General features: G+C 41.2%; 1 protein-coding gene across 2 annotated transcripts; it reads left to right on the top strand.

Moving 5' to 3' along the window:
• Nucleotides 1–24670: 24670 nt before the first annotated feature.
• On the top strand, nt 24671–62682 carry LOC308365158 (uncharacterized protein). Of its 2 annotated transcripts, XM_080838502.1 has the most exons (17): nt 24671–24778; nt 36178–36271; nt 36706–36990; nt 41837–42088; nt 42178–42273; nt 43561–43608; nt 46258–46308; nt 46638–46709; nt 47750–47803; nt 48712–48756; nt 50933–51013; nt 51225–51275; nt 51641–51727; nt 56278–56358; nt 56568–56618; nt 56984–57070; nt 60016–62682. In XM_080838502.1, exons 2-17 carry the CDS (start codon nt 36190–36192, stop codon nt 60042–60044), a joined length of 1452 nt encoding a protein of 483 aa, XP_080694628.1. In that variant the 5' UTR covers nt 24671–24778; nt 36178–36189; the 3' UTR covers nt 60045–62682. The 2 variants fall into 2 exon arrangements, with proteins under 2 accessions (XP_080694628.1, XP_080694629.1); XM_080838503.1 differs by lacking the exon at nt 56568–56618.
• The last annotated feature ends 9407 nt before the right edge of the window (nt 62683–72089 follow it).

Below are 72089 nucleotides of genomic sequence, written 5' to 3'. Positions count from 1 at the left end.
CAGGTCACGTGGACTGATAACAAAGGGCAAAAGGTTTCTTTCCAGTTTTGAGCGTGGAGAGGAGTGAACACAAGGATGTGATTTACACCTGCAACTACTGTGATTTAGAGAGCTGGAAGACCAAGAGCATCTCAGAGAAAGAGCTGTTTCTGAACGACTCATTTTCAGGTTAGTAAAGCGACTAAATCTTAGTTTCAACAGGCTATCTTTTAGAATGTGATTGTTAAGTCTAATTGTTTGTGGAAGGGGGGGACATTTTGTAAGGTTCACTTCATAGGGGATATATCAAACATTTCTCCATGCTCGCTAGCTAGCTGGCTAATAAGCCAAGCTAATCAGCAGCTGAAACATTTAGTTGTGCAGTGAAGTGAGTGATACGTGACAGATTGGCATAACGTGTCACAATAATATCAGAGTTTCTATTGGCCCAAAGCTTACCCGGGTGGGCGTAATGGATAGAGTATGCTTGCAAATTATTTTCTTTGTGTCAAACAACAGATGCTGTTTCTCAGTCTAACATACCACAAGTCACTGTGCTAAGTAGGATTGCTTATGGTAAGTGTACTGGGTGTTAACTACTCTGTGTTTTCCTTTGCAGGAAAAATCTTTGGAATTGGTTCTGCTGTTCTTGTTGTTTTTGTCTTGATTGGGATTTGGATCTACTGCTGTTGGAAAAGGAAAACTTGTAAGATATCGTATTATTTTCACTGGTCTTTCATCTCTCTCTATCAGGATCATCAAGGCTCTGGATTGATTGCAAAATGTCTTAAAGGGATAGTTCGGGATTTTTGACATGAATCTGTATGGCATCCCTAGTGTCCAGTGTCATGCAATTGACCCTTCCGCAAACTCCGCCCCCCTTAGCAACATTTGGTATATCAGTCAAGCATTCACGTTTCCCAGGTTCTCAGCATTGGTATGAATGGGGTGGCAACATGTTTTCAACCGTGTCAATTTCAGCTCTACCCAAAGAAATCATAAGCATTTTTTGGAAAAACAGCAAGATCTCAGATCGAAGCAGGCAAAAGGGTCTGCAATATGCTTATATAGGCTACAACCACGACATTACATGCCGTGTTTGTAGACAGACAAATGCTAAGGCTAACAGGTTCATTCCAGCTATGTTTATTTGTTCTATTATCTACACAGTCGCCGCTACGCAGACATGTAAGGTGGTAAAACTGAATCGTATTTTAAGCAAGGGTTTTCTCACGTTTTCGATGCAGTGGGCAGATTTTAGCGACATAGCTTCTTGGAACAAAGTAGGTGCTTCTGTTTACGTTGCTGTCATTCAGCTGATGGGGGGGGGGTCGTCTACATTGTTTGATCCACAGCAGGCATTTCTCTCTCTGGGTCTTGGGTTTCGGGAAGGGATAAAATGTTACCCCTCCCTCCAGCCTTTTTGGATATCGACTGTCAGAATTACACACTCCATACACTGCACGAAAAGCAAGATTATCGGGCCCGTAAACGCTGTGATACTGCCGCGAATGATATGCATTCCTTGTTGATATCGGACATTCCCCCGAAATTTCCGTCTGCCGCAAATTCACGGAATTTCCCGAAAACAGACCAAGAGGGGAGAGGGGGGCGATGTGTTAATTCTCACCTCCCGCTGACAGAGGTGTGAAAGGCTCTAGTATATTGACTGTAGCCTCACACACAATGCAGCCATTGGTTGAAAATGACCATGATTTAAAATGTAACCGTCTTGTGATTGGGGAAAGAGATTCTTCCCTATTGGTCAACTTTCAACTGACAAAATCGTAGCCCCTCCCATTAACAGCTATTGCCTCATAAAAAACGAAATTAATAATTTATGTATAATAATATAGGCTACTAATAATGGTTGTATATGAAATTAATTAATTTCTTATTAATCATTTAAATAATCATAATAGGCCTAATAGAAAGGCAGTTGCTTTAGACAAATCGAGCATTAGTCAGGAATTGAAAACCAAAGCTTTATTTACACAGAAAAACAGAGAAAAGAAAAAAAAAAAACAGCAGCAGCAATAACAGCAACACAGCACTGGGACCAAATATTTTTGCAACGGCTTTAATAGTGGCGGAAATGTCTCTTTGCAGCCTCAGAGTCATACACCGGTGGTGGTAGTCTTGGCGAAGGTGTGCCGACACGAAGCCTTCTATGGTGCGTCAGCGCATATCTCGGGTCAAGGTCGAGTCTTCCCTGCAGAGCCGCACACAGGTCGGAGCTTCTGAAAACTGGCTGCCGGACGATCCAGCCAGTTTCCCCAGAAAGGTCCAGAGTTACGTCCTCCCATAGGTCCATTTCGTCCCTCGTCAAGACAGTCATCCTCGCCTCCAACAGCTGTAAAGATAAACCAAATTAGTGCCGCTGTGCTGACACAACAATAACGCATATTTCTATACTTCGTCCATCAAATGTGTTTAACGGCTGGGATGTACATTTGCTTTTAAAGGACATCGTTTCTGATGCAAAAACGTCACATTTTATTAACACGATTACATAGGACCATGCGCTTCAATTACTGTAGCCTACAGCTGATCTAATCCTTATCAACCTGGCCGCTGCCTGGGCTGCAAGGCTTGGCTGGCTGTACCGGTAATTTCTCCGGACTGTCTCGTAATACGCCTTACAAGCCGCTGGAAAATAAATAATTAAGTTAAAAGTTAGAGTTAGGCTAAGTTAAAAGTTAAATAACAGATAACATCGTTGTGCTACCTCAGATGCCACAGATAACAACAAACTGAAAACAAAAGTAATATATAAGGTCACTTACTTAAAATAATTCCAGGGTCCACACCGCTCATGTCCGGACATTGGGACAGGCTGCCACCAAATCCGTTGTGACTGCCGTGTTATGCGGTGAGCTCAATCTGTGAAAAACAAAATGTCAATAGTTTAGTTGAATGATAGAGAATGATACACCGACTTTAGCTGAACAGATCCAGTATGTCTTTAAATCTCACCCTTGCATTTGGTCATATTGCATGGCGTTATCCTCTCTGTTGTGTAAACGCCTCAGTTTCCTGTAGTAGTAGCCTACAATACACATTTTCAGAGTTAGGCTAAGCAACAGGCATGGACCGTCTGGCACGTTTCACAATGATTTCCCTGAATAATTTACATTGCTTGCGGGCAAAGTCTGAGGCCTTGTATATCTGTAAGAAGAAATCACCTAAAAATAAATAGACTTACGGCGATTTTTGGATTATGCGCTCTTCGTTTCCTGGGCGGCTCTGGACAGCTGCAGCTGTGATGCGGCGATAGGAGATTCCCATTGAGAGGGAACTGGAGTGGAGAACTGGAGACGTCTTCGCATTGGCATTCTGGCAGCAGTTTAAATTCCGCGGTTCAGGTTGAAATTGTTGGCGGGAGTGATCTCATTTGTCTCGCGAGACCGTTCGTGCGCCCACGACGCGTGTGTTTGGACGATGGCTATTAGTCAACAAATAAATCTAAAGTACCTGACACATAAGCTTGGGAAAAATATGGACTTATAATCTTTTTATGGAGGTCTAAATTGCTGTGGACAAAGCTGCATGAAGAATATACAATGTATGATTTTGAGTATATTAGTGCAGCTATCTTTAAAACAGACATTGGTATTTATACAGTACATAATCACTTGTGTGTCATCCTTTTCTAAAGTGCCCAGTGGCGTGTTCAGGGAGTGGCCTAGGGTGGCACGGGCCACCCCTGAAATCTGATTGGCCACCCCAAGTGCCACCCCAATATCACTACGTAAATTATGCGCTAGGCGCGCACGATGACAACGTCAAAGTATGCACACCTGCCTGAATGCGTGTGGAGTAAAGCAGTTATATATAATTATCTTTTAACCATTACAGACAACACAAGTCTAGTTTACTCTAAGACATATACCAACGTCGCCAACTGACTGAAAGTTATACTCCTACTCGCGATCTGTCTTTACACTTATGGTGACTATTTTTCGATTTTTTTTTTTTTACTTAAATATGTTTTACGGACTTCGGAAGTTCAACGTAAGAAAATACCTCCACCTTATTAATGAACACCTGAAAATTGGTTCTTACACAGCCGAAGTTTTCTCAGCTGTGCCGATTGAGGTAGATGATTCTTAAATTGGGATTTGCATACATACACGCAACACGCCCCGCCAGGGCACGCAACCGTAGTGACGTGTGCAGTCAGCCCTTCTAACACGGATGCGGCAAAGCCCGTGGCTGCCTCTGTCAATCTCTTCCGTCAGTCTAATTTAGTTTTAGGTGTTATTAAATATCAATTACTCTAGCCTGCATTTAATTTGGAAAACCACCGACTAGTGACAGTGATAAGGTAAGATGTGGCGTTGACTTGCCAAATGTTAACTTGCTATTCTCAGATGAGGTAACGTTCCCTACAGCTAGCCTAGCTAACAGTATGCCTTAAATTGAGACCGTTACGATCTGGTAAAATAGGCAAGCTGCTGGTGCTGTTGTCAACATCGAGATTATCATTTTTTTATTGTTCGAATGGGATTTTCAACACCTGAAAATACACTGTAGAGCATATTGTAATGCAAAGTTGAATGGATGAAAAGCTTACATAAGGGTACCCAGCACTTTTCAAACCACACTCAATGTAACGGATCCCCGTATATGAAGTGGCGTGAAACTTACTGCTGATGAAATCGTTCTTTTATTTTCTCCTTTCTCCGTTAAACATTCAATAAACTGTCAAACTATCACCACCGTAAGAGCTATAGCCTCATACGGGTCCATTACATCATTAAACTTTTCACAATCTATGTATGTGCATCCGTCTGTAACTAAATCTCTAGCCGTACTGAGAAGTTCACATTAAAACGTAAACAAATCTGCGATACCCTTTTAACCTCGTCACAATAAAAGTCTTAATTATCTATAAGAGAGAATGTGGCATAAAACATCGATAAATTCTTTTAACATTAGATTATCATTAAGGCACACATTAAACATCAAAAAGGCAAGTCCAAAACAGGTAATCAACCCAAAATAATAATCCTTCTATGGGGCTATTTACACTCAAGCTTATGGTTATTGTCCCCACCACTTCTAAAAACAAACTGACGGCCTTGCATATCGCACATTGCTGTGTTAACCATGGTAAACACGGTTCCACTTATGCATGTGAGAAATCTTTCTCACATATGAAAAATATAAAGACGAACCTGCACTCACGGTTAAATTATGAAAGCCTCAATGCTTGCATGAAGCTTCACTTCACTGAATATGAGCCAGACGACAAGGCCATCAGCAAGTCTATGCAGCACCCGAGGTCGCATTAATCTCTGGGTAGGCCTAATCTTCAATTCAAAAATGGTAAATTAATGCTATGCCGACACCTGGGTGTGGTTGTGTATTTTCACGTGTGTGTGTGTGTGTGTGTGTGTGCATACGTGAGTGTATATGTCTGCGCAGGCGCTCCTGCTCACACTTCATGCCACCCCTGCATACGTCAGTGCCCCACTTGTGCCACCCCTATCAAAAATGTCTGGACACGCCACTGAAAGTGCCAACACTCAATTACACTGTAAAAAGTAGTGCTGGGTAAAAGTTAATTGCACTAGATTAAAATGTAAAGATTTACTCAATTCAATGTAGCTTTTGATTAAACAAACTAATATTGTGTTCAGAAAACTGTAACGTGTCTTAGAAAACTGTAACGTTCTGCCAATCTCTCCATTCCATAAGATTATTGGATGAGCATGACAGATGTGCTTTACGAACAATGTATCACCAGATGTACCCTAACAACTGTATAATTGAGGTTGACTGTTTTAGCATGACATGCAAAAGGGTATCATATCTCAATGTAAATTACTCCATAGAAGGATCTAGAGCAAAGAGATCAGCGTATAATAAGTGGTGTGCCAACACTAACAGTTTTGAGGTGCCCATCATTGACCCTCTATCTGAACCAAGACCAGCTGTTATAAAGCAGTTCTTAGTTGTTAATGTCATGACAAAAAGTACTACATGCAAACATGTTCTAGCTAAAGTTTCTAGGCTTAATCCCCATCCTGACAGACATTTTTATGGAAAGCCAGTAGAAGTTTGGAGTTTGCAGGGAGCAGACACCACCCACCTAGCATCGTTCCTCCCTATAGAACGCATTGCTGGGAGATGTGTTGTACACACATCCACTGTGCAGTTAAGCAAGACAAGGGAAAAGGTTACTGTTGTCATGCCACTCTGCACACTGGCTGAAATGTAGCATATTAAGTGCTAAATCCTGTAGGATGACACAGCGTTCTGTAAACTTTGCTAATGACAATTTGTAAATATTTTCAAAAGATATACAAATGAGAAATTATTTTCTTGTGTTCCCTTCCTTTTCTCTGACTGTAATCATACTAATTACCAAGCTGATAAAAGATGGTAAAAGCTGGCCTTATTTGCATTTGTATAGCTCACAGCATTGCCTTTACCAGGGGAGGGCAGGGGGGGTGGGGGGGGGGGGGGGGGGTGTTTCAATCCAGGTCAATTCAATTAACATAACAAAACCTAGGCCTGGCCAAGGGGAAGGGGGGGGGCCTTTCACACCAATGTGGGCTTCTACGGCAATACACAGGGTCAAAAACTGTCGTAAATCCCACATTTCATGCAGTGATAAGCACAACGTTTCATTTTCTCTTCTCGAGCAGACGTCTCTCTCATTGACTTCCATTCATCAAAATGGCTCGCTTGACTGAGGTCCCGAGCTTAGTCACCGTTGCTATGCTATGATTGATCAGTTACCGTTTTGGGGAGTGGTCACGGAAGGGTCAATTGTTGAAAATTATCATTGTCAAACAGTGCTGTGGTGGTCATAGAGCAGAATTACAGCTACAATTGTCATTAGGCCCGTGCGCAGGGATGGGTATCATGTAAGGTCAAGCAAAAAAACCAGAGTGCAGGTGCAGGGCAGTGGAAAGTAACAAAGCAGTCAGGAGGGGGTCACCCATTTACACCCACACTCACACACACTTATACATACACACACATACAGAGATACACTTACACATACACACACATGCAGATATACACTTATACATACACACATACATGTAACAATGCAAGAAATTAAGTTTAGTGCATGGATGAACTTCCCAAAATCACTGTTGAATATGTATATATATATTTTTGGTTCCACTACTGGGTTTTGTGTCGTTTATAATGGGGGCGATAATTGGTGTAACACACCTCAAGGCTTTCTCTTACCTGGAAGTCTGAGACAGGGGTAAGCTGGTGTTTTTAATCCTCCGTGAATAAAAATTAATTAGTATTGGATATTTTGTAAAGTTTGAATGACATGTGTATTTTTTTTGTGATGGAAGGTTGTCTTACATTACTCCCGCTATTTGCATTGTGTATTTAATACGCAAATTAGTGTAATAGAATACTAAATTGTCGAATGTTTGTCTAGACCTTAAGGTGCTAACTGGCTGATTATATTGTAGGATGTTATCAGCATATGACCCTTGCCGTGTGCGTGACTGCCCCATTATATCTGTTACAGGTATGTTTCTTATCTGTTATTAACTTTGTTCATAAGTCTATGTGTGTATTTGTATTTCTTCTGTTAATAACTATACGATCACAGTTTCTTGCTATAAATGTTGTAGTCCGTGAGATTAAGTAGGCTATATTGAACTATGTAGCAAGAAGTAGCTAATGTACATTTTATTTGTTAACTCTCTTACCTGGAAGTCTGAGACAGGGGATGTAATCAGCATATGACCCTTGCCGTGTGTGTGACTGCCCCATTATATCTGTTACAGGTTAATAAACTGACGACAGATTGTGCTCACAACTCCGTTGCATGTTCTTGTATCATACAAAGACATTTTATTTATAATTATCCTAGCGGGCTGGTTAGAGTCTGTTACATACACACATACACACTTACACGCACACACACATATACACATACACACATTCAAACAAACACTCAATTACACATACACATACACACACACACAGATTCACACACACCTACACACATGGATACACAATCACACAAATACACACATGCGCACACAACCATTCAAATGCACACACAAGATGATGCCAGTCAAGGCCAAACATAGCCTTTCATCATGTGATAACCAAGAAAATTGGCAGGAGGATCTTTCCTCCCCAAAGCAAAAGTCCCCTCGCAACAGGTGAGCGAGAATATTCTGAGTGGCTAATAATGAGGATAAAATGTGTGAAAGTATGAGGGAATATTCTGATTGGGTCATTTTTAGATAAGGGGATGTCCATGACTTGCATAAACTGACGAATTATGCATATAAAAGACAATGCATTAGGTATTAGATTCAGAGTTTGCCCGGGGACCCCCACCAATGTTCCCTCTAATTTTTTTCAGCACTGAGCAAATATTTTTTATTCTGAGCGCACATTTCACCAATGTGAGCAATTCGTAAACCACGCTACCTTACAAAAATGACCACCAGCCTGCGTTAGCCATAGGTTTCCAAAGAGATGACAGCAAATGCATCAATAAGTCTACAAGGTTGATATTTATTCAATATCCTTTATAATGGCTGGACTTTGGAACATTTTAATGATGGTGTTTTACCAGTCAGTTTAGTTGAACTTAAAGGATCTTTGGTTGAAAATAAATAAGGTTTAGGGAGGTTATGACTGGTTCACTGGTTATGAATGATAATGATATACACAAAATAAAAGTATCCAAGGTGTTTAGTCATTTCTCAGCAGACAACATTTAAGTAGAACTTAATTGAAAGAAAAATGCTAATGCAGTGCTTTACAATAAATATAGTAATTATGATATATTTTTTCCTAAAGGTAGCCTTTATTAAAAAATGTAATAACTGGAGTGGTTTGCAACAAACTAAGCTACAAAACATGTCATTCGAATTACATTGAGGGAGCTAGGCCTATCTGGCTGTTTGGCTCATCTTGTCTGCAGGCCTATGGAAGAAACACCTTTCTGACTATACATATGTCAAAATGTTGTTGTAGTTATCAAGATCCCTTTGAAAATATTGGAAATTTCTACCTCAAATCTTCTCGCTTCACGAGTTTGACATAGTGGCATTCATTAGACTGAAACCGCGTTCACAGTCCGCGCTAGATGCTTGGAATGTGCCACAAATGTCGAAGTTGTACCAGATCTGGAAAATCCTCACTTTTCAGCCACCACCTTTTTTCAATAACCATGAACTTGAATTCGACAAATGCGTCCCGGGACCGCATATTATGCTTCCTCCAGAAGCGCTCCGAACCTTTTCGCCAGATTGGTCACGTCATTCAGCCCATGATCAAATTTACTAACTGCACGATCCAACGTGTCCGGCTCAAAGGCAGCCCACTCAGCTCAGGGAAGCGGGCATGCAAGTGCTCACAAACTTTAAGGACAAACAGAATAATGTAACTTTTGTTCACTGCATGTTTTGCCACGAGCGAACTATTTTCGCGTTTGCCTCCGAGCATATGTAAGTATGTCTGAAAGTTTTATCCTACCTGAGTCAGTTTGGACTATTTCATCTAGCCGCTCATGTTTAAACGTTAGGCAGACCTTTTTCTGGGGCACCTGCTCTGCCTTTCTTTTCGCCATGGTAGCCTATAACTGCTGGAGCAGAGACCGGCAAGAGAGCTAAAGGAAATTTTGTATGTAAACATTCTAACGCACATCCGGCTTGGTTTTCAAACATGTCAGTATTTTAAATGATTATTAACTAGCCTACATCCCCTTTGATGCTCAGATTTTTAAACCCTAAAAAAAAAAATCGTTTATGCGGTCTGAAAAATATTGTAATGAAATTATGTCGTGGAGTGTTTTTACGATGTTTGGACATGATTCTATGGGGGAGGGATCTGAGGAGAATGCGGGCGGGGTTAACTTAGGGGCTACACCTGGCCGTCAATGAGTGTGAATGTGGACAATGAATAAAATAGGACCTCAGCAAAAGGTGAGGTAGTCTGGGAAGCGGCGCGAGTTTGTGGACGTTGAGATACACTCAAGGTGTCGGGTGGGAGCCGTTCGCACGCTGCTTAGGGCTGCCGGCGGTGAAGAGTGGGCCTTTAGCTAGGACTGGGAAGGGATTAGGAGTGTGGCTGCTTCTCAGGGAGAGGATTTCCACAGGTGCTACTCTGGAGACCTCACAGGTGCTGAGTTGGTGGTCACTGTCACTCCCCTTACCAACCAGTGCTAAAGCTCAGACCCCGGGGGAGGGTCTCGTACTCCGGGAGAGTTAAGTTTTAATCTGTACCTTTTTGTGTGTGTGTGTGCGTGCGTGCGTGCGTATATGCGTGTGTTTTAACGTGACGGTGTAGCCAGTTTATGATCTGGGGTGGGAGGGTGCAAAGCGACAGTGGCTTTGAGTGCAGCCAAGCTGGTGTCTTTTGTGTGCCTATTGCATTGCCGTGAGTGGGTGCGGTGCCCTATAGTAGTGGTGTGTGTTGCCTTATTTATTGCGGTGTTTTGTATTTGCTGTGTTCTGCCTTTGCCTGTTGACGGGGCCTTAGAGGGTAGTCGCCCAGCCAAGTAGCACTGAGGCTTACTGGTTGTTTTAGTAACCCGAACAATCCGGCATAACTGGGAGCCGTATGAATTTCTTGTATGTATCACAATAAAGACTGTTTACTATTTCTAACATCTGTGGTGCCGCCTCATTCTGTGTGCATTCTCATAACCCAACGAGCCTGACTACAACCGAGGTTTATTACACTGGTGGCAGCGGTGGGATCTTCCTTATTTCCATAATTTATTTGACTTAGCCACGGTTGTAAAAATGTCAGAGGGCGAAGAGAATGCACCAAGGCTGGACGCAGAGAGAGCAAGGGCGCCTAGAGCTACTGCTAGGCCAGTGTTTATGCCGGAGACATATACTGGGGTAGGCCGTGAGTGGTCTGACTGGTCAGAGCAGTTCGATCTTGCGGCAGAGGTAAATAACTGGAATGAGCCCTTGAAGCTCAAATTTATGTCTTTGCTACTTTCTGGGCGTGCCAGAGACATGTATAGTGGGTTACCGAGTGAGGCTAAAGAAAACTATGCACTGTTGAAAGCAGCTATGGCTAGGTGTTTTGAGCCCTGTGACAGTGATGACTGGAGTAGGGCTAGCTTTACAGCCCGGCGCCGCATTCATAACGAGACCGCTAGGGAATTTGGCAATGCTTTACGGCGTCTTGCCACTAAAGCTTACCCCACTGCTGATGACAACACACGGGATATGTTAGCAAGAGATCAGTTTCTTACTCATTTTTCTAGTGGCGAATTCCGGATTAGCCTACGCAGTGCAAAACCGAAAACGTTAGAAGAGGCTATTGATTTTGCGTCTGAGATGGCGCTTCTCAGGAATCTAGAGCAAACGCATCTGATGCCCGACGCTAAAGTTAGGGGAGTGGTGGAGCACAAACCGAAAAGTGATCAACAAATGGAAGTGCTGCTAGGTATGGTGGAAGAATTGAGGCAGGAAGTAAAACACCTTCGTATGACAGTGACTAATATCCAACAGTCTAGTAAAAATTCCACTTCAACTATGTTGTCTAGGGAATCAGAACGAGCTTCCCGGAACAATTTTGAACCACAAGGTCCCTTAACTCAAGCCAGGGGGGCGGGGGATGGCTGTTGGGAGTGTGGGTGTTCTAGACACATTAAAAGAAACTGCCCATATTTGCAGGGAAACTACAGGGGGCAGGTACCATAGGCCCACTGCCTGCCCCCAGGCGCATCAGCACATATGCGGCCTCTGTAAGCGACAATGGTGGCTCAGGATACATCACAGCGAGAATAGGTGAGTCAGACTCCCTACTATTGGTAGATAGTGGGGCTTCATTATCCGTCATCCCAAAACAGCTTTGGCTCACAATCACCAAGGGGGGGTCGGAATTGTCTGGACATCATGGTGATGTGGCTGCAGCTAATGGGGGGAGGATGAAGATTTTGGGGAAATGGCAAACAGTCTGCCAGTTTGATTCATTGGCGTTAATTGCTGAGTTTTTGGTAGCTGATGTGCCTTCCCAGGATATTCTCTTGGGTTTTGATTTTTTGAGTAAATATGGCGTAGTAGTGGATTTTGCTAAAAATGAGTGCAGAATAATGGGTAAATTGTTTCCCCTGATTGTTCCGGCAGATAAGGATAAGCCCTGGACAGTGATCATCCCAGAGGACACTGTTATTCCCCCGCGTAGTGAGACAATCATTGCTGGCAAGGTGGAAAATTCATTCGAACCCAGCTTTGAGGGTATGTTAGAACCATCAGACACATTCTCAAACCAATGTGATGCAATGATAGCTCGGTTGGTCTGTAGAGTGGAAAGGGGGAGGCTACCTATAAGAGTGATCAATGTAACTAAGGATTCCATTACATTGAAGGAGGGGATGAGGGTGGCAACTTTACATACGGACATTGAAGTGGGCTGTAAGGGTGAGCATTTAGGTAATGGAGAGGATGAGGGGTGCTCAAATGAGCCATGGACTGTGGACAAGCTTATAGCACATTTCGGGTTGCATCAGAAAAGTTTCGCTCCATCTGACTTAACAGATATCCGTGACTTGTTACAGAGAAATATGCCTGTGTTTAGTGAGGGGGAGGGTGACTTGGGGAGAACGCACCTTACGCTACACCAGATTGATACTGGGGATGCAAGGCCTGTGAAGTTGCCACCCCGTCGTGTTCCTATCCATCTACAGCAAGAGGTGACTGAACATTTAAAACAAATGTTGGCAAACGACATCATTCAGCCCTCTCATAGTCCTTGGGCAGCACCAGTGGTTCTGGTACGCAAGCGCGATGGTGGCCTCCGGTTTTGTGTGGACTATCGCAAATTAAATGATTTGACCCGGAAAGATGCGTATCCGTTGCCACGTATTGACGATGCCCTTGACAGCTTGAATAAAGCTTGCTGGTTTTCAACACTGGATTTAGCCAGTGGTTACTGGCAGGTGGAGATGGATCCAAAAGATAAACAGAAGATCGCGTTTACTACAAGGCAAGGCTTGTTTGAATTTAATGTACTCAGTTTTGGCCTGTGTAATAGTCCAAGTACATTTTAGCGACTGATGGATCTGGTGCTGGCAGATCTTCAGTGGACCACCTGTCTGGTGTACCTGGACGATATTATTATTTTTGGCCGTACTTTTCAAGAGCATTTAGGCCGCCTGGACGAGGTTTTAACAAAACTACGCCAGGCTAACCTTAAAGTAAAGCCCTCAAAATGTAAGTTGTTTGCCAGTCAGGTTCAGTATTTGGGGCATATCATTTCGTGCAAGGGTGTGAAGGCAGATCCGGAAAAAGTAGAGGCGGTGCGTCAGTGGCCGGTTCCCAAAAACCAGACTGAGGTGAGGAGCTTTGTGGGGTTAGCCTCTTATTATAGGAGGTTTGTAAAGGGGTTTGCAGAGATGGCTCGCCCTTTGCACCAGCTCACAGAGAAAGGAAGGCACTTTAAATGGACAGAGGGGTGTCAAACAGCCTTTGAACAACTGAAGCTGAGTTTGATGTCAGCCCCAGTTCTCGCATACCCAGATCCATCCAAAACATTTGTTCTTGATACGGATGCTAGCGATGCAGGTATTGGTGCTGTGTTGTCACAAGAAGAGGGAGGGTGTGAACAGGTGATCGCATACGCCAGTAGGGCTCTCACCAAACAGGAGAGAAAATATGCAACCACAAAGAAGGAGCTGTTAAGTATGGTTACTTTCATAAAGCAGTTTAAACACTATCTGCTGGGTAAGGAGTTTGTCCTACGGACGGATCATAACTCCTTGAGGTGGCTGCATAATTTCCAAGGGTTGGAGGGACAATTAGCCAGGTGGGTAGAGCAGCTGGCTAGCTTCCAGTATAAAATTGTACACCGTCCGGGGCGAGGCCATACGAATGCAGATGCCCTCTCTAGGCTGCCTGCTTATCTGTCCACACCAATGGTCTCGCAGCTAACTGTACAGAAACAAGGGGGGCCAGTGATAGCGGCGGTACAAAACATAACTCCTAATGCAAACACAGGAGGGGAGGAGGATGAATTGGCTCAGGCTCAGAGAGAGGATGCCGAGTTACAGAAGATCATTGCTTTAAAATCAGGGGGGACGAATTGTTCGCAACCACCGGCTGATCTGCAGAAGTATATACCCGTGTGGGCTCAGTTACAAATGCAGGGCTCTCGATTGGCGAGGTTTCCCCCATCAAATTCAGATGCTGCAAACCAGGTCCAGATTGTAATTCCCAGTTCTATGGTGCCACAAGTATTAAGACAGTTGCATAACGATGCTACAGGTGGCCACCTGGGAATACAGAAATTGCAAGCCAAAGTAAAAGACCGTTTCTTTTGGCTGGGCTGGTTTGGGGATGTGAAGCGATGGTGTCGGGAGTGTAAAGATTGTGGGTCACGAAAAGCTGTGGGCAAGCAGTGGCGTGCACCACTTCAATCTGTGATAACTTCTAGGCCGTATGAGCGGGTAGCATTGGACATCTTAGGACCTCTCCCTGGAACCCCCAGAGAGAACAAATACATTGTAGTTATTGGGGACTACTTCTCGAAATGGACTGAGGCGTTTCCTCTTCCTAATCAGGAAGCTGAAACGGTGGCGAAGTTGTTGGTCGAACAGTGGGTGTGCCGCTTTGGAGCCCCCCGCACAATTCATACTGATCAGGGCCGTAATTTTGAATCTAGGTTGTTTAAAGAAGTTTGCCAGTTGTTGAACATTCATAAGACCAGGACTACACCTTATCACCCTCAATCAGATGGAATGATTGAAAGGTTTAACCGAACACTGGGGTCAATGTTGTCTCTGTTTGTAGATGAGAACCAATCTAACTGGGATATCCTGTTGCCTTATGTGATGATGGCTTATAGGAGCAGCGTTCACTCGAGTACAGGGTTCACACCATACAAGGTTGTTTTTGGGAAAGAGATAGTCCTGCCGGTGGACATTATGCTTGACCTTGATAATGGTGAAAAATGCTCTTCGGCTTCAGAATATGTGGCTAGATTGTTGGAGACACTATCTACAGTGGTAGATGCGGTTAAAGGCCATCAGTTAAGAGCCTCCAGGAAGCAGAAGGAAGATTATGATTTTAGAGCACATTTCCAGTATTATTCACAAGGGGAATTGGTGTGGGTCCGTGAAACAGCTAGGAAAAGGGGGCTGTGTCCAAAATTACAACGAAGGTTTAAGGGTCCTTATAAGATCATTGAAAGGATAACAGAAGTTCTGTATACACTAAGGCCAGTGGATGGTGGGGCAGAAACAGTGGTGCACTTCAATAGACTCAAACCATGTCTTTCTTCTGTGATAGAGGCTACCAACCAAGGGGGTGCAGCGGGACCACTGACAGCTGCCATACCACATAATGAGCCCCATCTGCGAGCTCCATCCTCTATGACTGGTCGAGAGGGCGAGGTGGTAGTGCCAGGAGCCAGAGCTGGGGTGCCCCCAGCCCGACCTACAGAAGGATCAAGCAGTGGCGCAGAAAGCTGCGCTGTCTCGGTTGGATTACAACAGCAAGAGGGCCGGCGCGCTCAAACTATACAGCCCCAAGGGGGTCGAGAACCTTCACACACAGGACACAGGCAGACACTAACGGCTACCCAGATTGCGATGGAGGAGGAGACACGCCAGGACACACCTGTACTCGAAGCGACACGCCAAGGGCGACCAAGGAGGCCTCCAATATGGTCTCGGGACTATGACATGTTGTGATTGAGACTCGAGGGCGAGTCTGCTTTATGGAAGGGGGGAGTGTAATGAAATTATGTCGTGGAGTGTTTTTACGATGTTTGGACATGATTCTATGGGGGAGGGATCTGAGGAGAATGCGGGCGGGGTTAACTTAGGGGCTACACCTGGCCGTCAATGAGTGTGAATGTGGACAATGAATAAAATAGGACCTCAGCAAAAGGTGAGGTAGTCTGGGAAGCGGCGCGAGTTTGTGGACGTTGAGATACACTCAAGGTGTCGGGTGGGAGCCGTTCGCACGCTGCTTAGGGCTGCCGGCGGTGAAGAGTGGGCCTTTAGCTAGGACTGGGAAGGGATTAGGAGTGTGGCTGCTTCTCAGGGAGAGGATTTCCACAGGTGCTACTCTGGAGACCTCACAGGTGCTGAGTTGGTGGTCACTGTCACTCCCCTTACCAACCAGTGCTAAAGCTCAGACCCCGGGGGAGGGTCTCGTACTCCGGGAGAGTTAAGTTTTAATCTGTACCTTTTTGTGTGTGTGTGTGCGTGCGTGCGTGCGTATATGCGTGTGTTTTAACGTGACGGTGTAGCCAGTTTATGATCTGGGGTGGGAGGGTGCAAAGCGACAGTGGCTTTGAGTGCAGCCAAGCTGGTGTCTTTTGTGTGCCTATTGCATTGCCGTGAGTGTGTGCGGTGCCCTATAGTAGTGGTGTGTGTTGCCTTATTTATTGCGGTGTTTTGTATTTGCTGTGTTCTGCCTTTGCCTGTTGACGGGGCCTTAGAGGGTAGTCGCCCAGCCAAGTAGCACTGAGGCTTACTGGTTGTTTTAGTAACCCGAACAATCCGGCATAACTGGGAGCCGTATGAATTTCTTGTATGTATCACAATAAAGACTGTTTACTATTTCTAACATCTGTGGTGCCGCCTCATTCTGTGTGCATTCTCATAACCCAACGAGCCTGACTACAACCGAGGTTTATTACAATATATTGCGCGGCCTCTTCGACTGGCCTGCGCGGATGCGCACGCGCGCAGCTTAGAGGGAACATTGACCCCCACTCTCATATTTGGATGATCTGTCTGCAGGATTGAATAAAACTTCAGTTTATCGGACTCCGAACTTCTGACTCTGATTGAATATTATCTCTAAGTTTTTAAAAACAGTTGTAAATTCGCTACAACATAAATGGTGTCTAGAAGCGGGATTGGATCAAGGTCGAAGGCTCCCTCTTTTCTGGGTCCCGGTCCACCGGCGGGGTGACTAGAAGTGCACAATATAAAAGGTAAGAACAGCGTTGTTCTGTTTAACTAGTCAATTCCTGGTTAAGACTAAAACCCAGAAGGGAAGAAGGGTGCCTTGGCCTACCAAAAAAGAACCTAAAAAGGATTTATAGTCAGAAAGGCCGGGGTGATGAACTGAAGTGAGCAGACCTATATTATTATATAAGTCAACTATTTTTATTTTGTGCCAGTAAAGTCTGGCCGTCAGTAAAGCCTGACTGTTGAAGAGATAGTAAAGTCTATCTGCGGTCCGATTGACACAAGTTTGCTTACGTGGACACAGAGTAACCAAAGGAGAGTACAGCAACAGTTAGACACTTAACATGAATATAAGGCTTATGTTATTACATGGAAACCCTAGCCTACAAGGTGGATACATCATAGTTATAGCTGGCTCCATACCAACAAAAACACAACGATTCGTGATATTACATGCATGAAAACATTATTAATTAATACTATTACGTATGCGCATTTTCGTGATAATACATGCATGATAATACATGCATAAAACATTATTAACTAGAAAATGCATTTCCTGAAGGAAATACCAGTGCAAGAAATGCAAAGGTTAAGAAAGGAAGAAGAAAAGAAAGAAGAGTGAAAGAAGGAAAGAAGAAAGGAAAGAAGAGTGGAATAAGGAAAGACAAAAGGAAAGAAGAGTGAAGAAAGGAGAGAAGAGTGGAAGAAGGAAAGAAGAAAGGAAAGAAGAGTGAAAGAAGGAAAGAAGAAAAGAAAGAAGAGTGGAAGAAGGAAAGAAAGAAGAGTGAAATAATGAAAGAAGAAAGGAAAGAAGAGTGAAGGAAGGAAAGAAGAGTGGAAGAAGGAAATAAGAAAAGAAAGAAGAGTGAAAGAAGGAAAGAAGAAAGGAAAGAAGAGTGGAAGAAGGAAAGAAGAGTGAAGAAAGGAAAGAAAAGTGGAAGAAGGAAAGAAGAGTGGATGAAGGAAAAAAGAAAGGCAAGAAGAGTGGAAGAAGGAAAGAAAAATGGAAGAAGAAAATAAGACAGGAAAGAAGAGTGGAAGAAGGAAAGAAGAGTGAACAAGAGTGGCTCTGGATGAAAAGATAAAGAGAGAGTGAAAATATTGAAAAAAGGAGATAAAAATGGAGAGAAGAAGAGAGATTGAGAGTGAGAGAAAGTTGACTGAGAGAGAAAGATGGAGAGATGGAGAGAAAAAAATAAAGAATGGATGGTGTCTTAATGTTCCTAGTTACAGTTAAATTGAGAGGGACAGAGAGAGAAGACGTTCCTTGGATTTGGCACAGGTGTCAGTAAAGCACAGGTGCAAGCCAGTTTAAAGACCCTATTATGATGTCATAATGGCCCAATGTAAGTCAATGGGAGAAATTCGTTTTCGTTTTTCTTTAATATCTTAAAAAGTATAAAGTTTAGAAAAGTGAAAAATACATAGCATAAGTGTCGTTTACAAGACCTACGCGACAAAGTTTGAATGAAGTTTCTACGTTAAGCAGTTTGGGCTGAATTAATCGCAGAAAAAGGTAACAAGAATAAGAACTAGAAAATGCATTTCCTGAAGGAAATACCAGTGCATGAAATGCAAAGGTTAAGAAAGGAAGAAGAAAAGAAAGAAGAGTGAAAGAAGGAAAGAAGAAAGGAAAGAAGAGTGTAAGAAGGAAAGAAGAGTGAAGAAAGGAAAGAAAAGTGGAAGAAGGAAAGAAGAGTGGATGAAGGAAAAAAGAAAGGCAAGAAGAGTGGAAGAAGGAAAGACAAAAGGAAAGAAGAGTGAAGAAAGGAGAGAAGAGTGGAAGAGGGAAAGAAGAAAGGAAAGAAGAGTGAAAGAAGGAAAGAAGAAAAGAAAGAAGAGTGAAGAAAGGAAAGAAGAGTGGAAGAAGGAAAGAAGAAAAGAAAGAAGAGTGAAATAATGAAAGAAGAAAGGAAAGAAGAGTGAAGGAAGGAAAGAAGAGTGGAAGAAGGAAATAAGGAAAGAAAGAAGAGTGAAAGAAGGAAAGAAGAAAGGAAAGAAGAGTGTAAGAAGGAAAGAAGAGTGAAGAAAGGAAAGAAAAGTGGAAGAAGGAAAGAAGAGTGGATGAAGGAAAAAAGAAAGGCAAGAAGAGTGGAAGAAGGAAAGAAAAATGGAAGAAGAAAATAAGAAAGGAAAGAAGAGTGGAAGAAGGAAAGAAGAGTGAACAAGAGTGGCTCTGGATGAAGAGATAAAGAGAGAGTGAAAATATTGAAAAAAGGAGATAAAAATGGAGTGAAGAAGAGAGATTGAGTGTGAGAGAAAGTTGACAGAGAGAAAGATGGAGAGATGGAGAGAAAAAAAAATAGAGAATGGATGGTGTCTTAATGTTCCTAGTTACAGTTAAATTGAGAGGGACAGAGAGAGAAGAGGTTCTTTGGATTTGGCACAGGTGTCAGTGAAGCATACTAAGGCAGAAGGCAGTAACTTCTATTTAGTGGCGGAAGAATGACGGTTTATCATTAAACTATTGTTTCTTAAATTGAATTGTCTTTATTTATGAAACCATATCAAATATGTGTAGTAACAGGTTTAGAAAAGCAATAAGCCCCGTGAGTCCGTGCTTTGCGCTGATTTTAGAACAGGTAAGGAGGTTTAACGGCACTCCGCTTCGTGTCGTGCCTAACAACTCCCTTACCTGTTCTAAAATCAGCGCAAAGCACGGCCTCTTGGGGCTTATTGCTTAAGTTAAAGCTCAGTGGTATGATAACAATGGAATAATGACCCTATTAATTAATCAGTAGTAATACTAGTTCATTTATCACAATTACCAATACAATGATTATCACACACACACACACACACACACACACACACCATTGAATTATCACATTAAGCACATAAAACAATGAACTTGAATTGTCACATGAAACACATAAAACATCTATGTCAGTCCATTGGGGTGTGTGTGTGTGTGTGTGTGTGTGTGTGTGTGTGTGTGTGTGTGTGTGAGAGAGAGAGAGAGAGAGAGAGAGAGAACGATAGAGAATGAGGCCCATTTCCCCCCTCCACATGCCCCCGCTCGCCAAGCGAAGTTACCCGATTTAGATGCACCTTTTTCGGACTAGCCACAGGCACTGGGTCGGGGAATAGCCCGATAGCTTAGCATATCTGCCATGCAATTCTAATGGTAATGCTACCTAGCTTGGTATGCTAACTGTCGGTAGCCTATACATCGTGAAATCAACCAAAATACTGATGTCACTGGCTTTAATTTGATAATGGCATGTTAGTAGTACATTTAATATCAGTACATGTGTTTAATTACTGCTGATATTTTACAAATACGTCAAAAACTCATTTTTGACCAAACTTGAAGTTACGGTCTTTTGCCTTAGCACGGCAGAGTAAAGCACAGGTGCAAGCCAGTTTAAAGACCCTATTATGATGTCATAATGGCCCAATGTAAGTCAATGGGAGAAATTTATATTCGTTTTTCTTTAATATCTTAAAAAGTATAAAGTTTAGAAAAGTGAAAAATACATAGCATAAGTGTCGTTTACAAGACCTACGCGACAAAGTTTGAATGAAGTTTCTACGTTAAGTGGTTCGGGCTGAATTAATCGCAGAAAAAGGTAACAAGAATAAGAAGAAGAAGAAGAAGAAGAAGAAGAAGAAGAAGAAGAAGAAGAAGAAGAAGCCTAGGAATAACAATACAGGGCATTTCATGCACTGTAACTAGAAAATGCATTTCCTGAAGGAAATACCAGTGCATGAAATGCAAAGGTTAAGAAAGGAAGAAGAAAAGAAAGAAGAGTGAAAGAAGGAAAGAAGAAAGGAAAGAAGAGTGGAAGAAGGAAAGACAAAAGGAAAGAAGAGTGAAGAAAGGAGAGAAGAGTGGAAGGAAAGAAGAAAGGAAAGAAGAGTGAAAGAAGGAAAGAAGAAAAGAAAAAAGAGTGAAGAAAGGAAAGAAAAGTGGAAGAAGGAAAGAAGAAAAGAAAGAAGAGTGAAATAATGAAAGAAGAGTGGAAGAAGGAAATAAGAAAAGAAAGAAGAGTGAAAGAAGGAAAGAATAAAGGAAAGAAGAGTGTAAGAAGGAAAGAAGAGTGAAGAAAGGAAAGAAGAGTGGATGAAGGAAAAAAGAAAGGCAAGAAGAGTGGAAGAAGGAAAGAAAAATGGAAGAAGAAAATAAGAAAGGAAAAAAGAGTGGAAGAAGGAAAGAAGAGTGAACAAGAGTGGCTCTGGATGAAGAGATAAAGAGAGAGTGAAAATATTGAAAAAAGGAGATAAAAATGGAGTGAAGAAGAGAGATTGAGGGTGAGAGAAAGTTGACTGAGAGAGAAAGATGGACAGATGGAGAGAAAAAAAATAAAGAATGGATGGTGTCTTAATGTTCCTAGTTACAGTTAAATTGAGAGGGACAGAGAGAGAGGAGGTTCCTTTGATTTGGCACAGGTGTCAGTAAAGCACAGGTGCAAGCCAGTTTAAAGACCCTATTATGATGTCATAATGGCCCAATGTAAGTCAATGGGAGAAATTTATATTCGTTTTTCTTTAATATCTTAAAAAGTATAAAGTTTAGAAAAGTGAAAAATACATAGCATAAGTGTCGTTTACAAGACCTACGCGACAAAGTTTGAATGAAGTTTCTACGTTAAGTGGTTCGGGCTGAATTAATCGCAGAAAAAGGTAACAAGAATAAGAAGAAGAAGAAGAAGAAGAAGAAGAAGAAGAAGAAGCCTAGGAATAACAATACAGGGCATTTCATGCACTGTAATAAGCTACAATAAGGAGATGGTCCATGGATTAGCTCGATCTCATTGTATGAATAGTCTGCAGGCCATTTTAAGGCCTGTAAATTGTGGGGTGTGTTCTATCTGGCTGTTTGCCAAAACCAACCAGAATTAACTATTCCCTCTTCTCCAACTCCTCTGAGACCTCCTAGGTGTGTGTGTCGTGACAGACTCCCCCAGGGGTCCTGTCAGACCCCCTCCTTTCTTGGAATGTGCCTGTGTAGTAACTTTATTGCTCCCTCTAACATCAGTGAATCATTTCTATGGCTAAGTCACTGTTTTCCCAACTAGTCTGCCTTCCCTAAGTGAGACTTTCATACAGATGAGTTAATCCATGTTCATCTAAACATAAAATAGATTCCACAATACTATTATTCAAGTACACATTTTCACTATCTGGTTAACATAATGTATCCTTTAATATATCTTTATACAAGAGGAAGTGCCAACGCCTGAGACCTCTGAGGTGGTCGTGGACAATGGGGAAACCCCAGATGATGTCAACTCACCCTTTTTGTATAAGAAGGTTATCTAGGTGCTTTCCAAAGATCATGCTGCTGTTTTCAGCTAACACAGTACTGAGTAGCGTTTAGAAACTGTATCTGTTGGTACTATCAGCTGCTCTTCAAGCTGACTTGAACAGTGGCGTAACTATGCTGACAAGCTGAAAATGAATCCCCACAGGACACTACTGTAAAATACTTTCTTTCACTTTGTGTGTAAAGACAAAACATGGTCATTTGTTGTTCTGGTGTTGTTCTGTATCTAGTGTCGCAGTGAATGTTATTATACAAAGTTTAAATACATTAGTATGTTTCAAAATAAATGTCATACTGTAGGTTCACTTCATAGGGGAGAACATTTTGCAAATACCTCCTCATAATCGTAAACCCTTATTGTCTGGGTGCTTTATAATGAGATGTCACTTTAGCTAAGCTGGCTTCATGGCTTTGTTCACTAGCACCTGAAGACACATGAAACATTTTGGTCTCCCAAAGCTGTTCTTAATAAAAATCAAAACAAGTCTAATTTAGGATTAGAGGATAAGGATGTGGACTGATCATTCTCCTGATCACCAGCTAGCTAGCTGCTAATAAGTCAAACTAATCAGCAGCAGAAACAGCTTGTTGTCACTCTTTCAACCTCTTTCAATCTCTGTCAATACAACACTATCACTGTCATTCCTATCACTCTTTTACTTTATCATTATCACTCTCACACTGTCTTTGTGTATTACTCCCTGTTTACTCCAAGGTCTCCTACTGTCCTGAAGCCTGAGCGTAAAAGCATCTGCCAAATGAGTAAACGTAATGATCATGGTAAAATCTGTTTCAGTGCCTTAATCAATAATTAATGAATAATCGAATAATTAATAATCAATAATCAACTAATATTAAAGTATTAATTAATGAATCAAATTAATTAATAATTCTGCACAGGAAGAAGTTTGAGTTATTAATGTTTTCCCACTTGCTGCGTTTAACAGGTCTGTCTTCAGGATGAATTATTATGAAGCTTTTAATTTAAAGGAGACTGAAATGAACTGCTGCTGGTGTACTGCGTATCAGTGCCAAATGTCAGATGTATGTTTGTATATGTTTACAGTATTGTCTGTATTGTAATCGTTCGGTTTAAAAAAAGGCATTAAACATGATTTGTGAGACATTCCTGTTTTTACATCAGCCAGTAATGCATTTTCTACATAAACAGAATGCCTGTGGAAGGGCCACTACAGGGAGAAAGGAGTGAGCATGAAAATGCTCCATGTTCAATGAACCTTGTACACATTTACACAGTTACATGCCTTGTAGACTAGACCCTCCTGTTAGCTATAAGAGGAAGTTGGCGCAGTATTCTCTGTATGGACAGCATGGCAGAGGCCACACAGAAACCGAGGAAGATGTTGTTGGAGGATAAGAGTAGAAAAAGAGAGCGTAACCAAGCAAGAGACACAAAAAGAGTCGGTCTGGGCTTTCTCTCGTTGACAAGTGAGCTAGTCTTAGGGATGCATTTTTTTATTGACGTTTTTGGAAAACAAACATAACAATTCACAAATGTTTAACATCATCACCATAAAACACATAACAGGACATTTACAAAACATGAAGCACATTTCCCACTGCGGAATCTGTACATAGAGCAGTTCAGTAGGTCTGAATGTGAAAGGACAATCTTGCCATAAGAACATAATAATAGGAGCTTTAGTAATAATAATAGGAGAAAATGGCTTTGTGGGATTGAACGTGCTGTATTAAGTGTATCGTTTATGACACAGAGAAATCATAACAAACTGCCTGGGTTGTTTTTTCCAGCGTTTTTGTGTGGGTAGACATGCCAGATAATTTTGGCTATTTTTCATAATATCCTCCTTTAAATAACATAATAATGGAATTAGCTAAATGGCTTGGAATGGAATGTTCTGTATTATTCCTGCATGCTCTATGTGGACAATAATTAGACAACGGAGAATCTTTGCTTTTCAGTTCAGTGGATGTGGCATGCTCATGACAACTGAATAAAAAAAAAGTAGGAATTGGGTATCTTTTTTGTCATACATGTTAAGATGTAGCTCTGACACAAGTTTACATTGGATAGTCCATGCACCATGAATCAACAGTGTTTGCATAATCTATTTTCTTATGGAGGACAGGTTGTAAGAATATGTTATTCAGAGGCGTCTGAGGATTCTAATGTAGCCTACTTTGCATTTTTTCGGAATAAAGGTAGGCCTCCAGTTTACCTTCAGACTGACAGTGTTACCATTGGATGCTGTTTAAACAAGACTGCAAAGTTTAAATGTAGAAAATTGTTTAGTATAGTTTAAGTGTGCCTAGATAATCGATGTGAAAAAGTTGATAAATATGTCCATCCATAATTGCCTACTTGTACCTTTATCAACTTTGAGCGCGATCAATTTTGTCGTGTTAGGTTGACATGCAAGATCTAACCTCCCGTCTATATATATTTTTGTGCAACTATTTGGGAAAGACACTAGAGGGCGGACACATCCTGCCATTGTGTCTCCCCGAAGAAGACGGGAGGGCATTTTTGTTACTTTCGGTTTCGTTCTTATTCGGCCTGGTCGGTAAAGGATTCGTGACTTCTGAGAGGAGTTCGCATATTCATTCCTGAGCTGTTATCTTTATTTATTTTTTTTCGGTTCAACACGTTTCAGGTAAGGCGCTGTTAACGTCTATTACGTTCTCGGTACAAAAAGTTTAGTTCCTTTCGGCTTACTACACAAATGTTTGGGAAACCCCACCCTGTAGCAGCTAACTCGGTTTTCGCGTATGAGCTTTCCCCCCAGACAATTGAGTTGTACAACGAATATGGCCTTATTAACGGCCTAATTTAAAGAACAAGCATAGGTGATACTACAATGGGAGGACATGTATGCCTTATTCTCCTGTCTCATGTAGCCTACCTTAATTAACAGAAAGTGTTGGGTAGGGAGAATAGGCGTTGCGCCGCTGGCTGTGTGATATGCAACATGCCCGCAGTGGCGTAGGCCTAAGTGAAATGTAGTGTTACGGCTTCATATCTGATGACGGAGGTGTGGACTGAATTTCCCTGCTTCTGAGAGGACGAAGGCCCAGTAATGAATAGGGCTTTAGCCAGTGGTGGAGTGAAAGTCAGAAAAATCCATGCCCTTTTTTACCGGCCCTGTCTGTTACATTACCGACGTCGCTTAAGTTAGTAAGCTAGCTAGTTAGCTAATTGAAATGATGACTTAATATGTGGTGTTTGTTTATGCTACTCGTCCCTCCTTCAGACCATGCAGGTTAGAATTCACGCGGTTAAACCGTCTTGTCTGTTGTTTTGCTATAAATAAACCCGTTTCCAGGTTGAAAATACTCAGGGCTATGCTTAGAGGTAGGCTACACTGTGTAGGATTTAAGGAGATCTGTCAGCAGAAATGGAATAGTATTCATAATTATGTTTTCATTTGTGTATTATCACCGGTAATCATGTTTCGCTGAGTTTTTGTTCGCTTAAATAACGGCTCTTCATATCTCCATAGGGAGTGGTCGTGGGTTTACCCTTGTAACCGAGTCTTCGAAGCTTATTGTATCAAAAAGTTGAAGAACTTCCCGTTGAAGCTCTGTCTCGATTAGGGGAAATTACGTCTTGACGTTCGCGTCGTGACTGTTGCCGCCTGATGTGAGGACGCATGCGCAAACTTTGCGACACTATTGTAGTACAACGAGCCAGGTAATGCTGGTGGTGTAGGCTACAGCATGAAGTGGAATGACAAGCGCATTGGTTTACGTTTGGAATCCACCAAGGTTTATGATGTTAAGCTTCATGTTTATTGAATAATTAGTTAAGCTGTGCATTCATTAGCCTACTAGTAACAGTAATACAACATAGCCCCATATGTTGACACTGAGCCTTATGCTGTAAACCGTTGACAAAATTATAAAACACTACGTTAAATAAACCTACATTATGCGTTAAGAGAAGCCAGATACGTTGATATTAAACCATGTATGAGCATGCACGTCTTGGATAGTTTGCTCCTGAGCCTTCTGCCGTAAACCGTTTGTGTTTGCGCATGCGGACTCACATCAGGCAGCGGCGGACTCACATCAGGCAGCGGACTCACATTTGGCAGCGACAGTGACTATCGAAGCCTCGTCTAATTGCTGGTTCAAGAAAAGATTGAACTTCGGCGCAAGGCTTCGACTATTTCTCTCCAATCCATACATTGATTGCGATGGAGCCAGCAGAGTGTAGAAAACTAATTTATCCAGCTTGTAACCTAGGGTTTTTCATGAAATCTAACATAAGCCGAATATTTATGTTGTTATTTCATCATTACGCAATATATTATAAAGGCAGCAGGCAGGCATGGCAAAAGTCCTTGCATTTGTATGGAAATAACTGAACGGTTTCTTTGCAAAATAACGCAAATGTTTAAAATTAACAATTTATCCCAAAGAATAACACAATAAGGATGAGACATTTTAATTTTACTGAAATACTGCTGGGTGTTTTCAAACCATATACACTGTTTTTATAGCATTTGAATGTTTAATCTAATAAAATGCTGCTGGCAACATGATCAATATAAATTGAACATTGTAATTGATTTCAAGCTAACTAAGTTAGGTTTTCAAGGTTGCACATTTTCAGTGCTTATTGGCATGAGATTGACGAAGACTGATCACACGTTTCGACATAAGATTCATTTATTTGGGTGTTAGCTTGAGACAGGACAGGTCGATGACTGAGCATCTGGAAAAACTACAAATCTCTATGAGACAGGGATGACAAGCTTCCACTTATATCTAACGCAAGGATGTAGTTGTTGTTGGGTGAGGTGGTGCCATAAAACATTAAATAGTTCTCGCAAGAGGTCTCGCACCCTGTACCCCAAAGTTACATAGTGCAATACCAGGTGCATCAGGTGTGCTGTGGCAGTGGCACAAGTGCCATTCTCCATATTACAAGCCGGTTTACCACCAAAATGATCTCAAACTTACTTTAATGAATCAGTCCCTTGCTAAGTTAAGCCATAGGTTACCACACTCAGCACTGTCAAGTAAAGTCAAGTCAAGTAAAATGTATTTTTAAAGCACATTCAAACCATGCAGAGACTCATATTCTATTCCTATTAGCTAGGAGGTGACCCTTGGTGGGCTACTGTAGATATATGCTACAGCTTCATGTTGCAGCTCTTTCATGTTTCTACAGTAGCCAAAAAACCAACAAACCATAACACTGGGCCTGTTGCGTTTTTATGACAACTGATGGCCACCGTAACTAACTCCAAACTCAACACTGAACCGCATTAGATCGTTTTTTGTCCCTACTGAAAATTTGGACCCAAAAACACACACAAAAAATGTTAAATGTTCTTTTTGTTGGCAATTAAAATACATAAATAGATCTTGTGTGTGTTGATATGGTCTGACTCATGTGGGCAATCTACAGGATCTGCTACGTAAGCACAGGGTGGTTGGTCTGTGAGTTGCTTCTTGCTGTGCACGCTGGGAGTCATAGGGCCCATAATCCATCTAAATCCATCAATTCATGCTGTACGTCTAGTTGCTATTATCATGTTGATGACATGTTACAACATAAGTCTGCGCCTACTTAAATGTGCCCTGGAAGGGACACAGGGTAGCATATTTTCTCCTTCAAATATTTTATTCATAAATCCCTGTCCGCAATAAATAGAATATATCGTTACTTGCAAGGACTAGGGCAGCCTACTAAATGTGTTTTTTGTTTTAAGATACTATGAGATTTGGAATACTATAAGCCTTTGGATTTAAAAAAAATAATACATCAGTACATCCATCTAATAATGTTGAGACTACATTTTGGGTTCACTGGGTCCAATGTCAGAGGACAGTGGGGGAGATTGGAGAGGAGGATGGACATGACAGAGGAGAAGAGCATGAAGTGGAGAGAGGAGGAGACAGATGAGGAGAGAGAGGACATGAGACAGATGAGGAGAGAGGAGGAGACAGATGAGGAGGACATGAGAAAGATGAGGAGAGAGGAAGAGACAGACGAGGAGAGAGGAGGAGACAGATGAGGAGAGAGGAGGAGACAGATGAGGAGAGAGGAGGAGAGAGATGAGGAGGACATGAGACAGATGAGGAGAGAGGAGGAGACAGATGAAGAGAGAGGAGGACATGAGACAGATGAGGAGAGAGGAGGATACAGATGAGGAGAGAGGAGGACATGAGACAGATGAGGAGAGTTTAGGAGACAGATGAGGAGAGGGGAGGAGATAGGAGGAGACAGATGAGGAGAGAGGAGGAGATAGATGAGGAGAGAGGAGGAGATAGGAGGAGACAGATGAGGAAAGAGGAGGAGACTGATGAGGAGAGAGGAGGACATGAGACAGATGAGGAGAGAGGAGGAGAGAGGTGGACGTGAGACAGATGAGGAGAGAGGAGAAGACAGATGAGGAGAGAGGAGGAGACAGATGAGGATGACATGAGACAGATGAGCAGAGAGGAGGAGATAGGAGGAGACAGATGAGGAGAGAGGAGGACATGAGACAGATGAGGAGAGAGGAGTAAGTAAGTAAGACTTTATTTATATAGCACATTTCGTACAGGAGTTGCAATTCAAAGTGCTTTACATAAAATCAATAAGAGCAAGCAGCAGGAGCAATAAAATATTGGTCAACATCGTATCAGAACCTGATGTTCCGATAGGCTTAAAATATTAAAATCATAATAAAAGTAATAAAACCCTTCTGCCTGGTATTTAGCGCAGTCGAAACCATAGTGCTGCTCCATAGATTCCGACCTACCCTGTTAAATATTTTCCCTAGCTATGTTTCCCCGGCCAAAGGCCACCCTTCCTTCTATACCCTTCCTTCAGAGGCCTCTTCGTCTTCTTCCACCGAACGCACTTCAGGGCTTCGGGAGAGACACTAGCTCTCTTTTACAGGCTTAAGGAAGGTGACTGCACCTAGGGGACTAGAACATTTGTTATGGAAATATCTCTGAGAATAATATGTGATATATAGAGCCACAATATGGTTTCCGACAGTGCCATGGTACCCTCAAAACAGTTTTACAGAGAAATAGTAAAAGTAATAAAAGTCATAAAACCCTTAAAACAGTTTCAAAGAGAACAGAGAAATAAAAAGTGCCAGATAAAATTAATAAAATGCTTTGGTAAAAAGATAGGTTTTAAGCTGCCTTTTGATGGTGTCTAGCGTGTTTGCTTCCCTAATATTAACGGGTAATGTGTTCCATAATTTTGGGGCGTAGTTGACAAAGGCTGCATCTCCAATCTTCTTATGACTGCTTCTGGTGACCTGTAACAGACCTGTATCTGATGATCGCAGTGTTCTAGCTGGTGTGTAGTTAGTAAGAGAGTTAGCAATGTAGCTAGGTCCTTGTCCATTTAGAGCTTTGCATGTGAGGAGGAGGACCTTAAAGTCAATTCTAAAGGTAACAGGAAGCCAGTGTAAAGTAGCTAGGACAGGACTAATGTGTTCTCTCCTTTTAGTTTTGGTTAATAGTCTAGCTGCAGAATTTTGAATGAGCTGGAGTCTTACAGTTGTTTTCTTGGGAAGACCAGTAAAAAGTGAATTACAGTAGTCTAGCCGGCTCGATATGAAAGCATGAATAAGCTTCTCGGCATCATTTTGGTTTAAGAATGATCGTACCTTTGCTATGTTCCTGAGGTGAAAGAAAGCGGTTTTGGTGACTTTGTTAATGTGGGAGTTGAAATTCAAATCTGAGTCCAGGGTGACACCAAGACTAACCACCTCAGGTTTAATCCACCGGGATAAACCTCCTAGATTCTTGGTGAGCATCTCTCTTTTTAATTTAGGGCCGATAAGTAGGACTTCAGTTTTGTCCTCATTGAGTTTTAGAAAGTTATTGTTCATCCATTTGTTTATTGCCAATAAACAGTTGGTAATGGAGTTTATTGCTGTTGCATCATTTGGCTCAGCGGAAATATACAATTGTGTGTCATCCGCATAGCTATGAAAATCTATACTATGTTCTCTGATGATGTCACTGAGTGGTAACATATAAAGAGAAAAGAGCAATGGACCTAAACAGCTCCCTTGTGCAACCCCGTAGCAGCTTTCATGTTTCTCGGACATATGGTCTCCTAGACTGACATAAAACTTCCTTCCTCTAATATATGTTTTGATCCAGTTCAATACACACTCAGAGAACCCAATAAGATTTTCAAGTCTATTGATTAGGATGTCATGATCAATGGTATCAAATGCTGCAGTAAGATCTAACAGGATAAGGATAGAAACTTTATTTGCATCAGAGTTTTGTCTGAGGTCGCTAATTATTTTGGTGAGAGCGGTTTCAGTACTGTGATATTTTCTGAAACCTGACTGAAAGACTTCCAAGATGTTATTTTCTTCCAGATAGGAATTTATTTGGACTAATACTATCTTTTCCAGGACTTTACTAATAAATGGAATATTGGATATGGGTCTATAGCTTGCTAGTGTACTGGTATCCAATTTGGGTTTCTTTAATAGGGGCCTTACAACAGCTGTTTTGAAGGCATCTGGGAAAACGCCAGTTCTAAGGGATGTGTTTATGATGTCAAGGACCGGACCTGAGACACTATCAAACACTCGCTTAAAGAATGCAGTGGGAATGGGATCAATATCTGAGGTTGTAGATTTACATTCGATGATGATTTTAGAGAGTTCACTTAGTGTGATACATGTGAAAGTGCTCATAGTTAAGTTGCAAGATCTACTGATGTCAATTTCACCTCCAGTAGTAGTGATACTAGATCTGATCGATGTTATTTTGTTCTTGAAGAACTGAGCAAACTCTTCGCATTTAGCTGCTGAGGATAGTGGGGGGGCAGGGACAGTGTTTAGCAGCTGGTCAATGGTGGAGAACAGAACTCTGGAATTTCCGGCATTTTCTGTAATAATGTAGGAAAAATAACCTTTCCTTGCTAGACGGATGGTTTTGTTATAGGTAGTTAGTGCATCTTTGTAGATACCGTGGTGGATAGTGGTCTTTGTTTTTCTCCATTTTCTCTCTGCTATGCGACATTTTCTTTTTATTTCACTAACATTTTTATTTTTTAGCCATGGGGAGGTCCTACTTGTAAACTTCTTTTTAGTTTTAAGTGGGGCTACAGAGTCTAACACAGATGATAATGCATCATTTAGGTTTTCTACCATTTCATTTAGAGAGCAGTCATGACTAGTTGGCTCATATAGAGCAATCTGCTCAGAAAATCTCTCCGTAGCTTCATCGTCTAGATGTCTTTTATGGACTAAGAATTCTTTTGTGGTTTTTGGTAAGATGATTTCCACATCAAAAAGTATACAATGATGGTCAGAGAGCGGTAGATCAGTTATTGAAATATTATTGAGGAGGAGGAGGAGGAGACAGATGAGGAGAGAGGAGGAGATAGATGAGGAGAGAGGAGGAGATAGGAGGAGACAGATGAGGAGAGAGGAGGAGACAGACGAGGAGAGAGGAGGACATGAGACAGATGAGGAGAGAGGAGGAGACAGATGAGGAGATAGGAGGAGACAGATGAGGAGAGAGGAGGATACAGATGAGGAGAGAGGAGGACATGAGACAGATTAGGAGAGAGGAGGACATGAGAAAGATAAGGAGAGAGGAGGAGACAGATGAGGAGAGAGGAGGAGATAGATGAGGAGAGAGGAGGAGATAGGAGGAGACAGATGAGGAGAGAGGAGGACATGAGACAGATGAGGAGAGAGGAGGACATGAGACAGATGAGGAGAGAGGAGGACATGAGACAGATGAGGAGAGAGGAGGAGACAGATGAGGAGATAGGAGACAGATGAGGAGAGAGGAGGAGACAGATGAGGAGAGAGGAGGAGACAGATGAGGAGAGAGGAGGACATGAGACAGATGAGGAGAGAGGAGGAGACAGATGAGGAGATAGGAGACAGATGAGGAGATAGGAGGAGACAGATAAGGAGAGAGGAGGACATGAGGCAGATGAGGAGAGAGGAGGAGATAGATGAGGAGAGAGGAGGAGACAGATGAGGAGAGAGGAGGAGATAGATGAGGAGAGAGGAGGAGATAGGAGGAGACAGATGAGGAGAGAGGAGGAGACTGATGAGGAGAGAGGAGGACATGAGACAGATGAGGAGAGAGGACGAGATAGATGAGGAGAGGGGAGGACGTGAGACAGATGAGGAGAGAGGAGAAGACAGATGAGGAGAGAGGAGGAGACAGATGAGGAGGACATGAGAGAGATGAGCAGAGAGGAGGAGACAGATGAGGAGAGAGGAGGACGTGAGACAGATGAGGAGAGAGGAGGAGACAGATGAGGAGGACATGAGACAGACGAGCAGAGAGGAGGAGATAGGAGGAGACAGATGAGGAGAGAGGAGGAGACAGATGAGAAGATAGGAGGAGACAGATGAGGAGAGAGGAGGACGTGAGACAGATGAGGAGAGAGGAGGAGACAGATGAGGAGAGAAGAGGAGACAGATGAGGAGGACATGAGACAGATGAGCAGAGAGGAGACAGATGAGGAGAGAGGACATGAGACAGATGAGGAGGACATGAGACAGACGAGGAGAGAGGAGGACATGAGACAGATGAGGAGAGAGGAGGAGACAGATGAGGAGAGAGGAGGAGACAGATGAGGAATGAGGAGGAGACAGATGAGGAGAGAGGAGGACATGACACAGATGAGGAGAGAGGAGGAGGTAGATGAAGAGAGAGGAGGACATGAGACAGATGAGGAGATAGGACATGAGACAGATGAGGAGAGAGGAGGACATGAGACAGATGAGGAGAGAGGAGGAGTGTAACACCCACCAACGTAATAACTTCCCACCAACGTAATAACCCTGCCAACGTAATAAAAAAGTGTGCATTTCAGACGTAATAGCCCGGCCAACGTAATAATTTCCTGCCAACGTAATAATTCTTGCCTCCTGCCAACGTAATACACAGCTTCCTGCCAGCGTAATACTTATTACGTTGGTAGGAAATGATTACGTTGGTGGGAAGTGTAACACCCACCAACGTAATAACTTCCCACCAACGTAAAAATCCTGCCAACGTTATAAAAAAAAGTGTGCATTTCAGATGTTATGGTCCGGCCAAGCTTGAGAAGTCTTATATTTTGTTACATTTTGTCCCACCAATGTAATACATTTGATCATTTGCTTAATAGATTCCACTGGGTAGTAAGTTTTTATTTGTATTGAAGGGGCAAAGACATGTCAGGATTCTCATCTCTTATCTGACACATTTAACCGTACAGATATATGCCTCTTTTCCACTGTTTTCTGGTAGGCCTTCGATTGTGCAGGCAAAATGAGCGTTTTTGCACAAACCGTCTTTAAGATGGCCTATTTAACTTTGTGACCTTAATTGACCATAGGCTACTCAGCACCCCCTCAACATCCAAATGACTCGAAAATGGTTGGAATCGTTTGTGCACGATTGTGCAGGCAAAATTAACGTTTGTGCACAAACCATTTTTATATAATTTAACTTTTAATTTTTTGGAAGTAGGTGACGCAGCACCCCGTCAACATCCAAATGACTCAAAAATGCTTGGAATTGTTTGTGCATGTGTGTGTGGGTAAAATTAATGTTTGTGCACAAACCATTTGTATGTCACTGTTTGGTTTTTTATCATTTTATTTATGTTAAGTCCTAAAAGTTAAATATCTTAAAGACGGTTTGTGCACAAACGCTCATTTTGCCTGCACAATCGTGCACAAACGACGCACAAACGAATCAAAATACTTTTATTCATTAACTGGGCCCTGTTTCTCGACAGGTTAGTTGCTAACTAAGTAGCAACTTAGTAAGTTGCCAATGGGAAATTGCATTGCAACCAAGTAAGTTGCTAACTTAGTTAGCAACTAACCTGTCGAGAAACAGGGCCCTGAATTAGGGTTGCATTTGCATGTAGACTTTGTTGCCATCTAAGTTAACTTTGTTGCCATCACTATTTCTTTGTATTATTGTTCAAAACTGTATAGTTAAATGTGTCAGACAAGAGATGAGAATGTCATTGGGAACAAAGTCTTCAATACAAATAAGAGCTTACTGCCCAGTGGAATCTATAAAGCAAATGATCAAATTTATTACATTGGTGGGACAAAATGTAACAAAATGTAAGACTTCTCAAGCTTGGTCAAGCTATTACATCTGAAATGCACACGTTTTTATTATGTTGGCAGGGTTATTATGTTGGTGGGAAGTTATTACATTGGTGGGTGTTACACTTCCCACCAACGTAATAATTTCCTGCCAATGTTATACTTATTACGTTGGCAGGAAGCTGTGTATTACGTTGGCAGGAGGCAAGAATTATTACGTTGGCAGGAAATTATTATGTTGGCCGGGCTATTACGTCTAAAATGCACACTTTTTTATTACGTTGGCAGGGTTATTACGTTGGTGGGAAGTTATTACGTTGGTGGGTGTTACACTTCCCACCAATGTAATAATTTCCTGCCAATGTAATACTTATTACGTTGGCAGGAAGCTGTGTATTACGTTGGCAGGAGGCAAGAATTATTACGTTGGCAGGAAATGATTACGTTGGCCGGGCTATTACGTCTAAAATGCACACTTTTTTATTACGTTGGCAGGGTTATTACGTTGGTGGGAAGTTATTACGTTGGTGGGTGTTACAGAGGAGACAGATGAGGAGAGAGGAGGAGACAGATGAGGAGGACATGAGACAGACGAGCAGCGAGGAGGAGAGAGGAGGAGACAGATGAGAAGATAGGAGGAGACAGATGAGGAGAGAGGAGGAGACAGATGAGGAGAGAGGAGGAGACAGATGAGGAGGACATGAGACAGATGAGCTGAGAGGAGACAGATTACATCCTTGTATGTCGCTTTGGATAAAAGCCTCTGCTAAATGACTACATTTTATGGTTTATACCTCACTGGTAATGGAATGTGTCTCTCTGAAACCTCCTTGTAATCTTAGCAACGTCATTGTTCCGTTGTAGCACATTCATTATTAATGGATCTGACAAATGTGTTGAATAGCAAAGTGGATAGTAGGCAAAGACAGATATGTATTGAATTATCATTTTGATAGCATATGACCATGTGAAGGAAAGAAAAACACTAGGTGTGGGGGAAACAATAGATTATTCGATTTTTCTCGATTCTCTCTAAAACGATTCTCTCTCAATTCAGAAAAGTTCATTATCGATTTTGTAATTAAAAAAAAAAAAAAAACGTTTTTTTTTTTTTTTTTTACACATCCATTTTATGTTGAAATGAAAACACAAAGTAGGAAGTGTAGAAAGACTCTGAGTTGCAAACTCGATTGTTTTACAAGTCGAAATGGATTGTTAATCGTTTTATCGGTTTAAAATTGATAATCGTTTTTTTTACACATCCATTTTATGTTGAAATGCAATTATCGATTATCAATTCGAAACGTTTATTGATGCATTTCGACTATTGAATCATTTGAGTTTGCCACTCAGAGTCTAAAATCACTTCCTACTTTGTGTTTGATAATTAAAGAAAATCAACAGATGAATTACCTTCTCTATTTGCTTTATTAGAGAAAAAGCTTTTAATGGTCACATTTTTGACTTTCTATGAGCAATGCAATAGTCGATGCAGCTTGCATTTCAACATAAAATGGATGTGGTAAAAAAAAAAAAAAAAATTACAAAATCGATTTAAAATTGATTGTTGACCTCTGAATCGATTTCGAATCGAATCGTGAGGTGCCAAGAGTTTCCCACCCCTAATAAACACCCTGTGTCTTTCCCACTAGCCATCCAGGATATGTCCTATGTAGTTCTGTGTACCAGGCTGGAATACCCTGCAAAAATGAAAAAGAAAAGCTTTCACATACTGCCAAAAGACACCAGTAAGCGTGTTGGCAAGCTTATATCAGTGTCAACTGGGCTGTTGGTGGTGTTTGCCAGTTGTTTGCATGTCTTTTAGGTACTTAGCTTGCTAGTTTTGGAACAGAACTCCTTATTGCTGCTTTAAACCATGAACTAGGGAGCAGCGATCACACTACACTCTTCCAGCCCCAACTAAGTGGTTACAGAAAGCGAGGTCATGATGAATTTATTTGAGCTTTTTCTGTGTTTCTTTTCTATTGCAGCGTGGCTGCAGCATGGCTGTTGGCATGGGAGGAGCTATGCTGCTTTTTCAAGTGTTTGTTCCACTGCTATTGGTTGCCACAGTGTCAACCTCAGGTAAAAACAACACTGCATCGTTTCTTGAATCCATAGTGGCCATGTTTTATAGTTCAGCTTTGTGATTTTTGAGTATGGAACCCATATCCTCATTGCCTTTACTTGGAATGAAATAAATGGTATAAGAGGTCAGCTCATGGCATTAATAAAAGGAGTTAATATTTATCTATGTGTGAGCCAGTGTCAATCAGGAAAAATATAACATTCCAGCGGGGGACCTGTGCAATATCTATGCTCTACAGAACTCAATCAAATGTTACTTCTGTCAGATCTGTTAGCACTATGTTTTTGTTTCAGCACTTTGTTTACTTTCCTGAAATGAAAAATAAAAGACGTAATGTATTACCCATTGGATGTGCCTAATTCTTGGTGTAAGAATCTGTTGCATGTGTTAATAATATGTTTTATCATCTCTACCACTTTTCCCATTTCAGGAGAGAAAGTGTTTCGCCTGAGCGCAGGGTCCATCGTGTTGCAGGCGGAGCCAGTGACTGAAGAGGTCACCTCCATTATCTGGAAACACAACAAGGACAAAGCTGCAGAATGGTTTAAGGGCGATGATGCACCGACCTATTATAGCATATTTAAAGATGTCACTACACTGGATATGAAAACCTGGGCCTTGACAATCTCAAAACTCCAGCAACATTTCAGTGGGATTTATTCAGCTGAGGTGAACAACAAGGACCCATCAAAGTTTCTGACCTTAAATGTACTTGGTGAGTGCTACTGTTTTTTTTCTGTTAAAAAAATATTTTCAATAAAACTATGGTGCTTGTGTGATGAAGACAGAGCATGGCATTTATGTATGTTTAAATGTGGGGATACGGTATATAATTGTATGTATGTATGAGTGGATGGATGGATAGTGTTTGTGATAGTTCTTTGCACTGTCTTTCCTGTCAAATGTAGTCAGACTGCATGGTATTGTTGGTATTGGATTGTGTTAAAATGTAAGGTCTCTATAGATGCTGATGTGGTGCATCTGTTTAGGCCTAGGAAATTATTTTTTGTGTTTCCTGTTTCCCGACCGACCCTAAAAAAAACTGCCGACCCTAGACTTTTTTTTAAGGGTGGGCCGCGTTTCCCTGTCGATTTCCCCCCAAAAATGTCTAACTGTTTCTCTTACGGACTTCGGAAGACCATAGTAAGAAAATATCTCTGAACTCAGCGCCCCCCCCAACGGCACCCCCCGCCCCCCCTGGAAGGTCAAGTTAATTTTGCTCAATTTTATTTTCTATAAAGCACCAGGGCCTCGTTTCCCGAACGCGAAAAAGGACTTGAAATCGGTCGTAAGAGGGATCCTACGTTGCAGAGCGGTTTCCCGACGCCGCACTTAGCTTAAGTTTATCCTTCGTTGAGAAGAATTCTACGTGTGGTCAGGACCAGTAGTAACTTCACACTTAGCGATACAACCCACCAGGGGCGTCGTTCGGCCTATTATAAAAGAAATCCAAACGATGTTTCTGTGTATAGCACATCATGAGAATGTCATTGTTTCACCTGCCTATTCCCATCAAAATAGAAATAAAGAATATTGAGTATTTGAAAATAAAGATTATACAATATAATATGTTATTGAACTGAGGAGATGGCTTTTCTGACTGTGTAGTTAGGCTGCAATATTAGGAAATTGACATGTCATTGAGCCGGGCTGGAAATCAATCAAGAGGGTGGCACCCGCTAGCCTATATATATTAATTGAGGTATTGTTCTTATGTCGACACTTGTTATATTGGAACTTCATTCATGAGCCTATACATGGGTTTCTTCTATACAAACATTGAAGGCTGCGTGCGCAAATCCGCGGCAGAAAGCCATCTACCCTAATACAAATGAATACAGAAAGCCCAGTTTAAATGTATTGTTTATTACTTATTTAGCCTACCGTTCCCTATTCTGTTGCCATGAATGCTTGCACACACCCTCAAAATATTCCCAAACGTAACCTTGTACATTGTTGAGCCTTTTTCTATATTTGATTTGATTTGATATTTTATTTTTCCTGGCAAACGGATGCTTCCTCCTAGGTATACTGAACATCTTACCAACTCTGTTAGAGCAGTTCACCACACAACAACTCCCTGTCATGTTGCCTTCCTCCACAGCTTTCTCATCCACTTCAACGTTATCTTGCTTCTTTCTGCCGCAAGATTGCGCATGCAACCAGTGATGACGTAGCCGAGACACCCATGTATACACAAGTGAGAAAATCGACTCGTCTGACATCGATGAACAGGCGACCTCCACCCTAAGAGATACTTAAGAACTCGTGCACGTGGCGCTCGTGCACCTGACTTTAAGATGATGTTCGGGAAACGCTCGTAAATAGAAAGTGTTACTGAGTCTACTATGTCGCCAAAATCCACGTAGCCCGTTAAAATACGTCGTTATCGGGAAACGAGGCCCAGATCACAACGGAAGTCATTTAAGGTTACCTTTCCTATAGAACAGGTTTGTTCTTTTATTACACTAAATAAAAAGCCTTGTGTTATTTATCTTATTTACACAACGGCATGTCATTTTTGTCTCTAGATGATCGCGGGGTGTCCTCTGCTCTCTGTATCGCGCAAGGCGGAGTTCTGCATGTACACACGTTACTTTCGGTTTGGAGATAAGGTCGCAGCTAGTATTGAAGAATGGATGACTTGAAATTTGGCAACTTTAAATTAATATATGAAATTGAACAACATCAACACCTTTACGGATAAAATAAATTAACAAGGATAGCAAAACAGGGCCTCGTTTCCCGATAACGACGTATCTTAACGGCCTACGTGGATTTTCGCGACATCGTACACTAAGTAACACTTTCTATTTAAGTGCGTTTCCCAACCATCAACTTAAAGTCAGGTGCACGAGCGCAACGTGCACGAGTTCTTAAGTAGCTCTTAGGAGCTGTTTACGTCAGGTTAACCTGTTTACGTTAATTGCTGTGAAATTAGCTAGCCTATGCGTGCATCGAACGTGCAATGTGCACTGAATTCGGGGCGGGGATAGTAACGCCATCTCCAGCAGAGTAGCCTATTTAGACTGTGTTCCCATTGTAAGGACATTTATTACGATCTGTCTGAGAGTGGGCTGTCAAAGCTAGCATCATCGAAGTCATACAGTACAGTAGGCTACATACATTCAATAAAATGAACCTACATTTGAGTCCAACTGCATGACCATTCTTACCCTACACTTACCCTTACAATAAAGAAGTGATCCTATTTCAACCATAACTTCATTTTAAATAATGTCTTTCTTTATGACATTTAGTTTATAGTTTAGACAGCAACGTTGACATCTACAGTATATTCAACTGCATCCACTACATAATCTCAAACTTTATTTGTTGGTAACTCTCCAAAAAGGCTACCATTAACACATTTCTTAATGAAAAGGAAACATGCATCACAACAATACTTCAGTGTAACCTGTACCTATGTGGAGTGCAATTATGTCTTGCCATTACACTACCCAACAGCCCTACGTCTGCTAACACTACAGAATGCATAATTCCTACGGGCACTGCACTAGTTTTGTATAGCCTAATCTTTATTTTCAAATACTCAAATTATTTCTATTTTGATGGGAATAGGCAGGTGAAACAATGACATTCTCATGATGTGCTATACACAGAAACATCGTTTGGATTTCTTCTACAATAGGCCGAACGACACCCCTGGATAAGGTGTCGAGGGGTTTGAAGCGTACGTCATGCGTGACTGTATGAGCTATGAAACTAGCGATTTAAAAAAAGTTTCAATAAAGAACATGGTTGCAAATATATATGTATACAACCATCTAGCTAGAATGCTACCATATAAGCCAATGGAGTGGTGGCATAAGCGCTAATTGTGCCATAAAACTACTGTTTCAAAGCTTCAGTTAAGACCTACATACTCTCCATTGGTCGCGTAGCACATTTCAGATCAAACCGAGTCATTATAAACATATAAAAAGTTGTGTAGATAGCTTTATTAATGTAAAATATTCCTCGCTTCAAGTAGCCGTGTTTTTTTTTTTGAATTCCCCTTTCTTCCGAACGACGGTCGAACGACGCCCCTGGTGGATTAAATCGCTAAGTGTGAAGTTACTACTGGTCCTGACCACACGTAGAATTCTTCTCAACGAAAGATACACTTAAGCTAAGTGTGGCGTTGGGAAACCCGTCTGCAACGTAGGAATCCTCTTACGAGCAATTTCAAGTGCTTTTTAGGCTAAGTGCGCGTTCGGGAAACGAAGCCCAGATTGACAAGCATAGAATGAGAACGGCAGAAATGACGAGAGATCACAGTGACACAGGCTGTTTTTTTCCGTCATATGTGAAGACTGAGACGTTCATAACATTTTATTCCGTCAATTTGTAATGTCAACAGGTGCACTTCATTGTGGACAGTGGCGTAACTAGCCCTATTCGCATTTTTTTTAATTTTGAGATCGTCAAATTCACACCTAACAATCCCGCCTGTTTGAGTCTATGGTCGCAAGCGCACAGCTCTGTTTGGTCGTAAGTGAGTGAGCCTCGCGAGCGTGCAGACAGACGGTGATAACGTTTAGTAAACAGACTTGGAGCGACCGTCCGACACAAGCTAGTGAAATCTGCCATAATCAGCTGCTGGATATAAAGGTAGCCTATAGCACATGAAGTTTAAATAGAATGTTCTTTGTGAGATTTGTGAATGCCTGATGGAATGGAATTAATGAGTTTGTAATAAACCAAAAAAAAAACTGGAAAACTTTACTCTGACTCTGAGCTTGTGGCCATACCCACGGATAGACGGTTACCGGGGGCTTTGTCCTACCTACCTACCTACCTACCCTAATTTTACAGGACATTTTTTTCCTAGGCCTTATTAAAATGATCAGTGCCCGGGCACCGAAGGTGCGACTCCTCAGTAGAATGATATGCCTAATAGGTGTTTACAACATAAGTTACTAGTTGAGTACTCATTTCATGTAACAGTCACACAGTTACTTTAAATAGTGCACCTCTATGGATCTGTGCTCCCTCCTGCCTCCTCCACATCCTATTCCACATCCTATTCTCAAAAGATACTGGTAAAATTATTAGAATACAGTATGCGGAAATACTGACCACTATACAGTTTGATGCAAATTCCATAACCAATTTTTAAGGCTCATCAAATTAAAAGGACAAAATACTGTTTTGTATTTCAAACACATCGTTTGCATACAACACTGCCCATCCTAAGTATATTTACATATCACCTTTTTATGATGAGGGACCACCTAAAGTACTCTAGGATCTATCAAATGGTGAACTTTAAACTTGAATCAAGAAAAAAAAATGTGCTTCTAATGTCTCAGACTCATGAACTTTACCGCACACATCAGATGTGTATTGGTTGATGACAGAATGTCACGAGATGCAGACAGCAGGTGCAAGGGCCCTTCACTGCGGCTACATTCAAACTTGTGAAGTTATACTTAACTAAGTAGCAATTTAAAGACTTTAAAAATCACCATTCAGATGAAACTTGAGACTAGAGTTAAATCACATTTCTTTAATAATTCTGTTTGTGTGTGTATGGTATTGTCCCTTTCCTTGGGCAGAGCAAGTTCCAAAGCCTACAATCTCCATGGAGTGCATTGATATTACCTGCAACCTGACCTGTGAGGGAAAGACAGATGGTTCCACAGAGTACACCTGGGCTAATGACATTGGTGGCAAGTGGTCTGGATCTAAACTGACTGTGAAGATGACAGACGATGATGTGGTCTACACCTGTAGCATCAGTAATCAAGCGAGCTCGGCATCCAGCAATGGGACAGTCAAAAAATATGTACCGCCTACAACAGATCCAGGTCAGAAAAAGTGAAGAGCGGATGTGTGTTTGTGAGCGCCAATCTTTTTCCATCTTGTTTGCCAAAAATGTATTTTCTTTACTTTGCAGGACCTGGTGAAATTATTGGAGGAATAATCGGAGGATTAATTGCAGGGTTATCTTTGTATGCATGTATTTGTCTGCTGGTGTTCAAAAAAAAGGAAGGTGAGTATCCATAAAATCTTCTGAGACTAATATTGTAGATTCAAGGGGATTTAGGAAAGTTCTGGAATTCTATTCTAACCCCAGTATCAGCTTGCTCATATACACATTAAATGCATTATTACACTGAATGACAATTTCAACATTCCCATTCTTTAACATTCATGAGTATGCAGGCTCTTGGTTGTTAAGCTAATTTGTCTTTTGTGGTGATTACATCTAACAACATAACTGTACATTGCCTGGGTCCCCGGAACAAAAGCAAATTATAGAGGAATGGCAAAGGGTTTAAGATATTGTTTTAAGTTCTTGACAGCATGCATCATTAAAGAGCCTCAAGCAACTATCATGATGTAGGCTCAACAAATAACTTTTGGAGCAGTTACACCTAAACTGTTCAAACCTTTACATGTAATCTCCCTCAAATCCACCTCTGAGGTGGGATCAGGGTGATCCTGATTTTAAGGATCAAACTGATCCAGATTTCCCACTTAAATTTTGAAATACTCAACAGCAGTGTTTAATCCAGATCAAAGGCAGGATTGGATTCCCAAATCTGAATCTGAATCTTCAGGATCAGATTTGCTTTGAAATACCCGTTTTTAGGATCTGATCAGGATTTAATCCAATCCAGGAGGATTAATCCTGTTGGATCATTTTGAAATACCGGCCCCAGAAGACTTGAGCAGCTCCCGGGTTCAGTCTGGTGGCTGAAACGTTATTAAACTGAATATATAGGGACCAGAAAGTGAATGACCAGTTCAGTTTTACCCAGAGAGCCATGCAATACTGCTGCACTCATATTTTGAGTACATGTGTAGTGTGCAGAATCTTGTATGATATGTTACAAACCTGTAAAACTGTTGAAAAATGTTATACAACGATTAGACTGATATTGTGTTTCCATTTAATGAATTTCATTTTTAACTCAAAGGGTGACATTTGGCATTTTACCCTACATAATGTTTATATAGTGTATCTGAGACAACGACAATGATTATTTGTTACTGAATTAGATTATTAAGGTTATCATGACACATTTCAGCTCAGAGAAAAAAAAGTATATCCTCTGGGTGAGATTGTATTCAACAGAAATAATGATGTTGATAATATCAACAACGGGCTCAAGCTTGCCAAGAGGGCCACTCAATACTGTCACATTCATACGTAGAACGTTATGTGTGTGAACATTGCTTCTAATCAGTATTTGACATAGATGTGTTCAGGACTAGGCTATATAGCTGCTATTGTCAGAAGTGATGTTCAGATCAGTTGTTTGTATGTCATCAGAGAACAAGAGTCCTGAAGATGAGGAAAAACAAGAAATGAAAACGACTGGTATGTAACTTAACAAAGTAATAATATTGCAAATCCATGGTACAAGTTATTTATTCCTGATTGTTTGTTTAAGGATGTGGCTAGCAGATCTGATTCTTTTAGTGAAATGCTTTCACTATTTAACCATTTGCCTGGGTGTACAGTATCATTTGCAGGCTAACCAGATACATACCACTTGTTTCATCATGATTTAACATTCTAGTTTTAAAGCTTAACTCAATCCCAGTAACCAAATCCATGGTACTGATTTTTTAGTTTAAAGCAGCACAACGGATCAATAGCTGGGTATTTCTTAGATTAAGGGCCAAATTGGGTTGCTGAAATTTAGAACATTTTAATTCCAAATTTGACTAATTGGTATACATTAAACTATCAGTCCTTTAGTCAGAAGCAACGTTATGAGCAGGGTTGAGACCAAAAGATAAGGGAATTTCAGATTTTTTGCCATTTTCTTAACTAAATGTCAAGTAAATGTGTCATTACCATCACATCATTGAATATAGTCAAGTAGACAAGTAAACGCCATATGTCTCAACTTTTTTTAAACAGTGATGATTTAGATTGTCCAACATTGTCCAAAATATATAATTGTTGGATGTTTTGTAATTTATACATAATTTATTGGCAAAAATATGTATGGTGATGGTGATGACATTACAGTTCTGGTAATGACAGTTTGTGTTGCGGTGATGACAAATCACTTCGTAACCTATAGCAACAAGCTGTAATGTGCTGGTAATGACTGTGCTGGTAATGACATTTTTGCCAAAAAACTAGCCTTACTAGCAAAGAGGATGGCTAAGCAAGTGTAGCTAACTTTCTACGTGTAATATACACCATTTTAACTATTAAAATCATAAAAAATAATTTTAAAAAAAATCAAAAATACAGAAATACAAAACATGTGGTAATGACGCATAATAAGTGCGCATGCCCCACACAAAGAATAAAGAGTAGATTTACTTAATGTTCTGGACATCAAGGCATCAGTCTTGCAGCTTGAAATACATGTGCTCCACTATGATATTAAGTTACCATGGCCACCAAATAAACATTTGATGAAAAAACTGTAGGAAAGTGCCTTTATGCAGAGTGTGATGGTAATGACGGCTAAACCATGGGACAGGTAGAAATGAATCAAAATAAAGAACAAAATGTTAATCTTTGCATGTAGTTTATTAGTTCAAGTAACATTAAATTCATTATGCATATTTTTATTATTAATTTGTGATAAATAATGCTTGAGATATGGCACGACATGTGAAAACTATGGTGGCGGACAACATCAAAGCACAGATATTGTACCACTAAACACCAATAAAATGTGTGAAAATCATTAATAAGAGCAACCATAAAAAACGTCTAGGCTTGTTTTTGTCTATACTAATTAATGGATCTAAAATGTATTAGATTGAATTCATTTTTAATATAATTACACCCTGTGGACTGAAATAGGCCCCAATTCTAAGAAATACCCAGCTATTCGCGTACGGCATGCTAGCAGCTAAAACTAACGAAATCTCTTGAAATGTGCTGACTTTGACATTATGACAAACTAGTTACTCAACGACTGTCCTTACACAGTCAAATATCAAGCAAGTGCGATACAAGACAAAGCAAGACGGCAAATAAGCTACTTACTAGATCTGCAGAAAGTCAACAAATCAGGGCGGCGGGCATCGGCAGGTAAAACTACAGAACGCAGTTATATGCCTAAGGACCCTTGTATCGCAATGGCACGGAGGCGATTCTCCATATTAAAAGTCATTGTACCGACCCAATTTTTTTTAAGCTGTTATTTTAAGGTTAAACTGCTTATCCTAACCCTAATTCTGAAGTATAATTGTTACATAATGGGGCTTTAAGGATGTGGCTAGCAGATCTGATGCTTTTAGTGAAATGCTACCACTATTAAACCAAAGTATAGTATTGTGCAGGCTAACCAGATGCCTAGATGAGGTACTGTTCAGAGACATGGCTTGTCTGATTGTAAATTATGCAAATCATATCTGTACTATACCTTCTCATTAACGATAGCCTACCATAATGATGGAGAGGGTCAATATTTTTCCAGTAGCTGCCCATTCATGAAGTAGCTTAATTAGTAGCCGATTTACTACAGTTTCACTTCACCTGTTGAAAGAAACTCTGATAAAACTGAGAGAAAGAGAGTGCTTTTAGCTCTGCTACTAGACTCACAGTGGATCTATAGTTTCTATATCATTCACGAATATTAACAATAGGCTCAAGGTTACCAAGAGGGCCACCCAATATTGTCGCATTCATGCCTAGAATGTTCTGTGTGTTTTTGATCAGTACTATGTGAAGTTTTCAGTCAAGATTTTATCTTACATATTTTACTGATTCCTCTGAATACCTGTTAATGCACATTAGTGTCTTTAAGTGTACGTTAAAGCGTTTACCGTTGTGTGTTCTCATGCACTCCAAGTGCCTAGGACTACCGTGCAGCGGTTATGCCTACGAGGCTTCTGTTTTTGTTACTAGAGAATCTTTTGTACTGTTGCATTCATACGTAGAGTGTTTTGTGTATGTACATTGCTTCTAATCAGTATTTGACATGGTACATACATGTGTTATAACTGCTATTGTCAGAAGTGATGTTCAAATCAGTTGTTTGTATGTCATCAGAGCACAAGGAGGCTCCTGGAGATGAGGAAAAACAAGAAATGACAAATACTGGTATGTAAGACAACAAAGGAACCTGAATATTAACATAGTAATAATATCGCAAATTCATAGTACAAGTTATTTAATCCTGATTGTTTGTTTAAGGATGTGGCTAGCAGATCTGATTCTTATAGTGAAATGCTGTCATTATTTAACCAAAGTAAATTATAGAGAAATGGCAAAGGGTTTAAGATATTGTTTTAAGTTCTTGACCGTGCATCATCAAAGAGCCTCTAGCAACAATAATGATGCAGTCACTAGGTCTTGTCTCCTGTCAAGTATGTACTGTATATAGGCAATACTAATGTTGTCTCTCATGTAATGGTGAACTATATTTTCAGGAAACATTTGGAATGTTCTGAAGTCAATGACATGCCGAGACCGATGCAGGATATTTATACCTTGCATTAAGGGTAATTGAAAATAATTACACTATTTATTACATCTGTATTATATGTCCACTGAAGTGAATTTGTTTTAGGTAAAGGAACCCAATGACAACATTGGTCCCATTGTCATAAAGTATAACCATGGCATGACACCCATTAATGTCCCCCAGCAACTAGTTGCCAAGCTGTATATGCAATATCTACATAGTAATAATATTGCAAATCCATGGTACAAGTTATTTCATCCTGATTGGTTGTTTAAGGATGTGGCTAGCAGGTCTGATGCTTTTAGTGAAGTGCTGTCACTATTTAACCAATTTCCATGGTCTAATGTATGTTTTGCAGGCTATCCAGACAAATACCACTTTTTTCATCATGAATAAACATTTTAGTTTTAAAGTCCATAAGAATCCCAGTAACCAAATCCATGGTACTGATTTGTTAAGTTTAAGGCTATGGCTAGCAGATGAAATTGAATAGTGAAATGATGTCACTATTAAACCACAGTATAGTATTGTGCAGGCTAACCAGATGCATATGAAATACAGTTTGGAATGAATTACACAGATGAGTTACTGTTCAGAGCCATGGCTTCATTGTCTGATTGTAAATTACCTTGTAATTAGCGTACCATAAGGATTTACAGGGTCAGTATTTTTCCACATGAAGTAGCTTAATGAGTAGCCGATGTACAGTTTTGCTTCAAACGTTGAAAGAAACTTTGATAAAACTGAGAGAGAGAGAGAGAGAGAGAGAGAGAGAGAGAGAGAGAGAGAGAGAGCGAGAGAGCTCTTAGCCCTGCTACTAGACTCACAGTGGGTCTATAGGCTCTATATCATTCACAAATATTAAAAACGGCTCAAGCTTACCAATAGGGCCACCAAATACTGTCGCATTCATATGTAGAATGTTCTGTGTGTTTTTAATCAGTACTATGTGCAATTTTCAGTCAAGATTTTATCTTACATATTTTACAGATTCCTCTGAATACCTTTATCAATATCATTATGTTGTTAATGCACATTAGTGTCTCTAAGTGTAACCATGACATTTGTGTCTCCCAGTGCCTTCAGGAAAAGATAAGGTCCCAGAAGCCGTTCCACTGAGAAGTGTAAATGGTAAATAATTAAAATTATTAAACAAATCCTTGGTACAATTGATTCTTGTCAAAAGCTAAAGATTATTTAGGTGTTCGGCACCAGGCTACATAGCTGCTATTGTCAGAAGTGATGTTCATATCAGTTGTTTGTATATGCAGCGTCTTCAGCATGTCTCTATCTGTATTTGAAGTCAGATAAGGTGTCTCTAAGGTGTTAGTTTACAAAAAGGGCTGGTGTTGGTATAAGTTTTGTTTCTGTGGTTAATGTGGGTTTGCTCTGTATATGGGAAGATGGGCTGTCTTGTTAGCTAATGCACAAGAGCTTTAATCCCATTGCTGGTAATCTAATTAAATTGTGATTGGCTGAAACACCCGGATTTCGCATGAGATGAGCTCCTGTCTCATTTTATAGCTGTGTGTTCAGTTAAAGCTGGGTGCGTTAATGATGTCTTTACACTACAGACTTCTGTATTCACTGACCATGAATTAACAGACATACATACAATTTGTTTCATCATGATCCAACATTTTAGTTTGAAGCCCAACACAATCCCAGTAGCCTATGAAATTTGGAACATTTGTATTCGGGTGACGTTCATTGTAAAAGCAGAGGCAGACAACGCAATAGGCCAGTTACTGGTAGGTTGCAGCCATGGCAAACTGGTGAATTAATATCAATAATTGTACAACAAATGCACAAATGTACTATGTTTGCATTAAATTCCCTTATTATAAATCTTTAACTCAAAGTGCAACATTTGGTATTTGACCCTTCATGCTTGTATGGTGCAGCTGAGACTCCTATGATGGTGATCCATAGCACATTCATATTATTATCATTCCACATAGCAACACAGCCCATATTCATATCATATAGTACATGTCTTATCCAAATCCTACTGAACTGACATGTGATCGTTTTGGCAGGAGACGACAAGCAGGCTGGAGCTAAACAAGATCCATCACCTGAAGGTAAACAAACCGAAATGCCCGTGGTGTCCTTCACTGCTTTTAATCAATATTTCATCACACTGTATAGATGTTGTACACACAGACCATTTGATTCTTATCAAAAGCTTAAGATTATTTTGGTGTTCAGCACCAGGCTACATAGCTGCTATTGTCAGAAGTGATGTTCAGATCAGTTGTTTGTATGTCATCAGAGCGCAAGGAGCCTTATGGAAATGAGGATAATTCAGAAATGCCAAACCCTAATATGTAAGACAACAAAGAAACCTGAATATTTACAGAGCAATGGAGCCACTAATAGTGTCATACAGCTCAATTCAATTAATTTCTTCATCTATTGTAAACTTTCAATAACGGCCAAGTCTCCAACAATCGCCAGCCTTTTATATCCACTGGGTCGAATGTTCTGATGAGTCAATTTGGTTAGAGTTAGCCTCGATATTTCAAGTGGTTGGTTGTTATGTAAGGGATAACGCCCTCGAGCTGTGCAGTTCTACAAAGTTAATGGACGCTGCGGGCAAAGAACTCCCCGACGCGCAGTGGAAAATCTAATTTCATTATGTTATGTAAATTAGATTTTCCACTGTGAAGTGCGAGGGACTTGATGTTTTGGTGTCATCTGTGGACATAAAATTGGCAAAGTATGCACAGGTGATAGTTTTGTAATGTCCCACACTGGATTTAGCGTGCACCTTTAGATACCAGAGCTGGGTGCGCTAATGATTACGTTACAACACCTGGATTAGATAGAGCATAGCATAGCATATTTTATAGTTTTGGGAGTGATCTCTTTACACCGCAGACTTCTGTATTCCCTGACCATCAATTAAGAGATGTACATACCACTTGTTTCATCATGATTCAACAATTTTAGTTTTGAAGGCCAACACAATCTCAGTAACCTGGGTTAATTTGGAACGTTTGTATTCGGGAGACGTTCATTGTAACAGCAGAGGCAGACAACGCAATAGGCCAGTGACAGGTATGATCAAGTTAAGTCCCAACTGTGCCCCCAACACTCTTCAATCCAAAACAACACCCATAGAACAGGGGTCCAATCGGGGTTAACTGTGAGGTGGGCCTCACGTATTTCAGTAAAAGCAGTGGCTGGCTAAATAGACAAATGTCCAATTGTAGTACTCCTGCGGATGCCATTTTGTCCTAGAAGTGGAATTGTTTCTGTCTGGAATTGAGGCGTCTGTGTAATCATTTTCCACATTTCTCTATCAAGAAGCGAAAATGGAGCTCTATTCAACTCCTCCCCCCCCCCCCCCCCCCCGTTCAATGGTTGATAGACTCACTCTCCCACCTGCACTGCATTCATCCTCCCAAACGCCTGCACCTGCATCTTTCACATTAACTTGATTACTAATCGCGCACACCTGTCACTCCACTTTATACAGTCCTCACTTCCCTGTCGGAACTCGTCGAACTACGGACTCAATCCTATGTCCGGAGCTCCCGACGATTAACTTTTTAAAACGTTACCGATTTGTCTTAGATGTTAGAGAATCTTCTGTCTGAGCTACAGAATCTTTTGTACTTTGCCATACTCATTAGGGAATCATCTGTGTTGGGGATGCACCGATCCGATGCATCCCTAACACAGATTAGGGATGCACCGATCCACAATTCACTCCTTGCCTAATTTACTAATTTACTAACTCCTTGGCTATAATCCTGGATGTCGTTGAAGAGACGTTACTTGGCAGAGTGAGAAAGCCAACGATTTTTTTTTTTAAGCAAAAATATTTGGGGGGTATGAAGATCAAACGACACTATCACGTGTCTATTCTGATGCATTGCATTGTCCCAGAGGCCGACAATTTGAGCAAAACCCCCCCTTATACCGGAAAATGACGTATATGCTTTCCTGGCCTTAAAGGTAGAATGACGCAACAGCGCTCCCGGCTTTAAAGGTAGAACAGCGGCAATGCTTTCCCGGCTTAAATGGGTTAAAGAATCTACTGTGTTTTGCCCTTGATTGAGATAATCTTCTTTTCTTAGCCTAGGTGAGAAAAAACTGCTGAGCTTTACCTGAGTAGGAGTGTTTAGTGTTTGGGTTAGTTAATCTTGTTTTCTGTATTGCCCCTGTTCCTCTGGCTTGGCTCTCCCTTATAAAGCCGAGGAGAACTGGTATTGATGTTGGTGAACTGATATTGTGATCATGTTTTGACAGACGACAAAAAGCCGGCTAAAACTGGCCCAGATCCATCTGATGAAGGGAAAGAAAACGAAACGTCTATCATCACTGAAGGAGGTGGGAACTACTTTACATTTTTGCATCTGGCATTTCAGCATCAGTGGTATTTGCAACATTCAAGCTATATTTCATCATACTGTATATATGTTGTACTCACAGACCTTTTGATTTTTGTCAAATGCTAAAGATTCATTTGGTGTTTGACACCAGGCTACAAAGCTGCTATTGTCAGAAGTGATGTTCAGATCAGTTGTTTGTATGTCATCAGAGCGCAATGATCCTGATGGAGCTAAGGATAGTCCAGAAATGTCAAACGCTGGTATGTAAGGCAACAAAGGAACCTGCACATTCACATAGTAGCAGAGCAATGGAGCCAGTATATTTCTAATATTGTCTTACAGCTCAATTCAATTAATTTCTTCACCTATTGTTAACTTTCAATAACGACCAAGTCCCCAACAATCGCCAGCTTTTTATATCCACTGGGTCAAATGTTTTGATCAGTCAAATACATGTCAGTCTGACCTTGGTGGCATTCCTAATTCACAGCAACCACTGCTGCATCCATGGAAAACTGGTGGATAATTATAAATAATTATATAACAAATGCACTTGTACTGTGTTTGCATTAAATTCCCTTATTGTAAATCTTGAACACAAAGTGCAACATTAATGTTTTTGCAGGAGACAAAAAGCCCCCTGGAGTTAACCCAGATTCACCACCAGAAGGGGAACAAACTGAAATGCCTGGGGTGCCCACAGCTGATGGAGGTGGGAACTACTTAACACTGTTACATTGGCATTCAGAATTGTTTACGTTTGTACTATTCCAGTTTCAGTGGTAAAGTGCAAAAGTGAGTGTGTAATGTGTACTGTGCAATGTAAAGAAATGAAATGTGAGTTAACATAACTCAGAATTGGGGTGAGGGGGCGGGACAAGAGTCCAAGACAGGTGGGGGTCCCGGGCCTTGTTAAGAAGGCCAGCTGCAGCTGGGAAAAAGCTGTTTTTGTGGCGTGAGGTTTTGGTCCTGATGGACCGCAGCCCCCTTCCGGAGGACCTCGAAGAGTTTGTGTCCCGGGTGGGAGGGATCAGCTGCAATCTTACCTGCCCGCCTCAGGGTCCTAGAGGCAAACAGGTCCTGTAGAGATGGCATATTGCAGCCAATCACCTTCTCAGCAGTGCGAATGATACGCTGTAGTTTGCCCCTGTCATTGGCAGTGGCAGCAGCATACCAGATGGTGATGGATGAGGAGAGGATGGACTCCATAATGCAGTTGTAGAAGTGCACCATCATGGTCTTTGGCAGGTTGAACTTCTTCAGCTGGCATAGGAAGTACATACTCTGTTGAGCTATAGGAGTGCCTCCTATACTGTCTGTTTCCCCCCATTAGTAAGTTGTAGTGAAGACAAACTATATGCAGCGTCTTCAGCGAATGTCTATCTGTATTTGAAGTCAGATATGGTCTCTTCATCATGTAAGTTAACAAAAAGGGCTGATTTTTGTTTTGTTTTGTTTCTGTGGTTAATGTGGATTTTTTTTTCTGTCTGTATATGGGAAGATGTGCTGTCTGGCTGATGTTCAGCTCCCACTTGAGGTCCTAGGAGATGATGGAGCCCAGAAAGCGGAAGGACTCCGCAGTGTCGACTCGGGGTGATTGGGGTGGGTGGGGCCGCGTTCCTTCTAAAGTCTACAACCATCTCCAGTGTCTTCAGAGCATTTTGCTCCAGATGGTTCTGCCCACACCAGGTCACCAGATGGTCAATCTCCCACCTGTAAGCGGACTCATCCCCACCAGAGATGAGTCCAATGAGGGTGGTGTCGTCCGCGAACTTAAGGAATTTGACGGACTGGTGACTGGAGGTGCAGCTGTTGGTATACAGGTAGAAGAGTTGAGGGGAAAGAACGCAGCCCTGAGGGGAACCGGTGCTTATGGTCCGGGAGTCAGAGACATGCTTCCCCAGCCTCACGTGTTGCCTCCTGTCAGACAGGAAGTATGTGATCCACCTGCAGGTGGAGTCAAGCACGCTCAGCTGGGAGAGCTTGCCCTGAAGCGGAGCCAGAATGATTGTGTTAAAGGCAGAGCTGAAGTCCACAAACAGGATCCTGGCGTAGGTTCCTGAGGAGTCCAGGTGCTGGAGGATGAAGTGAAGGGTCATGTTAACTGCATCGTCTACAGACCTGTTTGCTCTGTAGGCAAACTGCAGGGGTTCCAGTAGAGGGTCAGTGATGGCTTTGAGGTGAACCAGCACAAGGCGCTTAAATGCATTCATAACCACAGAGGTCAGGGCGACCGGTCTGTAATCATTGAGTCCAGTGATCTTAGTTTTTTGGGGGCCCGGAATGATGGTAGAGGTCTTGAAGCAGGCTGGAACGTGGCATGTCTCCAGAGAGGTGTTGAAAATGTCTGTGTAAATGTTCTCCCCACAGACCATTTGATTCTTATCAATACCTTAAGATTATTTTGGTGTTTAGCACCAGGCTAAATAGCTTCTATTGTCAGAACCTGAATATTTACTTAGTAATAATATCATAAATCCATGGTACAAGTAATTTGGAATGAATTTCACAGATGTGTTACTGTTCAGAGACATGGCTTGTCTGACTGTTAACAGGCAAGTCATTTCGGTAATATCCCATCTGGTTAATGTTAGCTGACCATATTAATGGAAATGGGCTGCTATTCTAGTAACCTTCTATTCTTCCAATAGCAGCCCATTCATTAAGTATTTTAATTAAGTAGCTAAATGAATAACCAATGTAAGGTTTTACTCCACCTTTTGATTCTGACTTATCACTGCAACTTGTACCTTGTACAGTGTCTATTTCTCTGTATTTTTTTTTTTTTTTTTTTTTAAATCTAAGCAAAAAAATGTCAAACTAACAATTTATAGGTACAAACAAGACCAGCTATGGAGTTTGTTCCGCCATCTTTTATTTTTAATCTTCGCGCTCTTTAGACTTGGGCATAAACGCGATCTGATTGGCTAGTGCCTGTGCTGTCGTATTTGCATGAAAGGTGCTGTGAGTGAACCGGTGCCTAGCTTGAGAGAGCTCCTGTGGGTAGCTGAATGTGTAGATTGGACTGAAGGATAACGTCTTCTCGATCAATTTATACGTTCGCTAAACTATGTTGGATTTATGTTAATGTGAATTTAAAGGGAATAAATACAATTCTGATTCGGAAGACATTTAAATTTGTGGGAAATATAAAAAAAAAATGTCTTATCAACCAAAGATTTCGCGACCCCCCTGCAGTACCTCTGCGGACCCCCTGTTGAAGACCTTTGGTCTAGAGAGCTTCAGTTAAGACATACAATACTCTGCAACATTCGTGTTGCACAATCACAACTAACCGAGTCAAGGTAGACATAAAAAAGTTGTGTAGATAGCTTAATTCACATATAATATTTCCCACATACAGGCTCCCGAGACGCCGCCATCTTGGTACGATTTCGAATCTGCAGTTAATTCAACTCAAGCCATCTGTCCATCATCGTATAAAGCCCGCCCTGACAATTTTATTGGCTAGATCCGTTTCGGATCTGTGATAATTTCTCCCCAATGGAGCAGTGCCAGACCGAACTTCCAGACCAAAAATGCCGTGGGCGGGGTTCGGTCTGGTATCCAGGCTTCAAAACAATCCCAGTAACTTATGAAATTTGGAACATTTCTATTTGGGTGACGTTCATTGTAACAGCAGAGGCAGACAACGCAATAGGCCAGTGACCGATAGGATCACGTTAAGTCCCATCTGTGTCCCCAACACTCTTCAATCCAAAACAACACCCATGGAACAGGGGTCCAATCGGGGTTAACCGTGAGGTGGGCCTAACGTATTTCAGTTAAAGCAGTGGCTGGATAAATATAGACAAATGTCCTTAGTTGTTTCAGAATCTTTAGTATTTTAACTTACAGGGGTGCAAACTCGGCACCTTTCGTCGATATTCACCTTTTTTAATCCAAAATAGGTCACTTGTGTGATTTGTGTAGATCTGCGATAAAAATATTGGGAGGGGGGGTATGTGGACTGCGAGCTGGCCTGAATATTTTTTTCAACCTTGTTTGTTTGGCCATCCCATGTCATCATGACAGGCACGCTTTTTACGGTAACGTGTGACGTTGGGAAAGCTGCAGGAACGTTATGCTATCTAACGTAGGCTAACGTGCTAATGTCAGACAGTTGGCTGACAGATGCCTTGCAAATCACAACAACCATTTTTGCTGGTTCCAATTACGGTGTTATTGGATAGTACAGTGTCTATTGCTCGGTAACTTTGTAAAAAAATCTAAGCACGAAAACGCCGAAAAACTTACATTTACATAAAAGACATGGTCGTCAGCGGAGTTTGGTCCGGAGATTATCTGTTTATCGCTTCACTGGATTGAAAGTCCATTTTCCAGCTCACTTTTACTCGCACGCCCCCTCATTGAGGCAGAGGATGCATTTGCCTCCCCTTTGTGCTTTTTCTGACAGATCAGCAAGATTAAATAGCTTCTAAACATAAGTGAAATACATTACCTATTCTTTGGATTCAAACAACATATAATAAAAGTGTCTACAAATATTTCAGTGATGGCAAACAATGAGAAATCAAAAGGCATGCGTGCCTGTCCTCGCGACTCGCCTCTGTTTGAATAGGACATGCTCAAATTCAGCGATTTTGTAATAATTATTTGTTTAACTTTTCACTTTTCATGACTTTTACTTTTCATGAAGCTATGCCTCTCCTGACTGCACGTCCCTATGTGTATGTAATGTGGTTGGGTTGGCCTGTGCCCGTGTAACATTCAACTCAGGAATGTTTATGATTAAACTGCTTCCAGAGCACAAAATTGTTTACAACAGCACAAAGTTCTTCATAGATCTAGCCTCTTAATTAAGCTGTCAAAGTGCACCAGATTGATGCATTGAACTTTAAAATGTGCAAAATGTTCTTATATATAAAATATATTCCGCGGGGAGCATGCCCCGGACCCTCCCAGGGGGGTTCGCATTGTTGTCACCTTTTCCATCCCTTATGAGTTTGCATCCCTGAACTTAGTCAGAGTTAACCTCTTGCGTTTAGCCTTAGTTTGAGAATCCTCTGTTCTCTGCTTTAGTCTTTTAAGAATCTACTGTGTTTTGCCCTTGATTGAGATAATCTTCTATGCTTAGCCTAGGTGAGACAAAAACTGATGGAGTTGGAGTGTTTAGTGTTTGGGTTAGTGAATCTTGTTTTCTGTAATGCCCCCTGTTCCTCTGGCTTGGCTCTCCCTAATAAAGCCGAGGAGAACTGGTATTGATGTTGGTGAACTGATATTGTGATCATGTTTTGACAGATGACAAAAAGCCGGCTAAAACTGGCCCAGATACATCTGATGAAGGGAAAGAAAACGAAACGTCTATCATCACTGAAGGAGGTGGGAACTACTTTACATTTTTGCATCTGGCATTTCAGCATCAGTGGTATTTGCAACATTCAAACAATATTTCATCATACTGTATGGATGTTGTACTCAGACCTTTTGATTTTTGTCAAACGCTAAAGATTAATTTGGTGTTCGACACCAGGCTACAAAGCTGCTATTGTCAGAAGTGATGTTCAGATCAGTTGTTTGTATGTCATCAGAGCGCAATGATCCTGATGGAGCTAAGGATAGTCCAGAAATGTCAAACGCTGGTATGTAAGGCAACAAAGGAACCTGCACATTCACATAGTAGCAGAGCAATGGAGCCAGTATATTTCTAATATTGTCTTACAGCTCGATTCAATTAATTTCTTCACCTATGGTTAACTTTCAATAACGACCAAGTCTCCAACAATCGCCAGCTTTTTATATCCACTGGGTCAAATGTTTTGATCAGTCAAATACATGTCAGTCTGACCTTGGTGGCATTCCTAATTCACAGCAACCACTGTTGCATCCATGGAAAACTGGTGGATAATTATAAATAATTATATAACAAATGCACTTGTACTGTGTTTGCATTAAATTCCCTTATTGTAAATCTTGAACTCAAAGTGCAACATTAATGTTTTTGCAGGAGACAAAAAGCCCCCTGGAGTTAACCCAGATTCACCACCAGAAGGGGAACAAACTGAAATGCCTGGGGTGCCCACAGCTGATGGAGGTGGGAACTACTTAACACTGTTGCATTGGCATTCAGAATGGTTTACTGGTGTACCGTTTCAGTTTCAGTGGTATATGCAGCATTCAATCAATATATCATCATACTGTAATAGATGTTATACACACATACCATTTCATTATTGTCAATACCTTTAGATTATTTTGGTGTTCAGCAGGGTCTACACTCTACAGTATTATTTTCAGGCTAACCAGATACCTATGAAATACAGTTTGGAATGGAAAACACAGATGTGTTAGTGTTCAGACATGGTTTGTTTTACTGTTAATTACGCAAGGCATTTCTGTGCTATCCCTTCTGGTTAATGTTAGCTGACCATATTTATGGAGATGGGCTGCTATTCTAGTAAGGTTCTAATCTACGGATAGCAGCCCATTCATTAAGTGTCTTCATTAAGTAGCTTAATGAATAGCGGGTGTAAGCTTTTACTTCACCCGTTGATTCTGACATTTACTCTATATTCATAATTCTCCTCATTCTGATATTTTTAAGCAACTTTGATAAAACTGAGAGAAAGAGAGGGGTCTTAGCTCTGCTACTAGACTCACAGTGGGTCTATAGTTTCTATATCATTCAGTTTCTACACCACCAGAGTGAGTTTCTGGAGGTAGCAAAGCTTCGTGGTGGCTTTTTACTGACTTTCATTAGGCAGCTAGAGTGCCTCCTATACTGTCTGTTTCCTCCCCATTAGTAAGTTGCAATGAAGACATACTATATGCAACGTCTTCAGACGTCTTCTCGTGTGTGTTTGAAGTCAGATAATGTCTCTTAACTGGATTATATAAAGGCAAGATATTTCATTATCATTAAGATCTGTTGTATGTGGTTGTCTGTGACGAAGTGTGCATAGCAAGCTAGTCACATCTAAATCTGTTGAATACAGTTGTTAGCCTTTTAAAGAATCCATTAAAGTGGCCATGCTGAAGGCCCATAGTTGCAAGGCGCTCCTCGCTCTTGGTGGCATGCATGCAAAACATATTCCATAGTTTAAGGCAACTTAAGAGACGTTCTGCTCGTGCTCACAGGAATTTTGAGATATAATTTGTAGAGGGCAGACAGATTTGGGATTGACATGGGCTGAAAACCTGTCCAGTGATTTTTTTTGTACATTTTGCAACAGAAGCTCGAAACTAGAGCTTTCATTGTTTGAAGAACATAGTCTAGTCCCTCTATGAGTGTGTGCGTTTGTAAAAATGTTTCACCAGTTGGTAAAGACGTGTGTTGAACACATCGGTCAAAAGTGATTACACCAGCTAACACTGCTGATTTCAGAATGTATTTGTCATATGTGGGCTGTGGCCATGGGTATACAGCACCCACAGCACCCACTGGAGCTCCACTAGAAGTTCCTTGACTTACTTGATGCAGTTCGACTGTTTAACTATTGAGAGGCAACAGATGACAAAAGCAGGAACCCTCTGGGTGGCTGCAGGAATAGAAAATATACATTGTATTCACATGGGATGAATATCTTTACATGGACCAACTGCATTTGATTAAAGCCCCATTATGCAACAATTATACTTCAGGATTAGGGTTAGGATACGCAGTTTAACCTTAAAATAACAGCTTAAAAAAAATTGGGGCGCTACAATTACTTTTAATATGGAGAATCGCCTCCGTGACATTGCCATACCAGGGTCCATAGGCATATAACTGTGTTCTGTAGTTTTGCCTGCCGCAGCCCGGCAGCCTGACTTGTTTACTTTCTGCCGAACTAATAAGTAGCTTATTTTGCCGTCTTGCTTTGTCTTGTGTTGCACTTGCTTGATGTTTGACTGTGTAAGGACAGTCGTTGAGTAACTAGTTTGTCATAATGTCAAAGTCAGCACATTTTCAAGAGATTTCGTTAGTTTTAGCTGCTAGCATACCGTTAGCGAATAGCTGTTGATCCGTCGTGCTGCTTAAATAGACTACTAACTAAAATGATGCTAAATTCATGTTGTTTCCTTACCTGACATGTTGAAAGTAGATCTGACAAACAATTGTGAACAGCTGTGGGAAAAAGAGGGAGAAAGATGAATATGGAATCTTGTTCAATGAAACAATACAAAACTAACAGCTGTTATACTAAATCATAGCTAGCTTTACCAATTAGGGACTGTGACGATGTGATCGTCCCTACAGGTGAATATGCTCTCTGGCTGCCATTCCATTGAGCCCGGCTCTTTGGTGTGGCAGTCAGAGCGCATGTTTGGCACCCCGTAGACCCGGGTTCGAGTCCGGGCGGGCTGACCACACTCTCCCTTTGCTACAGGGACTACAATTGTTTTCACAACAACCACAACGTCAGCTTTTGTAAAGACATCTACTACCAAAGGTTTTGATAGCCACAATCTGGTGAATAAAATAAACCTGATGTTTTAGGTACCTGAGCTGGAAGGCTAGTGGTACTGAATACTGATACAGGCAAGCAAGTGAAATGCCTGATTCGCTTTGAGTGTGTGGAAATAGTGTTACAGACTAGTTAGAAAGGTAGCCAGTTAGTAGGCTATCCAGTAATTAGTCTTTACATCAGCACTGTCATTCCTGTCCATTTTTACTCCACAAATGAATATTGGTGATACAGTTAATCCGTCATGTCATATAGTTGACTGTGGTCTGAGTCGAACATCATACGTGTCTCCACTGCTACCTTGACATAGGGTGTACTGTATTTTTTCTGAGAAGATGAACTTTTTCCAACTGAAAAAGACACCCTGAGCTGTAGAAAAGAAATGCCATTACATATTTGAAAACACTGTACCAAGCAATGGACAGAGCAAGTAATCCGTCTCCCAAGGGAATGGTTGTGATATTTCAAATGTATCAAGTAACTCAGCTTTCATGTGCCAGTTCATCTTTGCTAAATTGTATGTAGGATATAATGACCATGAAGAAAAAACATTGTGTCTTAAAGTTTGTTATGGCTTCACTTCTTGTTGCAGAGCCCAATTCTCAGGATGAGCGCCTCTGAGCAGGAACGAGCTGAAGAGGAGGAACCTGACTAAGACACATGCAAGCCATTTTAAGAAGCAGTATGATATCTGTGGACTTTGCCCTAGATGATTGTATATTATGTGAGAGACTCTTATTGATAGTAGAGAATCCTGGGCTTTTTTCTGTCAGTGATGTAAACTTGGAGTCTAGAGTCCACATTTCATTCAATAACTTCACAATTGATTCATAACGATAGCATGGTAGTAATAACATATGATAATAACATATATGAATAATTGTAAAAGTAGTATTGCAAGTGTGGTGTATGAGTGAGCCAGCAGTCGGCCAAGTGAATGTCCTCTTTTCCCCTTTTACGAGAAGAGATATTTAGTTTTTGTACATACTTTGCACGTTTCTTTCCTAAATGTGTGTCTGGAGTGTGATTAGTTGAGTATCGATATCCTAAGGTTGAGTTCCACCATGAATTCTGTGAAAAATGTGAATTGTGTGTGAACAGCATTTTTATGTTTCAGGAGAAACATCTGGTGTTACCTATGGATTGTCCCTTTTTATATTCTGATGCAACTCTGAGGTGTCTTTGTCTAAAGTGACTGAACCCCCTCACACTCCCACAGCCCTCTCCCTTCTCCTAAGCACAGGTCATTCTGGGGTCATGCCCCTCTGCCTTCTCCTGGGCACAGGTCATTCTGGGGTCATGCCTGGCCACATTTTAGGGGTGAAATCTATTTAGTGAGTAGAGGGCGTCAGCACATTGGGGGTTGATATCATTTGAATGGCCCGTGCGAGGAGTATAACAGGGGCGCAGTTGTAGAACAATAAGGTGGATCTTCATTAGGTCTCCAGAAATATGCGAAAATGTTATCTCCATTCCAGTGACACTCCCACCTGGGATTGAAAAATATCCTTCCCCTTGCCACTCGGATAAGGAGATACCCCCTATAGTTTAAAGGGCTTCAGATGTGTAAATAGATTATCTATGCAAATTTGTACTTGTCATGTAATTTAAGAATCTATTTGTTTTGGTTGTGTATTATTACTAGAAGTATTGCATTTTGTATGCTTCTATTATTGACTCATTGCATAATCATGTTAGAAAAGTCTTTGAATTTGAATGGTATTCAGAAATGTTATTGTAAAGTATTGTTCATTATTAATCTGTAGTATTGTGTAGTTACTAACTTTTAGTAGTTACAAGGAATCTGTTGTATCAGGCAGTAACTGGGCAGGATTTATTCTAGGCATGGCAGGGTTTGATGGTTTGACACACACAAGTTACTGACGGTGCCAGGCTAGTTAACTGGAATATGTAACAGATAATGTATAGTCCGGCGGTCATTTTCGAAAAAGAAATCCAGACGGGACAAACAGGAACATCAAAGAGGGGAGAATTATCTGATTGCTTGTATGTGGTTCCTTTGTTTTTCTTCTTTTTTGGGGCTTTTTCACTTTAATGAGATAGGACAGTGAAGGTTTGGAGAGGAAATTAAATGGAGAGAAGAGGTGGGGAGTGGGATCGGGAAATCACCCCCGTGGGCGTTCAAGAGCGTATATGGTCGGGGCTACTGCTTGCACCACAGTGCCCCCCAGCATTTCTATAAAAGGAACTTTTCTGGGCTTCAAGGCACTTCAAGATTGTGAACCAAATGTCTGTTAAGGATTTGGAGTACAAACGTTTTTTTTTTTTTTTTTAATCGATCCAGTAATTGCTTCAAAATCAACCTAAATGCAATGTCTGCTCCGGAGGCAGAAGCCCTCATTGCCACTGGCAGCAGTGCTCGCTGCTCGCTTTGTTTGACGTCAAACGCGTCGAAAAAGAGAGGGAATCCGCAGTGGAGAGCTCAGGCAGATAATCAGTGTGCTGATGTCTGAGTTTTTGGTCTTTATCATTCTAGTTTATTTTAGAAAGACCTTAGAATGAGTTTAATCATCCAAAAACCTTCACCAATGATTTAAACAGAGAGAAATATTGTCGCTATGTATGCGTTAATATGCTATGATTTTACTGGTCTGGCCCACTTGAGATCAAAGTTGGCAGTATGTGACCCCTTAGCTAAAACTAGTTTGACACCCCTGATCTTATCAATCTCACTTGGGCACTGGATAAGACAGTCATACATTGAACCTTTGGCCGACTAGACTTCATGAAAGAACATCAATGATACATACAGTAGGCTGCAAGTTAGATGATCAGTTCTTACTGTCAAAACTCAAAAGTGCACTGTTGCTGTTGTTTTTTAATATGATGTTCTATTTTTGTATGCCAAAGGCACGTTTTCTCACACAAATACTGCCATTATGCCATTAAGAAGGAGCTCTGTATTTCTACCTGTCGTTGCCAGACAACATATCCCATGTCCTGTATTTTGTCTTAATTCAAAGTTTGTGCTATCAGAGTTAAAATATGCATAGGTGGAACACACATCATGTGAGACCTCCGATGCAGGAATCATGTAAAGATATTTAGGTATTGATACAGAAGCATCACAATCATCCATGTTATCCCCTCCATCTGTTTCGATGTGTATTGCTGTTCAGACATTTTCCAAATATTTTACTCAGGCATCTGTTTTGTTTTTCTTTTTTTTTACTACTCTTTTTTTGGGAGCTATGAAAAGACTGGCAATTGTCTTTATGTTAATAAAGTTTTTCCCGGTATATAATTTACATCTTTTGTTTGTTTGTACAATTTAAAAGCAATCACAGACTACTGAATTGTACTAATTAACCCAGCACAACAGTAAACTTTAATTTAAATAGTCTCTGTCTACACACACAGAAACACACATACTGGCACAGACACACACATCCTGGGCCCATAGTCTATGTCTTCACACACAGACACACAACTACTGGGCCCTAATTTCAATTAATGGGCAACACACAAAGTTTGTTGCGCGTGACCTTAAACTATTTTATTAACTAGGCACTATTATTTTGCTAATTTCATAACCCATGCAAACGTGATTGGATTAGTGCAATGCTGGGGTGTGTCGATGAAGGCGTGGGAGTTCCATACCTTGTTCTGTGAAACTTCAAAATGATTTCATGTTGGGCAGACCTCTAACACAAGAACCTGTCTCCGTCTCTGGTGCAAACCACTCAGTTCGCAAACAAGACACACGAAAATGTCCAAATTATATTCACATACTTAAACATGTACGCACACATTCCTTGATGCTGATATTTGTATATTTGGAGGCACCCATTTGCCTTGTGTCCACCATCAGGCCAGCACGAGATGGGGCCGTCTTTAGGCCAACTGGGACTAATGACCTGGAGCCTCAAGCCATTAGAACAAAAACCCGTTAGTGGTTCTGCTGTTGGGCCGACAGCCCCGCAGTATTGCCCTAAAACCTGTCCCTAACATGCTGCCTTGGTGTAAATGCCATTTCATGAGTGAGTGGGAAGTTCAAGTTGAGGGGTCATGCCATTGTGTGGAGGCCATGCACCTATCACCTACAGCTAGGGATGCATACCTAAACCCACTTTCAGGTTCAGGTCCGAATTCGAATCCAGAGGTTTAGGTTCAGGTCCGGACCTAATAAGTCCAGACCTGAACCCATGGCATATTTGAATATATGAACTGTTTAAAGTATACTATTAATATAAATACATACAAAATATTTGGCTTCAAACTACAGCTTTTTTCCCCCTTCAAACTATGAACATTATATTTACTGTAAACAACAGTTTATAGTATACTTAAATAAATATAAATAAGTACAAAAACACACACACACTCTGCACACACTACAGCTTCAAACTTATTTTGCAAAAATATGAGCATATGACAAAGTTTATATTGGGAGCAAGGGCAGTTGTAAATGTGCCCCACGAAATCTGCCTGGCAAAAAAATACAAAATAATTCATACAGATCATACTTACACCACTAACGTTACTGCTAGTTAGCTACGTTAGTTTTCTACTGTTTTGGAAGCAGCCCCTGTGTTTCATGTTGCAGCCAGCACCAGGTCTCCCTACTATCTCTGAACACACACTTCACTGACACAGACAGCAGGCCTCTGAGGACACACTGACACAGACAGCACCAGGCTGAACTACATGATGGGAAGGGTGGTATAACCACACGAGAGAGGAGGGCCTTAGTCACTGCATATTTTCCAGCCATGATTATGCCATAACTATTACTACCCCCTAATTTTGAGACACTACTGTTACTGTTAAGTAAAACGGTACTCTCTGTTCTCTAGTTTGACCAGTTGAGGAAAGTTATGGGGGGAAAGATTAAGGATATAAAGGCAGTAGAAGTGCCACCAATTTAGCCTTGAATACTGAGCAGAAGAACCACTTGGTACACTTAAAAAACTGAAAACAGTTTGACTTGTCCTTCCATGTTTACTGTCAACTTACAGGGCCAAATAAAGTATACTTTGCATATTTTTTAAGGCCTATTACCCACTTGTGTCAGAAACAAAAAATACTTCATCCACATAACATGCAATGTTGCCATGAGCTACGCATTATCTAAAGGTGTTTACAGTTTTTATAAAAGTCTGTTATTTAATTACAAACTGAGTGTAAAGCAGAGAATGTGCTTTCAGTTTGGCACACATGGTAAATGCATTGGCTACAACTGTTAATCTGTAGAGTACAGAATGCAGCAGGAGTCTTCATTTGGTAGGGTAGTTGGTCACCTCCTTTTCATGCCATCCTCGACTTACATGACAGTGTCCAATGAACAGCCATGCAGATAGCAAATGTGCAAATAAAAGCGTCCGCTCAAAATTTTAGAAAAGAAAATAAAGCATTTGGAGAGGAGGAAAGTGAATCATGTCTGACATGGCAGAGTTGTGAGTCACAGTAATGATGTCATCCTAAACACAAGTAAACACACTGCCGTGGATTGTAGTTCTTAGTACTTTGTTTCAAAGTATGATAACTTAATAAGTGAGAAATCTGAGACACAAAACACACACCTGAAATAACACGGCAGACAAGGCACTCGGGGCAGTTGGAATATGAATGAATAGATGACGTAGACTACGATTCTTCCCGCTAAAAATTAGCTCAAACCATCACTGGTTAGTAGTAATGAATGAATGTCTTATAGGCTACGAGTCTTTCTGATATAACTTTTGCATAAGCTATCATTTGCATAATCATTGTGAATATTATTAATGAGTTTTGGTCAAACACTTTACATGGACATAAAAGGTCATCCTGACTTAATACTCTTTCCTCCTCATCCTCTCTCTCTCTCCCTCTCTCTCTCTCTGTCTATCTCACTCTCTCTCTCTCTCTGTGACTCTCTCTCTTGTGCGTGAACTTGTGCGTGAAGTTGATGTTAACAAAAGAGAGGATGTAAGAGCATTCAAAACAAAACTAATGTCCTCACCTGACTAACGTACACACACACCGACACCACACCACACACACACACACACACACACACACACACACACACACACACACACACACATACACACACACACACACACACACACACACACACACACATATACACACACAAACACACACACACACACACATGCAAATAATTCCAACTATAGACACTGGGGCTTGGCTGCATTTTCCAAGAGTGTTGTTGTGTAGAAAGCAGGCTTTGCACTGTGGTCCCTCCAGGCATGCAGCTGTGTAGACCACTCCCTGCTTCCTAACTGACACAGCGCACGCAGCCCTCCTTTAAGCACAGTAGTGCTCCCTTACTGACACAGCACGCAAAACCTTCCTTCAGCACAGTAGAAGCCATTACTGACACTGCGCACGCACAGCCTTCCTTCGGCACAGTAGATAGCTGTGTAGACCACTCCCTGTTCCATTACTGACACAGCGCACGCAGCCCTCCTTCAGCACCGCTGAAGCCATTACTGACACAGCACACACGCAGCCCTCCTTCAGCACAGTAGTGCTCCCTGACTGACACAGCGCACACACAGCCTTCCATCAGCACAGTAGTGCTCCCTGACTGACACAGCGCACACACAGCCTTCCATCAGCACAGTAGTGCTCCCTGACTGACACAGCGCACACACAGCCTTCCATCAGCACAGTAGTGCTCCCTGACTGACACAGCGCACACACAGCCTTCCATCAGCACTGGTGGCAGAGGGGTGGAGAAAGGGACGTCAGAGTCAATGCACTGAGAACTTTAGAAAAGCGTCAAGAACACAGGCTTAAACCTCCTATTGGTCAGTGTGGATGGATGACGTTGACAGCGATTCTTCACGTTAAAACTGAGCTCAAACCATCATTGGTTAGTAGTAATGATTGAATGTTTGACATAGGCTACGAGTCTTCCTGGTATAACTTTTGCATAAGCTTTCATTTGCATAATCATTGTGAATAAAAAGAGTAATGTTATTAATGAGTTTTTGTCAAACACTTGGACATAAAAGGTCATCCTGACTTTATACTCTTTCTTTCTCTTCCTCTCTCTCTCTCTCTCTCTCTCTCTCTGTCTATCTCTCTCACTCTCTCTCTGTGACTCTCTTTCTCTTTCTCAACCCTATTCATGTTTAATAACAAAACTTGTGTGTGAAGTTGATGTTAAAGTAACAGTATGCAACAATTATACTTCAGGATTAGGGTTAGGATAAGCAGTTTTACCTTAAAATAACATCTTGAAAAAAATTGGGGCGCAACAATGACTTTTAATATGGAGAATCGCCTCTGTGCCATTGCCATACCAGGGTCCATAGGAATATAACTGCTTAATGTAGGATTGCCTGACACCGCCCGGCTTTCTACTGTCTGCCGAACTAGTAAGTAGCTTATTTGCCGTCTTGCTTTGTCTTGTGTTGCACTTGCTTGATGTTTGACTGTGTTAGGACAGTTGTTGAGTAACTAGTTTGTCATAATGTCAAAGTCAGCACATTTCAAGAGATTTTGTTAGTTTTAGCCGATAGCATATCATTAGTGAATCGCAATTGATCCCGAATGCTTCTTTAACAAAAGAGAGGATGTAAGAGCATTTAAAACAAAACTAATGTCCCCACCTCACTAACGTACAAACACAAGCACACACGCACACATATACCACACACACACACACACTGTAAACCTGAACAAGTTCAGAGAACTCAAAACTTTTGATGTAACCGATTACATAAGAAAATTTGAGTACATATATATCTTTTTTTAAGTAAACTTAACTCAAAAATTATACATCGGCCATACTGATTTTTTTTGTAATCATTTTCATAATTTTTGAGTTCTCTGAACTCATATTATACCAAAATCGTAAAGGATTTAGCCTCGTCAGATATTTGTGTTTCTCTGGGTCTTTCACAAACTAGTTATTACGCCCCTACAAGTTTTTGAAAGGGTAATTTCCTTACGTTCCAACTTCTTGCGCAAGCTCTTACTGTAGAGAGAACTGTCAATGGTCGACCTCCTTCCCAGTGTTGACACATCATTTACATTTACATCTGTGATTTAGTAGACGCTTTTATCCAAAGTGATTTACAAGGAATTTAGCATTTATAGATCAGGAGCAGTTTAGGGGTTCACACTTATACACTTGGTAAGTGGGGAATCGAGTGGGGAATCGAACTAGCAACCTTCCAGCCTCTGGATTACTAAACAACTCCGCTACCTTAAGTCTGCTGTCTCCTTCTCTCATCACAAGAGCTTTGCAATGGTGTTCTCAACGATGTTGATGACGTCAGATACTAACATTTTTTTAGTTATCAGGCAATGTTAACTCAAACAAATACATTCCATACAATTAAAACGTCTGCACTTGCTCAGAAAACTAATACATTTTAAGTTGGGTCAACTAAATACCAGGTTTTAAGTACTGAATACATAATGTTAATGAGTTAGTAGAACTGTCTGGGTTTACAGTGCACACACACACATGTTTTGTCTCATTTCCCAATGTTGTGATGTAGAAAGCAGACTTTGCACTGTGGGCCCTCCAGGCATGCAGCTTTGTAGACCTCTCCCTGCTCCCTTACTGACATAGCGCACACACAACCTTCCTTTAGCACAGTAGGGCTCCCTTACTGACACAGCGCACACGCAGCCTTCCTTCAGCACAGCAGGAACCATTACTGACACAGCGCACACACAGCCTTCCTTCAGCACTGTAGGAAGCATTTCTGAGACAGTGCACAACATCCTGTCAATATGTTTGATGTTTTTAATGCAACCTCTCTCCTCATTTTTGTTTTACTTATCGGGGCTTACAGTGATAGGATGTTGTAGTAGGTCAGGTTTAAATAGTTCTGGGTTAATGATGGTAGAGATATATATATTTGACATACTTAGCAGGCAGCTCTGGTAGTTTGGTGCCTTTCTAGTCTTAACGCTTCCAACATGTTAGTTATTAAATGAGTAAACATCAATGACTATTATTTGCACATTCCCAAAATTGTGTTATTTGCACATTTCCAAATTTGTCCTGAGTAACACATGAATGAATATGCCTTAAGAAATAGATTTTCCACGGAAACAACCAGTATTCGTTTTGTCTTGGTAACGGCTGTGGTATGCAGTCTGACTCAAAGCTAAAGCTAGTCACTCCCTGTGCGATGTGTGTGTGTGTGTGTGTGTGTGTGTGTGTGTGTGTGTGTGTTGGCTGAATATGATGTAGTGCATGTTTCAGTGAATCATCAAAATGGCTGAGGCCCAGCACTACAAAATGGAAGGATAAAGAGACTGAGATACAACCACTGAACCATCAACCTCATGGAAATGGTAAGTGCATTACAATAACTTACGATTAAATGTGTTTTTTTTTTTTCTAGTTAATGATGCAATGTCATTTGTGTGTATTTATCTTTTGTGCTTGGGATTTCAGAAACTTCTTAATTATACAGTACTTTCTTGTATGTTTTTGTTTTCCATAGGTATTGTAACTGTTTTGTAAAGGTATTGTTGCTGTTTTCCTGTTGTGTCATATATGAACTAAATGCTTACATTATTTTGTATTGTATTAGAAATGATGCGTATTGCAAGTGCCATTGTGCAAAGCATGCCATGTGAAATATTAAGAAAGTGAGGGGTGGTTGTTTTTGTCCTTGAGAACGTGAGTGTGCTGATACTCCCTGTTCTTCTTATCTTTGTAACTCTGTTAAATAAGCACTGCCTGTGAGAGAATTCATCCGACTCTCACAGACTGCTTGCCACTCTGTGTGTTTCTGATCCTTCTGCAGAAGACTTATAAACTTGTTACTAATAACCAATAAACTGATTGCGCATTAGACTGGTTATTATCAGATTTCCACCACAAACTGGTGTCAGAAATGGGATAGCTCGACTGAGGCGGGTGGACCCGTGAACCAGTATGGGTGGAAATTCCCTGGCCTCATTGCAGCCCAAACCCAGTGTTATATGCATATGAATGGAACAGGACCCAGTGTTCTATGCATATGAATGGAAACTATGCCCTGAATATGTAACTGAGGCCTGTAGTACACTGATGCACACAAAACTGACTACATGAAGAACCAAAAGAAGAGAAACTGCACTGCACTGCACTCACTAAAAACAGGACTGGACAGAGCGTTTGAGGAAGTGTGTTTTACACAGAATGTGTGTTGGACTGAAAGCGGATGTGCCCTGGCGGTAAGCTTATCTGAACCCTAAAAAGAATTCCTCGAAAAATCATATCCACATATCTCACTGGCCAAGAGCAAGGTGGATGAGTGGCACCATTTTGGGGAATGGGCCCGCGATTGCGAAGTAGCAAAGGACTGGGCGCTTACACCAGAACTAGGGGTAGTGTACAACAAAAGGTTGCGAACACATAGTCAAAGACACACCATGGTAGTACACACAAAACGAGCATTCACCATGATAAACATCTGTTTCCTCATTATTCAAAACTGACACATGGAAAACATTATGTGTGAAAGGAAGGGGGGGGGGGGGGGGTGATGGCTGACTTACTGTATCTAGACACTATAATACAAAAGGATTCACAATATACTCACACAAATGTCTGGAAAATGCGCAACAAACAACATTGGCAGAGGGGTGGGAATGCCTCAAGCAGCACACCCACCACTACCAGACAAACCGCTCGAACACCTTAGTGAAGGGAAAACATTCTGCCTGGTCATGGCTGATATGTTCTCAAAACGGGTAGAAGTTTTCCCTACAGGAAAACAAGATGCAGGAGTAGTGGCAAAGGCACTACTCACATAAATAATTCCCCAATAGAGAATACCAACAAAAATAAGCAGTGATAATGGTACACCAATCATAAGTGCAGCATTAAAACAGCTTGGAGAATACATGGGGATAAACATAAGACAATACTGTGCGTATCACCCAGCTAGCGGGGGAGTGGTAGAGAGAGAGAGAAGGGGACCTTGAAAAACAAAAAGCAAAATGTGATAACATAGGCCTGGAGAGCCAAGAGTGAGGGCAAGAAGCAACCTGAGCCCATTTGAAATTTAATCCATCTGAGTGTTATGTGTGTTCGCATATGCAGCTCTCAGCAGGAAGTAGTTTGCTTAGAGTCCAAGATTTGAATGATAAATATAAACTCTCTCTGATTGTATTGGCATCACACATCCAGGGGGTAACCGAAATGATCACAATGACAATTTAAAATACCAACCACCTAAAGGAAAAATCTAGTCTGCACTCCAGAGATAAATCACCTCGCATGGCCCTACAGCCCTGACCCTGACCCCATCACCCCCTATAGCCTGATCCAATAATAGAAGTGAAGGCCAAAACCTTAACCTCGGGGTCAGTGACCTCACCAACGGGGGAAATGTCAGTAGAAGTGCCGTCTCATTGCCTCAAGTGTGCATTTTCACCAGGTGTAGCACTGTGAGGGCTCGGATTCCCAGCATTCCACATGATTGTGTAATGGCCAGAGGTGCCAACAGAAAGCAGAGATACAGGTGTTAAGGCATGGTAAGAATGTTGGCAAAACTTGAATGAAGTTCACAAGCTTTTCTCGTTGCACCATCAACTTGTTTCAGACCATGTCTATCCAAGGTAGATTTAAAACCTGTAACCAATTTGTGTCCCCAAGAATGACTGGTGATTACGTTTTATCTAGACTAGGCAGGCTGTATGTCAGGCTTGGACGGCGCAGAGACACACCACAGCACACACACCTACATACACACACACCCACACACACACACACTCACACTCATACACACACTCTCACAAACACATTTACACACACATACACACACACACACAAACACACACACACACTCTCTCACACAGCACAACAGCAATGATGCAACGTAGCCCAAGGGAAAGGCGTTTGTCATGCTCATATGGCTTCATACTCAGATTCCACAGAGTGAGTCACTCATTTCTGTGTGATGCTATAACAAGCCTACAGTGTGACTCTCAATGCCATCGCGATCACAAAGAAGTTAAATGTATCCAGGAAAAGTGACCTTAAAGTCTGGAATATCAGCCTTTAGCCAAGTGTTTGACACAGCGGCAACAGCTGTATTGTTGTTCACTGATTGTGTATGATTGAACTGGGCTAGTCTGCAGTCACACACACACTCTCTTTCTCACAAACATACACACACACACACACACACACACACACACACAAACACACACAAACACACACGACTGAACTGGGCTAGTCTGCAGTCACACACACACTCTCTCACACAGATGCACACACTCTCTCTTTCACAAACACACACACACACACACACATACACACACACACGACTGAACTGGGCTAGTCTGCAGTGAATGCAACGTCGGTCGAAGGTCTGATGGAGGTTAACAGACCAAGCAGAGGGAATAGTCTTGCAGACATTCTCCTTGATATCAGTGTTGCAACGACATCCTTGTTGATGTATTCTGGATGCCAGGTGAGGCAATTGTGTCAATAATTATTTTTTTTCCCAATGATTTACACACTTGTGTCAATACCATGTATATTTTTATCAAACTCTTTACACAGTGGGCTTTACAGTGACACACTCCAGCATAGCAGTTAACCTTTGGTGCAAAATGTACAACAACCACCGAAACACTTCTTACTTCACCCAAAAATGCTGCCGTTACTTTAGCAAAGTTGTCTCTCAGGAAGACTACTTTTTAAGTAGTATAAAGTACAATGACCTAATAAAC

Source organism: Sprattus sprattus, assembly GCF_963457725.1.
Source record: "Sprattus sprattus genome assembly, chromosome: 5".
In the NCBI taxonomy this organism is placed as follows: domain Eukaryota; kingdom Metazoa; phylum Chordata; class Actinopteri; order Clupeiformes; family Clupeidae; genus Sprattus; species Sprattus sprattus.
This window is presented reverse-complemented; position numbering and strand designations above follow the sequence as displayed.

What these genes read in the sequence shown, in the direction of transcription:
- LOC308365158 (XM_080838502.1), top strand. Translation starts at nt 36,190, where the DNA reads ATGGCTGTTGGCATGGGAGGAGCTATGCTGCTTTTTCAAGTGTTTGTT. An exon ending in ACAAGAAATGAAAACGACTG is followed by an intron (nt 43,609 to 46,257) that starts GTATGTAACTTA and finishes GTATGTCATCAG; the next exon opens with AGCACAAGGAGGCTCCTGGA. An exon ending in TCCAGAAATGTCAAACGCTG is followed by an intron (nt 56,619 to 56,983) that starts GTATGTAAGGCA and finishes ATGTTTTTGCAG; the next exon opens with GAGACAAAAAGCCCCCTGGA.